General features: G+C 34.3%; 2 protein-coding genes across 3 annotated transcripts in view; one reads left to right on the plus strand and one right to left on the minus strand.

Moving 5' to 3' along the window:
* Window positions 1–1,511, minus strand: part of LOC144442346 (methylosome subunit pICln-like) — a 5,836-nt gene extending 4,325 nt beyond the window's left edge. For both annotated transcript variants that reach the window (XM_078131663.1, XM_078131662.1), the window contains exons 1-2: window positions 1,299–1,511; window positions 168–406 (exon numbers count right to left, since the gene is read on the minus strand). In XM_078131663.1, the coding sequence (XP_077987789.1) occupies window positions 168–406; window positions 1,299–1,417 (358 nt within the window). In that variant the 5' untranslated portion in view covers window positions 1,418–1,511. The remainder of the gene's footprint in view (window positions 1–167; window positions 407–1,298) is intronic.
* Window positions 1,512–4,372: 2,861 nt separating this feature from the next.
* LOC144442352 (transmembrane protein 164-like) lies at window positions 4,373–43,449 on the plus strand. The gene is made up of 5 exons (XM_078131670.1): window positions 4,373–5,028; window positions 31,404–31,520; window positions 33,913–33,994; window positions 39,225–39,325; window positions 41,834–43,449. The coding sequence occupies exons 1-5, from the start codon at window positions 4,687–4,689 to the stop codon at window positions 42,029–42,031; spliced, it is 840 nt and encodes a 279-aa protein (XP_077987796.1). The 5' UTR covers window positions 4,373–4,686; the 3' UTR covers window positions 42,032–43,449.
* The last annotated feature ends 28,640 nt before the right edge of the window (window positions 43,450–72,089 follow it).

Here is a 72,089-nt window from a genome sequence, read left to right on the forward strand (position 1 = left end):
ATCTGTGCCTGTACAGTTTCATGCTTGTATCACAATATGAACGATGCCCCTGTTATCTGCTCCATTAATTACGTGTATCTCTTTGACATACATACATTTTTTGAAATATACATTTTTTTCATTTTTCAATATTACTGACAACTTGACATCTATATACTCAAACTTACATGAGCCTTTATCTTCTGGGATAAACCTGATCTCTGTAATCTGAGCTTCATCTTCGTCGTCATCTTCTGTGTCATTCTCCTTTGTGCCTAGCACAGAACTATCTTCTATTTTAGCATCTACCATGACATATAGACATTCATGTGGAAATGACGATGTGTCTCGTGATACAGCATGTAACGATATTCCAGGATATTCCAAGGAAAACCCTTTCCCACTGGTATCAGTCCAGGCTAGCCTACTGTAAATATAAGGAAAGATAATAATTCAGGACATATACCAAATTGCTAATTGATCACATTAGAAAGGCCACATGCTGTGCTTGTAAATAAACCAATTGAAACAGTGCACTTTTACACTTGATATGAATGCTATAAATGAGTGTAGCACATAGAGAAAGTGCTTTACTTCGGTGTTACTCATTGTATTTGAAGATTAGACAACTCAAAGTAATCAATACAAATTAAACTTATCTGTGTGTTTGTGTGTGGGGGTGGGGGTGGGGGTGGGTGTGGGTGTCTATCTTATTCATGTCGTAATAATAATCCAGTCCTAAGTTCATCTGTGAGATATGAGGTGTCTACTACTGAGGGTAAAATGACATGATCATGATTAGTCCTGCTTACATGACGGTGCACGAGTCTGTATTACTGACTTGAGGGGGAGGGACAATTGTCAGAATCGAGTCCCGAATTCCTCCGTATGCAAGCAGGACTAGATCATGATGTATCTTACAGTCTACTCAATTTTTAAGAATTGTATGGATGGTTGGGTCTCCACATTTCACTTATGTATCACAGATTTTGAGTAGTCCACGATACAACGGCCGTACCAACACCCATCCACACACACACACACACACACACACACACAATTCGACATGTCTTACATTTCCCTACCAACTTATGGCTATGGTTATCATGTATGGCTATGTAGCATATGCTGTAAATTGAGTTTGTTTCGAATTCCATGTGAGAAATGCAAATACACGTTAATCTGTGTAACAGTTATATGCTAATTTCGTAATACTAATTTGCTTTTTCCAAAATTGTAAACAGCTCACACGTTCACACGTTCACTTCGAAATGTTCCCTCTCGTTTGATTTTCATAGCTTGAGTGAGAAAGCCTTTACCTTTCAGCAATAAATAGAGTTCCTAATCCCATATCTCTTCCTTGCAAGTTGGCTGATGTTCTTTGCTCCTTGTGTACTATACCCTCTGTGGGAGGCGGGAGGGACGTTATAATAACCATTTCAAGTGATCCTTTCGTAGCTGGACGGCAAAACCACAGTGTGAAACTTTAGTTGCTGACAAACAACAAATACACGTTATGAAAACGTCGACCACATGGGCTCTGGGTCACAGCGCAGTCGCTCACATGTTCGCATTTCATTCAATCCCAGCATGCAAAACACTTTGCGCCCTCTTCGTTAAATGTGAATTTTCATCTTCACCACGTTTTATTTACGCTTGATAGCTACTTCACGGCTAGACCCGGGTTTGTTGTTTTAGTACAACTTTTACATATGTCATGTAGTAACCATGGTAATTGGTTTCAACTGATGGTGGTGGAATCGTAACATAGTTTTAGATCCTGATACTCATTTCGCATTTTTCTTTAGTGACTTTCCTTAGTTACGTTGATCTCAAATATCACGGTTTCTTATGACCAACATACATAATAACCTAACAGGATATGCTGTTATTTATTGATCTTTCAAAATAAATTTTCAAAAACTGCTTCTTAATCTTCTAATTGTGTTCAAAGTAGAAAGGAATTACCAAAGTCACTTGTGGGCTAATATTAATTCAAGGGTGGTCATAATACAAAATAATGACACTATAAGGTATTTACGAACAATCACAAATACGTACGTCAGCGACATTATCTGCGTAAACTGGTGACACATTTTTTGAATCTACGTAACTACCTAATAATGTCATTATTTTGCATTATGGCCATCCTTGAGAATATTAGCTCACAAGTGACAGTGGGAAATACGCCCTTCCAAACATAGGACTTTCGAATTGCAAAGCAAGATGTTTTTCTCTGTGTGTCGCTGTCTCTGTCTCTGTCTCTGTCTCTGTCTCTGTCTCTGTCTCTGTCTCTGTCTCTGTCTCTGTCTCTGTCTCAGGCTCTGTCTCAGGCTCTGTCTCAGGCTCTGTCTCAGGCTCTTGTCTTATATTTTAGTTTTTGTTCTGGTCTTTGTTACCCATACTCTTGGGTGGAGCCCTCAACGGCAAGAGTCTGGGTACCCGATATCGAGAACAGCTCTTGTCTCTGTATATCAAGTCAAAAGTCGAAAAAGTTTCCTTCATCCCATCTTTCTATCCTCACTGGTACATGATCGTGAATATTGAATATTCTTTGGCAAAACTTGTGGCCGGATGCCAAATCACAGGGGAATCAGGCTCGGTTAGTTTTGTTTACGAAATAAACAAACCAACAAACAAGCAAACAAATAAATAAATAAACATTGACAAACATCAACAATACAATGTACTAATTCTTGATACATCGAAACGTTATTGTAATACTGATTTCTGATTACTATATTGTTGATATTTGTCAGTTTTTATTTATTTATCTAATTAATTATTTATTTATTTATTTATTTATTTATTTATTTATTTATTTATTTATTTGTTTGTTTGTTTGTTTGTTTGTTTGTTTGTTTGTTTGTTTTCGTAAACAAAACTAACTGAGCCTAAGTCCCCTGTGGCCAAATTAACAAACTTACCCTCTGTTTGATTAATACATACCTTCATATCCAGTAGTTCCACGCACAGTAACGTTGATGTACGCACTGTCATTCTTTTGGCAATGTGAGGTGATATTCTAAATTAAATGGACAGAACACAAGTCTTCATCTGTGAGCTTATGATATCACGGCTGTATATATGTTTTTTTTTGCTTTCTAAGTTTTCAATTTAATTTCATATGTATGAATGAATCAAACTTTATTAAATAACTCCATAGATAAAAACCCTGGGCAGAATCATTCTGAACAGAAACACATTTGTTTCCATAAGCTTGTGTTTTTAAACTCTGAATTTGTGACAAATTGCAGAAGGGTTGGACGCAATTTGTCACGGAAGTTGAACTTTGTAGCAGCTTTCTGAACTTTTATATGTATTAAAAAACGTACTGAACCCTGGTTTAAGTGGTGGTTATTTTGTTTATTCCATGTGGTGAATAATTTAATGCATAATTCACCTTTGTTGCGAGCATTTTTATATATCTATTTATTTATTTGTTTATTTATTTATTTATAAATTGGTGCGTAATTTCCAGATTTCTTACTTTAGGCCTATATTCGGCTCTTTCAAAAAAATAAAAGTTGGGCGCTGGCCAAAGTCGTGAATAAAGCACAGGTCACTGAACGAATCTCCCGGATCTACGAAAATCCACTGTAGTCACGAGTCTCATCTCACCTGAATCTAAAGCGATTCTCACCGACCACAGTCACTTGTGGGCTAATATTCTAATATTCTATTTAAGGATGGGCATAATACAAAATAATGACATTATTAGGTATTTACGAATATAAAAAAATAGTGTCTACGGTGTTTAACCGTGAATATAACACACAAGTTATGCAACCAAAGCCGGATCGAGGCGGCTAGGCCACAGGCACTTGTTTCCCGAGATATGTTCCTAAATACAAAAGATATCGACAATATTGAGATACTTGGCAAATAATGTATGAAATGGGTAAAATAACACGGGTTTCTAGGATCGCGTAAGTCCACGCACCACGACATGTTTTTTTAATATTCGTAAAATACCTAATAACGTAATTATTTTGCATTATAACCATCCTTGCACACAATATTACGCTCTCTGAAAGTGACTCTCCGTGTCACCGACGTGTTTTAAGGTCATACTTCACTTTGTTCCACAAGAATCGTAAACCAATCAAATCGCGTGTATTGTGTCACACTCGGTTGCGCAAGGACTGGTTGCAATTGCGAATGAATACATCGAATGATGTAGTCGATTGATATATCGAGAATACCGATGCTTTTTCGAAAACTTTTAGATGAAATATTATCCGTAATCTCAGATTAATAAAATAGTGAATTACCGTTGATAATGGAACAACTGTTCAATGATACAAGCACGATGAGAACTACTTTATTGCTGATGAAACAAGTTAATAGGTAGCTGTCATTCGTCCTCAGCTTACAGTGTAGGTCATCGTCAACTCACCCATTTATTGTCCCATTCAATAGAATTATACGGCTCTTTCGACAAGTAGGCTCGTATTCTGTGAAGTCTTCGCCACTGCGTCGAACTACACATGTGCATCAAGGAAGTGACTGATTGCGACAGTTGTATTCATTCATTGAAGGATTTACAATGGTCGTTCCATAGTCGTAACTTACCTGTCTGTGTCGAGTGTGTGTGATGCTGTGTTGATTTGCTGTTCACGCGAGTACTACTGATACTACTAGTACATCACGATCAATCGATCATCGTCTAGCCGGTGACAGAAACTGGCCGAGAAGAACAACAGTATGTCTGCATATAGCTGGCAGAATATGTTTGATTGGGTGTACGGTGGTGTGGATCCCAAGTTTGTGGGTAACGGTGGCCCGGAATGTGCGAACTTCATGAGTATCTACCAACGTATTATTGAAACTATCATTGTTACAACGATAACTGCACTAGAAGCTTACTATTCGTGGAAACACATAAAAATACCAGAAGTCCCAAGAACTGAACATATTGACCGATTAGGAAAGAGGATTTTATTAGTAGTTCTTTGCCTGACATTTGGTATCGAAATTGGTTTTAAATTCGCGACCAAGACAGTTATATATCTGTTGAACCCATGTCATCTTCTAACTGCAATTCAGGTAGGCGGTTTCATAACATGCAAACTTGTTCAGCAGCTGGCGTATTATAGAAGTGGCATAATGCCTTTGTACTACCAGGATACATATGAAATTCAAAAACAAAAACAAAACACCCGCATGTAATTATTTCTAGGTTCCGTGTGCTCAAAACCATTTGGCGTGGCGGCGTCACGACAAATCGACCTGCGTGTTCGCAGTAGCCACTTCCTTAGTGTAGTGACTCACGCCTACTAGTGCCGTACTCAGGTGATCGCAGTCGCGCGACTTTACCACGCGGCCTGAAGCGTGTCAATGTGTACACGACTTGTTTTTATGAAAGTCAGGGTGTACCCTGTGAACAATGGGGATACCGCTAAGCTTTGGAGAGGTGCCAATTTATGGGCAGTTATGTTCTATTTTAAACTACGTTAGACCATAGACCCACTCTATAGTATGGTTTGACTCACAAAAATAATGACTGTTTGGTTACAAGAGTTCACTATGCTAGAATAGTAGAAGTTAAATTGTAAACTCACTGTACCTTGGGGAAACAAATGAAAACAAATGATATGCTATGTATTTTATAATATGTGCAGTTTCCACTGCACACATAGCTGTGAATTAGGTTGCCTAATCCAGATACATTTTATTTTTGAAATTGATAATCGGATTAACTTCAATTTCTGATGGCCTTGCTTCAATTTTATCTTTCCAAATATTTATAAACACTTAAGTCTGGATGTCAATGTGGTATCCAATCATCTCTAATGTGATGAAGGATAGACTAGACTATAAAAACACTTGTGTAAGAGCCTTCAAAAATTTATTAATTATTTACTACAGACATACTTATCAATGATTTAGATTATGTACTTATTTACAGTATGTAGATATATGCAAATCATTTTAGTGTCTTGGCATGATATGTAGGTAAGACAGTATGTATTATCTGTAAACCAACTTTTTATCAACAGCCCATGAATGGTCCAATATTCAAATGACCTTATTTGTTCCAATGCCATTGTTTAAATGTAATACTGGTACAACAGCCTACTGTATCTAATCAACTAGAACTGTGGCATGACTTCATTGTCATTGCAGCTTGCCATAACTTTGTATAAGGCCAGTTTGTCCTGCTTGCAGAGAAGGAGTAAGTAGGGGCATGATTTTCACATTGTCCCTTCTATTAAAACTTCACTTTGTCTGCAACCAGGACTAAGGGCCTGCATGAGTGTAGTTACTGGAAAAACAAGCCTTGCTGTGGTGAAGTCAACAAACCAATATCTTCATTTTGCAATATCCTTTTATCTGTATCTTCACTGATCCATCTTCCTTGTTCCTACCTTTATGTAAGAGGTGCAGGTGATTTTTGAACTGCTTTCTGAGATGTTTTGGACAAATTTGAATTTCTTGTGTTAGAATATCTTTTGAAAGGATCTTTGACAAGCCTGTCATGTTTACCAATGTAGCTCCAGTGCTTCTTGGTAAAGTTTGGGAGAGATCTAGCAAAACTTATCAATTTTGTTCCATACCGTGTTCCATAATTGTTTATAGTAAAACAATGAGGAACTGAGGTAGCTTTTATCTTTTTTCAGACTTTAAAAAAATTGAAAATAGGAAATAAACCCCCAAAATGTTCTAAATGAATAGTACACACTGACCAGGGCTTGAAATTAACTTTTTCTTTGGTAGTCCTAGTGAGCTAACAATTTCAGAAAGTGGTAGCCCAAGGATGGTGACCAGTAGTCCTTTATTCCTGAACTGAAAACAGAGTTCCTCTATTGGAAATATGTGTGCTATTAGAAATAAAATACTTTCATGTCCTTTAAATCTTCCATCGTTACATTATCGCATAATCAATGGTAGCCTGACCAGGCTACCAGCTGGAAATTATGGTAGCCCAGTGACAAGAATTGGTAGTCTTTGGACACAGGGCTACTGTAATTTTGAGCCTTGAGATTTGTTTCATTGTCTATCCATGGTTTACTTAAAGAAAGTTTCATAAGAGTAAGCAATCCAGTACTAGACAATGCAATGACATAATCTGTGAATGTCATGTAGTGAATGTTATTTAGATTCTGAATAACATTCAAGTAAGTAGGGAAAAACAATGCTATTAGTTGGCACCGTTATCAAGACATATTGAAATCATGTAAACCAATCTGTTATTGAAAAAAGCAAGTTATGCATATAGCTTTAGAATTGTCTCATGTTATTGTAGCCATGCAAATATAGATATATCAGAGATTTGATTGGCAAATATTGTTTCTCCTGCCATCAGTTGTATGCTAATTTCCACTCATTGTTTGGCAAAGAGAGTGTTTGCCAAACCAACAGGATATGGCAGCTGCATAATAATAGTGAATGCTAAAATGTGTATTCACAAATGTTTTTACACATGTAGTTGATATTACTCTGCTAAATTGTGTGTGAAAGAGAGTCTCATTAATGGACAATATGTCAAGTGAGCCAAATAGTTGACCCAAAAACGATAAAAGAAAGAATAAGGTGCAATTTAATGTATTCTATAGTGTATACTCTTATGTTGAAACCCATTCTAAAATAGAGCATACCAGGTAGTGATTGCAATAGTCCAGAAACACTCTAAAATAGAGCATAGCAGGTAGTGATTGCAGTAGTCCAGATGAAAGCGTATTCATTTGCTTCTTGGTTCTTGTATTTTTTTTGCATTCTTCAGAGTGAAAAGTTAAATACAGTTTGGGTATTGCCATAAGCTATTTGTGTGTAACAAAAGAGGAAATATGGTACTCTCATATTTTAAAAATACAAATGCAGTAGAATGCATACGGACTGCAAATACAGAGTATATCTGTCAACAGTGTAATTAACATAAATAATCTTATGTAAAAGGCGTTCATTTGCAAACAATCCTGCTTGTACTCTGAGCTAGTTTTGTTCCAGACCCCCCATACTGACTTGCCACGTATCTTTAATACCAAATGCACTACATTGGTTTCCTAATCGTTACAGCAAGGCAGTTACTAGAGTTAGATACAGTGGTCTTGACAGATATGAAAACTATCAAATAGCCATATGTTGCATTGGTCACAAGGCATCAGTTGATATATGTTACACCCACTGACTCAGTCAGTACCATCACAACTACATGATTATATTTATAAATTGAGTTTTTTTTATTTTTGAGGGTATGTTTTACTGCATAAGGTACCTTTTATATATTCAAAGTATGGAAGCTTACCTAACTATCACATACATTTATTACTATTATTATTAGCTGAAGTCAAACCTGGTATTTTAGGTATATATTTTAAAAACAATGTCATCCGCGATGACAAAATATTGTTCTTGGTTGTGTTGTGTTTGGCAGATGAAAACACAATGAAAAATGAAAAGTTAGGGTCAGGTATCATTTGCATGCAACATTTGCATACATTGCATACCTTGTGCTATGATTTAGTCTTAGGACCCCAGGTAAACAAGTGGGGAAACAGATCGATATATACCTACTTACTGCTCTTGACAATTTCCAACTCGTAATACATTCTTGACAACATAGAATTCTAGATAGCCTCAGGTGGAACGGTAGTCTACGAACTGAATGAATTTCAAGCTAAATTGTGTGTAGGCTAGAATACATACAATGAAAAAAACTCACCTGGGAGGGGGATGTGATAGAGTACTAAACATTTAGGAGAGGATCTTCATTTACTTCGAGGATGTTTTCTAAATCTTATGACTTCAAGTGTTTCTCTAACACTTTTGTTCACAGAAAGTCTGTGGTGCTAAATTTAGAAAGAAACAAATTTCAACTACTTGAAGGAAATAGTGTCTTCTTTTTCAATAGAGTTGTAGATACTGTGGGACACTGTCTCCCGTTATCTGTGCTATTTTCAGTTAAAATGGTGATTGCCATAGCTCTGTGTGTGTGTGTGTGTGTGTGTGTGTGTGGTTGCATAGGTGTGTATGTCTGTGTAATTAAGTCTTCTTTTTTACTGCCTCAAACAGGAACAGCAACATGATTGTATGATTCTTGCAAACCATAGCTGTTATTTTTTCTGCGGCACTGCAAAATAATGTATATCTTATAAATATCTTGGACGGTGTCGTAAAAGAGGCTGTGATTTACGACAGCGATGGATTATGTTTGTAGGCATGATGTTTGCAGACAGCCCTTTAGACTGGACAGCATATGATCTTTTCATTTTATGTGAATAACGATATGACCAAATTGTATGTAAATGATGATGGACAATGAGGGTTACGTTTATCAGTTTGTGGCTGGTATTAGACCAAAAGCCATGTTGCGTTTGGATATATACATATATTTTTTAGGAGAAAATGTCTAAAATAGGGGAAAGGGGAAGAGACTTAATCTTTTGAATGTTCAGATGGGGATTGATTTGAAGACATTATACAATAGTATTAAAGTTGAATGAGATAAAAAAAAATTCCAGGTAAAAAGTCATGAATGAATGATGTTTGATCCAGACACCTACATGTAACAATCAAAATTTAGTTTTCACAAAGGTGATAGCACCGTATGATATAAGTATAATTGACAGCTCTGCTGCTTTTGTTCTTTTAGAGTGTGTTCATCCCTTTTGAATGTCAAGTAATCAAATTAAATGAATCAAATTTAGGTTAGCTTGTTGTGTAAGATAATTACATGTGTCCTTCAGTCACTTCTTCCCAGGATTTGAAAAGCATAATATAATGAAACCTTTTGTACAACAAGAACATTTGATATTTTCTAAAATTAGACCTGTCAATACGGTGATAATTCAAGAAGCACACTATAAGACACCTCACAGTCAGTCACTGTAAAAGTTGCTATTGGGATTTGGAAATACAAGACTGAATGGAATCAGAATGAGAGTGGTTAAACCATATTATTAGATTTACACCTATATCTTTTCATTTCAAGGATTCCTTGAAATGAAAAGAATTAAATAGAACATAGAATCTGATTTGAAAATAAACACCAACCTTACACAAAATATTCTTTAGCTATTCTGAAAGGGGTATGAACTAAATGTAGTTTTCAGTATTTGATGGCGATTATTTTATGTATATCTTAAATTAAAAAATAAACAAAACCGGCTACGACTTGTGTGAGGTACAGTGACCAAGTGACACCTAAGTTGTTGTCATCGTTACCTTGAAAATTGTTAATTGAACAGGGAAATGGGACATGATAATTGCCATTTCCATGATTGATGAGCCTGGCTGAGCAAACTATTTATAGCATAAAGCCATTTTATGGAAGGTAAATATAATGCATGTACTCTTTTGTTATGCTAATTTCACGTTGATCATGATTATTGTAAAACAGATCTGTTTGTACTTTTCTTATTTTTTATCACAATAATCAAATTCTTGCATATTTTAAGTTCCTGTTTTTAGATGAAACAATGCCCAAGTTACAGTAGTTGACAAGGGAACTATTTCTATGGCCCTCGCCAGGAATGTTCTTTCTGTTGCTTTCAAAGATTGTGTACATATTTTTGTTCTCTGGTGGAATAAATTTCAATTCAGTTCAAATAATAGGAAATATGCAATTTGTCGTAACATGCTTTGCATACATTTACAGGCATGGAGAATTCAATATAGTTTAAATTGATATTCAGAAATGAGTCAATTATTGGCTATATTATATATAAAACATTTTAAGAACTTGCATTGTTATGTTAATATTGCAAATTAAATTATCATTGTTATTATTTGTACATATGGTGCTATTGACAAGAGTTTGATGGAATTCATGAAATGTGCTTTGCCTAAAAGTATGCTTTGCCCAGGGCTTGAATTCAGTAGTAGTCCAGGACACATAGACTACTAAACATTGTATCTAGACTACCAAATTAGCAGTAGTCCAGGACTCATAGACTACTAAACATTGTATCTAGACTACCAAATTAGCAGTAGTCTAGTCCAGGACACATAGACTACCAAACATTGTATCTAGACTACTAAATTAGCAGTAGTCCAGGACACAGACTACTAAACATATCTAAACTACCGCATTTCTAATATGGTGGTCTGTTAATTAAGCCATTGGAAATTAATAGAAAATTGTAGCTGAAATAGTTCATGTGGTTAAATTTGAATATCAAGAATAGAAGTTAAATTCTACCCCAAATTACAGGCACTAGAAATTCAATCGATTCCTGATATTCAGAAGTGACCACCTCAAACTAATAGTTTGATGACCTTAAATGAGTTTAAAGAACTTGCATATATGAAATACTTTACAATGAATATTGCAGAAAAACAAAATAAAATGAATAATTTTAGATACCGCTATACATTACTTGGACACCATTCAAAGTATCAAATGACAAACTCCATGCTTAAGAGAAAGATAAAACAAACTAAAAGTATGTTGTATGCTTAAAATGAACCGTATGGGATTTCAAAAATATACATCTTTGGAAAATTGATAGCTAGGGTCAGAACCAAGTGGCATATAGTATGATACGGTCTTGGTTTGAAATGATACAAGTGTGTTGAGTGTGCAATATATGAGAATGCAACAAATGAGTGTTGAGTGTGTAATATATGAGAATGCAACAAACAAGTGTTGAGTGTGCAATACATCTATATGAGAATGTAACAAACGAGTGTTGAGTGTGCAATACATCTATATGAGAATGTAACAAACGAGTGTTGAGTGTGCAATACATCTATATGAGAATGTAACAAACAAGTGTTGAGTGTGCAATACATCTATATGAGAATGTAACAAACGAGTGTTGAGTGTGCAGTATATCTGAGAACCCAACAAATGAGTGTCGAGTGTGTAATAAACTAATATGAGAATGCAACAAACGAATGTTGGAGTGTGCAATATATGAAAATGCAACAAACAAGTATTAAGTGTATAATATACGAGAATGCTACAAATGAATGTTGAGTGTGCAATATACGAGAACGCAACAAATGAGTATTGAGTGTAATATATGAGAATGCAATAACCGAGTGTTGAGTGTGTAATATACGAAAATGCAACAAACGAGTGTTGAGTGTGCAAAATATATGAGAATGCAACAAATAAGTATTTCGGGAGGGACTTACGTATGTTTCAAATTATACACATAATATTATTCCATGCAGGAAAAGCTGTTGTGACACATGTATCGCTATGTAAACACTAAATGTTATGATTGTATGTATACATGTATGTATGTATGTAGGAAATAAGATGCATGTGGCAGCCTGTGTTTTGATATCGCAATATTCATCTTAAACAAGCAATCAAAGCACTATTTATCATGCTTGTAGATAATTGTAAGACCATTATTTTTCAGAAAACAGACATTGCTAAATAAATACAGCAACATGTTATCGTTTACATACAGTGATGTTGATATGATTGACTCTTTTGAAAACATACAAAGAAGTCTTCACTGAGAAAATAAACCAGTGAGAAGTCACAAACTTCTGTAGGGGTTATAATTCTAATTATTACTAGGTTCTGCTTTTTGTGGCCATTATCGTAACCCTTTCACCATGATTCCCACAATTGCGGGAACGCGCAATCGCTAAATGGAGTAACACATGTGATGTGGTACAAAGGAAGGCTTTCCAAGGTTGTCCATGTGGAAGAGAAGTATTGATATTTATGCCAAATATTATATTTTATAACTTCCTGTCTAGGTTAGCAATCAGCGGTAAATGTGTACAAAAATGGCTTGAATCTTTTGACTAGTTTCTAGTTTCGCACCTCAGCCAGCTTTTTCAAGAAGCTGGTAATCTTTGTAGATATCAATTAATTTGTGCTTGAAAAGGAATAAAATTCATACATGGTAAATATATCCAAGTGATATGATACTTCCCCTCAGCATCATCTCAATTCAACAGTATTAATTTCAATAGTTATGTTGTGCTATATCTATGAGGTCAGAACTCAGTAGTCAAATGTTAACTATTTGGGCTTGATTTGACACTATTATATATTACATTTTTGGGTTGTTCTGAAGTAGTGGACAGCCGTTCTCATTTATTCTATAGAATTTGTGAATGTTAACATAACTTTGTGTTGTGCAATCTGAGTAAAGTAGGAAGGAGAACTAGGGAGGAGGCGTTCACTCCTTGAACAATAATATTGAAAAACAAACAAAATGTGTGAAGGATCCGGCCATCCAGCCCTATTGTTACTTCAGATTTTAATCTGATAGGGTGTAGTGTAGACCTTCATACATAGCCTACAATGTAGATTGAAGAAATACAGATTTTCAAAATGACCATAAGATGATAAAATAACATTTACTATATATTAAACATTGCTTCATCGTCCACCAGATACAAACTAGAGTACAGATGTATTTAGTACTTGAGGTAAGTGTAGTAGCCTACGCAGAACTTCCAAACAAGTGTTAAATTCAAAATTGATAAAGTTGTAATTTTGTCCCTATTTTAAATTTTTTTCTCCAACACTTTAAAAAAAAAAGTGTTTGAAATATGTTTGACAGCATTCAGTTGAATGGAATGTTTCCCTTACTCACAAGAAACTTCAGCATTTTGTTCAAAATCCATGCAGAGGTCTTGGTAATGGTATTACTATAATTCATACATGTACATGTGTACCCTATACCTGTGGAATGCTGAAAGAATGACAGCACCTGTCTGATGTCGATCATCACCTCTCAAGTTACTTCCTGCAAAAAAAATTCTGCATGAAAATTAATGATCACCAGTTCACCCTTTGTATACTGAGATTCATATATTTCAAAATCCACATGTGAATATATATAGATGACATAAAATTGATACACAGACATGTATATGTATGTGGAAAGATTAGTAACAGAACATGATATAGCGTTGGCTTGTAAGCAAAAATGTAATACTTTTAAGCTGGTTTGTAAATACACCATTCCTTACAGTCAGTAACATTAGAAATTGCCAAAACTGTGTTATACACATGTACCCTTGGGGAAGGTGATACTCCAGTAGAAAGGTATTACTAGTATACCGTATGTGCCTCCCAAATGAATAACTTTTTCATATAAAAATATCCCTAAACATGGGTTGATATTTGCAGTGTCGCGAAAGAAATATCAGCAATGGTTTGCGAGAATGGGGAAAGGGGAACATAAAACTTTGGTGGGTCACCAGAAATTGTAAGGTGCATCTAATTGGCGTAATCTGTAATGAGCACTTTGTTTTCTACCGTAATCATGTTGGTGAACCCTGGACGAAAACCTGGAGAACTCTTGTAGATTTTACTGACACTACTAGTCTAAGGAGGATTATGATGATTTCAAAGCTGAGTAGGTATTCTAATCTCTTGCCATCTGCTAGCTTTTTAGTCAGAAAACTCAGAAAATAGATGTCAGGAATTAGCACTTTGCCATGTTTAGCTGAGGGTTACCACATGTTGCTTCAGGGCAAAGAATTCTTCCATCTGTTCTTAATGCTTGTATACAAAAATCCCTACATGTGAAGAAGTCAAAGATATAGTTATCTTTGCAATGGCAAGATTAAATAACACTGTACATTTGCGTCTATCGGAGAGTGTTACAAAACTCATGCATCAGTAAATTGAAAACATGTTGAAACACAAAAACTCATTTGTAAATTTCCCAAGGGGAAATATATATTTTATTATCATCAAGTGTGCTTCGTTTTGAATCCTGGGTGAGTTAGCAAGACTTTCAATAAATGAATTTGCAAGCCAACATTCATAATTTAAAAGGGAAATTGAGCTAAGAATGTAATGGACAGAACAATTACAGTGTAAATATTTTTTTATAGCCATAGAGTAAATATCTCATCATTGGTTTCTTTCAACAGGTTTTGTTGAATGCATAACAATTGTATTGTTTTACTCATGACATTAGTACTTACAAATTGATAATTTAGCCATGCAATTTCTATTAATTATGAAAAGGGCATATAATATACAGGACCAGTTTGGATTATGACTATCTGATAGTTTGTAAATTCTTACCTCCGTTCACCTCCCCATTCTCGATCTCTGTAATCAATGAAGGGTCTTTGCCTCCAATAGCTTGTGCTCTGTCAAGTTTTAACCCCCAAGTCTTTGCAAAATAAAAGTCCACTACATGATCTTATAGAAAAATGGAACCTATGATATAGTCATTAAAGGGGCATAAACTTTAGGTTTATGTGTGTGTGTGTGTGTGTGTGTGTGTGTGTGTGTGTGTGTGTGTGTGTGTGTGTGTGTGTGTGTGTGTGTGTGTGTGTGTGTGTGTGTGTGTGTGTGTGTGTGTGTGTGTGTGTGTGTGTGTGTGTGTGTGTGTGTGTGTGTGCGTGCGTGCGTGCGTGCGTGCGTGCGTGCATGCGTGCGTGCGCCCCTTCGGAAGGGGAGATGGGGGGGGGGTTATTTTTACTACATATATGTGCTTGTCACCATTCTGCATACTACAGAGCATATTTAACCACCACTTGTGAATTGGTAAAACATAATTTTTTTCATTAATATGTAAATTATTTTATGATATGATTTAATATATATCATAAAAGTTGAGGAAACACATGCTGTCAACTTATCTAGGAGATTAAAGACTTATAATGCCATTGAAGGCATGCATCAATGTTGATAATTAAGAATATTTTTAATAAGTTTTATGTAAGTTTATTTTACTCAGCTATAAATTATCATTGTGGCTCTTTAAATTTAAAAATATGTAGTATATGCTTATTGGTGTTTACTGCAGTCAGTACATGGAAGTGTATGTTTGATGCTGTAGTACTACTAGTAGCCAGGAAACTAGATGAATATTGTTATGGGGTATTTATAGGACAAGTAGTTATTTTTCTGAGAGAATGATTATTCTTAATACAGGAGCCATTTGTTATATATGTCAAACTTTGTGACACTGACAAATGTAAGTATTAGTAGAAACACAGACAAATACATGCACAAATAACTACTCCATGTAAGTGACAAATATGTATACTTCAGCCAAACTGCATACATTCAAAGTCCAACTTAATTGTAATAGTAGAAGTGATGCTGTCAATGGGTAGCTAGTCTTTGTACATTTTTGAAAACTGAATTCAAGGCCAAGATACAGGGTTTCTTAGGGTGTAACTTCCACTGACAAAGTTCTGAAGTCAGAGATAAGATATCAGGGGTGGTGACATTGCATTTCTCTGATAAGCAACTGTTGTACAAATACTACATAGTTACGTTATAACGAATTTCTTGACTGGTGAGGAATCACAGACTTTTTTGATTATACACCAAATAATGGGAAAGAAATACACTTCCATCAGGAATTTATTTAAAGACAGAAACTGAAAACTAAATATCCCACATGTTATCAAAGTGCTGACTATATAGTATAAATAAAGCAGAATACTCTAGACAGTAGACTGACTTATGTTTGTTTTGGTTATTCCCCAAGGAAATTAATTATAGCATGTATCCTTTGAAATTGCAAAATTGGTTCTATTAAAGTTTCAAACACAATGCATAATACTGTTTGAAGGAAATTGTGAATCGCCAAAGTAAATTTTTTCTGAAACATTGATGTTTGATGCAGTTTCAGTAGAAAGAACAAAACATAGACTTGTTCAAGTTGTTGTGTCAAAAAAAGGTACATGCAAATGTTAGCAGTTGTGCTGCAATGCTATACATTCTATTTTATCCATACTGTTATTTTCATATGACTGATTTTGACAGCTTGTACAAATTTTCTTTAAAAAGTTTTTGTCTGTCAAATATAGTGTGAACAGATTGTGACTGTTGTATTGTACCTATATAGATTAATTTGCAGCAAACAGGATTTTCTCTGTTGTAAGTGTCATTATAATATAATATCATGCCTCATCGCCATTTTCCATTAAAACCTTCCAAACATAGCTGTTCCAGATTTAGATTTTATAAATTGAAATAGCGGTGATTTGTAGCCTGACTGAGCACACAGTTCAGTCTCCTAATACTAGTCGGGACAAATAACCGTCTGAGGTAAAAAGTTGTATAGAGATCGTATACACAGTTTGTAGAATTGTACAGAATGTTAAAAAGGAAATCGTGTCCAGTACTTCATTCTCAGATTTATTCAATTCGTAGTCAGTATTCACTAGCCTAGTGAAGCACCAAATACTTGTATGCTTCTCATAGGAATTACTCCTGCATTCAATTTATTTGCCTGTCACTTGCATGCAGAGTAGTGATTTGTATGTAAATGGCCAGACTGTGCATATATTTGCATATCATTTGCATGCAAAGTAGCAATTTGTATGTATTTGGCAAGACTTGAATAATATTATTAACTATAGTAATAATTATATTAGTAATAACAGTCTGACTAGATTGTTAACGGTTCTTTGGACAAGCTTTGGCTGTTGGGACTAAAAATATGTATGACAGCTAACGATGGCAGCGTATGATTTGTGTACAAACAAATACTCCCTCCCTCTCCTTGAGGTTGACATCTAGATATCTGATGTGAGAATTTCCTAGTAAAGAATTCAGATAATTGGCCCTGACAGCTTGCATGTAAGACCGAGTTATAAGAAGCCATTTGAGACAAATGGAATACATGCTTTGAATAAATATAGTCAATACTTTGCCTTAGGACATGCCAAAGAGAATCATGATTTTTGAGAATGTGTCATTTGAGAAGAAATCTCTTGCCTTGTTATGTCTTCCTGTCTCCTTGCAAAGTGTTCCATCCAATTTCAGCTGGATTACCCCTTTGGCCAAATTTTTGGATTATTTTTCTAGTCTAAATAAGCATCACCCTTGTTTTCTCCAGGGTTTCTTCACTTTTACATGTTGAAGGGGAACAAAGGTGAGGCTATAGGGAAACAGTCACTAAACCTGCCTTGTGCCACCTCTCTAAAAACAGACCTATAAAAATTAGCTTATACTGGGATGGGGCATTATGGGAAGTAATTAAAGGAAGGAGCTTCACACCTTTTGAAATAATCACCTTAGGTTCAGCATTTGTTGGTACAGTAGGTCTCTTGAAAGTGTTAATAATTTTTATATTTCTATTCATGTATGTCAACATTTCAACCTTCAGGAGGTGACATATGAGTCTTAGATAAGTAGTGACCAGAGATGCCCAGAGGCAGATACTGCTGAGTTATAAAACTATCTTCTTTTTTTTTTGGAAAAATATGTGTAATCATACATGTAGTAACACATGTACTGTGATTTGGTACCTGCAATAGCTTTTACCTTATGCTAGACGGTCAAAATAGAACAAGAAGGTTGACTTATTCTCATGTGCGCATGTGCAGAAGTTATGGTGTTGAGCAAGAAATTGAATGTTTGTTATTTTTATGATGCGCCCAGGCATATTCTATTTCAGGTACTGAGGTAGTCTAAATCCTCGCCGTTCTCCACAATCGTGATTATAACATGTATTAACTGGACTAGTACTAGTAGTACCGAGAGAGAATTTGACTTAGAACAGCACACCTATTGCATCAACAGGTACATGTATACTAATAAAGCCTTTTGACAGAAATGAACTGAAAACCAATTTCTGTCTGTATCAGCTTGAATTATGTGTTAGTCTTACAGTTGACTAGTTCAAGTTGGTAACAATGTTATGGATCATTAGAATTGTGTTCGAAAATAGAACTTGTTTTTGCAGATGATAACATTGTTGTTAAATTCAACATGACATGTACTGTTTGCATGCAAGATATTGTATCTGTTAAAATAAACAAGACAGAGTCAATGGCAATCATTTGTTTTAAATGTCAGAGATTTGTACATCCTGGATCACTTGTAATGTAGACTAAGAGTAAGACTGAAGTGAATACAAAGTGCATTACAGGAAGCCTTGAAAGAGTGTCTTGCAATCAAACTTGAAATCAAGGTCAAAGGTCAACATAGTCTGAGTTCATTGACTTGCTAAGTGAAGTCTGATTGGATTCTGCTCATGCAGTGTCAAGTTTTAGTGCACATAGTCTGTATCTTGAAGCTTGATTTTTTAAAATCTACCCTATGTAATATTAAATGAATAGATTTTGATAGTACAAGGTGAACCACTGAAGAATGACTCGTCTGCTCAAAAAATATTTTGGTAGTGTACAGTTATGTGATGAATCATAGTGAAAATTATTAATAAAGAATATTTTTTGAACACTTCAGAGTCAAGAGAAAGCTTTACTGCTAAGTCTTCAAATAATATGTTTTGTTTGCAAGGCTTAAGAACTGAACTACCATTAGGTGTTATTGGACATCGTAATTGTTCTGTTTGCATTTTCTCATTTATTCGAATCATTGAATAAATAGAGTGTGCATGCTATGAAATTTTTAGGAATTCATAATATTGTATCTGTATTGTATTGTATTGATAACAGACCAAGTATTTTGTCTTTCCAAAAAAAGCAATAAAAATTTGAGAAGAAAATTTAAATAAGATATTGATTATTTATAAGCCTCAAAGAGGCCAGTTAGTACACAGGGAATAGTGTGAAATATACACATTTGACATTTAAGTTTTTATTGAATTTTACGGGTGATAAAACTCACAATATCACACCTGTGAATTATAAATATTAAATGAAAGCGTTGTAATTAGATGTTATTCCCCAATATTTTTCTTCGTTCAGTCAAGGAAAATATGAGTGACCTAAGGGGCCTTTGGCTGAATGAAGACAAATATTAGAGAATAACATAATTATACCTGCACCAGTAATATAAAAGGAAAATTGGGGAAAGCAATGGCAGTTTTAAATGTTTTGACTCATATTTTGAACAAAGCAGAACCAGTGATGTAGGCACACGTTATCGTAACATAGACACGCGCTGTCATGACGTAGAACGACCAGAGTATATATTCCATATTTTTCATTCTAAATGGCTGGTGCATGGTATAATGGATGGAAAAAAATAATAAGGGTTTATTGCTTTACTAGGCCACTGGCACATATGCAAAAACAGTACATAACACGAAACAAAAATAACATGAATAAAAATAAAATGTGCTTTCTTTATGAGTTGTAAAAAATTATCTGTCAATAAGAAAAAATCCAATTGTAGTTTCAGTGTGCGAAGTAGGCATTGAAAATTTGTGCACACAAAAAAATTAATAAATTTAAATATTTATTTATAAACATACTACATACTAATGAAAGTGCATCTTAGAATTTAGAGGGGCACAAGCTTCTAGTTTATGTTTTTGGGACATATTTTTTACTGTACATGTACATAAAATCATACCCGTTGTATTCTAATTACTGAAGCATATTTAAAGATCACTTCTTCTTGGCAGAACCTAGTATTTAGGAAAAATTTATAAATGATTCAATGACATAATTTTAGGACACAGTTTCTAAAAAGTGAGGAAGCTGTTATTAATATTATGCCATCAAATGTGCTAACAACACCAAAATATGATTTAATGCCATTATTTATGGTTTTATGTTAGTATTTTTACTCAAGTCAAATGACTGAAAAACTCGGTTTTTACCACATTACAGTAAGTTCACAGTTACAGTAATTGATATCCGTGTTGTTGCATTCATTTTGATGGTCTGGATGAAAAAACCTTCATGCATTAATTACTAGGAAAACTACTTACTGGAGAATCACTGTTGCTTAGTAACTACCTACTGTAGGCAAAACCTTTCAAATTTTTATGTCCTGTTTGTTTAAGATTCATTCAACATCTGTATAAATCTGTGTAAAAATATGCTAGAAACTGTTCACTTTCCTTTTATGAGTGATTTCTGTGCTCTAATATTCTTTTAAATCTTTTAAAAAATATCAAAGAAATGGTTCGATTTCCTTTATGTACAATTTCTATAGTGTATTCTATACTGTAATATTCTTTGTAAATATTTTTTAAAAATATAAGAAATAGTTTGAATTCCTTTATGTACAATTTCTATAGTGTATTCTATATTGTAATATTCTTTGTAAATATTTTAAAAATATAAGAAATAGTTTGAATTCCTTTATGTACAATTTCTATAGTGTATTCTATATTGTAATATTCTTTGTAAATATTTTAAAAATATAAGAAATAGTTTGAATTCCTTTATGTACAATTTCTATAGTGTATTCTATATTGTAATATTCTTTGTAAATATTTTGAAAAATATAAGAAATAGTTTGAATTCCTTTATGTACAATTTCTATAGTGTATTCTATACTGTAATATTCTTTGTAAATATTTTAAAAATATAAGAAATAGTTTGAATTCCTTTATGTACAATTTCTATAGTGTATTCTATATTGTAATATTCTTTGTAAATATTTTAAAAATATAAGAAATAGTTTGAATTCCTTTATGTACAATTTCTATAGTGTATTCTATATTGTAATATTCTTTGTAAATATTTTAAAAATATAAGAAATAGTTTGAATTCCTTTATGTACAATTTCTATAGTGTATTCTATATTGTAATATTCTTTGTAAATATTTTAAAAATATAAGAAATAGTTTGAATTCCTTTATGTACAATTTCTATAGTGTATTCTATATTGTAATATTCTTTGTAAATATTTTGAAAAATATAAGAAATAGTTTGAATTCCTTTATGTACAATTTCTATAGTGTATTCTATACTGTAATATTCTTTGTAAATATTTTTTAAAAATATAAGAAATAGTTTGAATTCCTTTATGTACAATTTCTATAGTGTATTCTATATTGTAATATTCTTTGTAAATATTTTTAAAATATAAGAAATAGTTTGAATTCCTTTATGTACAATTTCTATAGTGTATTCTATATTGTAATATTCTTTGTAAATATTTTGAAAAATATAAGAAATAGTTTGAATTCCTTTATGTACAATTTCTATAGTGTATTCTATATTGTAATATTCTTTGTAAATATTTTAAAAAATATAAGAAATAGTTTGAATTCCTTTATGTACAATTTCTATAGTGTATTCTATATTGTAATATTCTTTGTAAATATTTTTAAAATATAAGAAATAATTTGAATTCCTTTATGTACAATTTCTATAGTGTATTCTATATTGTAATATTCTTTGTAAATATTTTGAAAAATATAAGAAATAGTTTGAATTCCTTTATGTACAATTTCTATAGTGTATTCTATATTGTAATATTCTTTGTAAATATTTTAAAAAATATAAGAAATAGTTTGAATTCCTTTATGTACAATTTCTATAGTGTATTCTATATTGTAATATTCTTTGTAAATATTTTTTAAAAATATAAGAAATAGTTTGAATTCCTTTATGTACAATTTCTATAGTGTATTCTATATTGTAATATTCTTTGTAAATATTTTTTAAAAATATAAGAAATAGTTTGAATTCCTTTATGTACAATTTCTATAGTGTATTCTATATTGTAATATTCTTTGTAAATATTTTTAAAATATAAGAAATAATTTGAATTCCTTTATGTACAATTTCTATAGTGTATTCTATACTGTAATATTCTTTGTAAATATTTTTAAAAATATAAGAAATAGTTTGAATTCCTTTATGTACAATTTCTATAGTGTATTCTATACTATCTCCTCAGTAAATACAATAGTGCATAAGTAAACATGTTTGGTCAATAGTACAATAACATTATGTTAGCGTTGACCCAAGTTCTTTGACACTGGCACTGACCTATCAGTAACCAGTAACAAAACAAGTCTGTACTCAACACAGGAAAATATGGGTTAAGATAATGGAACTTTGAAATTTAGATATTCTGGCAGTGATGATTGATTAGGGGTAAAAAAAGGTGTGGTTTCGATTACATTCAATTTTAAAATAGGTGGGGTAGGTAGACTTTTTATTTTATTTTATTATATTTTTTTTAAATGTGTGAGTGTCTAGTTCAGGTTTTCCATTGTTTTCCAAATGGTCTCTGCATTGTTTATTTCTTCCTATCAGATGTACATCAATTACAGATTGGAAGAATAGTTTTATATTGTCTTTTTAAGTTGATATCAGTTTCGGCATCCACTATTTCTTGCGAGACTTCATGATTTTCATGATTTTATTATTATTTTTCTCGAATATGTTAAAAAAAGTAGGTGGGGTCGGGTAACCGGAACCAAACGACTTTTTAGCACAACTGAACTTGTTCAGTAGTGCTATAGGGATCGCCCGGCGTCTGTCTGTCTGTCTGTGTGTGTGGATGTGTGTGTGTGTGTGTGTGTGTAAACAACTTAAAGTCAAAAACCGCTGAACCGATTGCCACGATATTTGGTGGGTCCATTACTTTGGGTGTCTAGTTGGGAAATTGTTCAAATCAAAATGATCGCATCACAGGTGTGTGATTTGGGTCAAAAAATGTGATTTTTGGTCAAAAAACTTAAACTCAGAAACTACTGGGCAGATTGGTGCGAAATTTGGTGGGAACATTCTTAAGGGGGTGTAAAGTAAGATTTGTTCATGACGGGATGATTCCATCAGTGATATGCAAATTAGGGCTAAAAATGTGTCTTTTTGGTTAAAAATCTTTAATTCTAAAACTACTGAGCAGATTGGGCTGAAATTTAATGGGAATGTATCTAGGGATGTATGGACGAAGAAACATTAAGCATACCATGATTCCATGAGTGATATGCAAATTAGGTGTAAAAATGTTCATTTTTGGTCAAAAACTTATATCTCAAAAAGTACTTGGTCAATTAGTCTGAAACTTGGCAAGATGTTTCTGAAACTGTTATTCTGCAGATTTTCTTCAAAATATTTTGACAAAATCGGCCCTAGCAACCATGACCACACCCTTTAGCAACAACCAAATGGCAGTATATTTTGGTCAAATAACAACATCATCTGGTAAGCAAGTGAGTAAACATTCAAAAAATGTATGCAAATACCCTAGCAACCATGACCACGCCCATAGCAACAGCCAAACGGTGGTGTATTTCACAAAGATAACAATAGGGTTTAATAGATAATTGAATAAACATCCAAAAAATGTATGTAAATTTGCATAGCAACAAGACCACGCCCATAACAACAGCCAAATAATCACGTATATTGCAAAGATAACAACAGGAATAGAAAGACAGATGAATAAACATTCAAAAAATGTATGCAAATACCCTAGTAACCATGACCACGCCCATAGCAACAGCCAAACGGTGGTGTATTTCACAAAGATAACAACAGGGTTTAATAGACAATTGAATAAACATTCAAAAAATGTATGTAAATTTTCCTAGCAACAAGACCACGCCCATAGCAACATAGACTAGCATATGGATAAACATTTTTAAAAACTACAGTTGTGCTACAACGCCATTGGCGGTATTTTTTTATTTGGCCTTAACAAAAAATTTAGACAAAGGAATAGAGATTTGACAGATTATTCATACACTAATTCTTGATATGAATAAAAACAATACAGAAAAAATGTTAAGATTTGGCCCATGTCCCTTGTAAAACAAATTAGGGGTTCACACAGGACAAGTTCTGTCAAGTCTCTTGCAACTCTATTCTTAACCCAACACAACAAAATGTGAACAGTCTAAGTCAACCCTGAGGTGGATAACATTGGGCCAGGGGCAAGATGGTAGTTTTGGACTTTTTAGACACAAAATTTGATTATGTCAATAGTGTTTGGTTTCCACAATAGGGTTCAATGGGATAGTTTAGTGAGCCAGTGTTCAGGGTTACTGCTGCTGTTAAATCATTGGAACAAATGAAGGCTAATTTGATATTCAGTATAAATAAATAAATACAGATTTTGGTCTGTGATTGATGTCTGACACTGAGTCAAGTACAAAATACATTGTGAATGAGACCCAAAATCCAGTTTATCAGTTTTATGACTTTGTCAAAGTCGAAAATCACATTTTGTAGTCTGAACACAGTAATTATCTATATCACATCTGTAGGCAGTAATGATATGTATATTTACGAGATGTAAATTCATTATCCTTAGACAAATAACTTCCTTTTCTGAAAAGAGCATTCTAAAAGATATTAAACGTTATCAGTGACAAAATATTTTGTTCTGCATATTTAGAGTCATTTAGTGTTATTCTTAAATAAACAATATTATCCCTACCAAAAGCATCATGAAAGGTGTGTTATTCATAAACAAATATGTGTATGTAATTTATGTAAAATTATTCATTTATTGGAGCCATTGTAATGTGGGAACACGGAATTCTTGTGACCCAAAATTAAGTGATTCTATTCCTGACGTAAACATAAATTTCATAAAATTTTGAATGAGAAAGTATTCTAGAGGTGCAAATTTTATCAGTACATAGATAAACTTAACAGTAAATCTGTTACGAATGTAAAAGTAAAAATCTTTGTAAATGGGAAGTATTTTTAGAGGAGCAAATTTTATCAGTAGTGATGAATTTAAATAATAGTAAGTCTTCCTGTATGTTAGGAACCTGAAATTCGTTAAAAATCTTTGTAAATGGGAACTATTTTCAGAGGAGTGAATTTTATCAGCGATAAAGGTATTATATACATGTTAGCAAATCTGTTTATGTATTTAGTATCTTTCTCATTTTGTGATTAAAATAGAATCTGTTGAAAGCCTAGAGAAGCGATTAATCAGTCTGTCCCTTTTACATGCAGCCATTGAGCATATACAAAGCATAGCAGGGCTTTTAGGTTGCATAATGAATGAACAAACATCAGAAAATCAAATCAATCATTGTGGCAGGAATAACAAGAAAGTGGAAATTCTGCAACCTTAGTGTAACATAATATGTTGTTATGCAGTGTTACAGATTTAGACACAGTTAGGCTCAATCTCATTAAAATCTAATGTAGGAATATTGCTTGATTCCTTTATTTACCTTCATTTCCTTCATATTTTTGATTTTTTTCCTTCCGGGAGTGGTTGCTTCGTCCTACTATTATAATGTCAAAATGTAATCAATTTTCAAAACTAACCCCCTTCCCACCTAAAAAAAGAAAGTAAAAATAAAAAATGAAATTAAGAAAAACAAGAAAATGGAAAAAATTCAGCAATTGGTCATTTGTATCACATTCATCTGTGCGTAGTGAATATTGCTGGACACGTAAGACTGTTTGCATGCTGTGATTTAGTAGAAATTTTTCAATATGGTTGATCCGTAATCAATGATTTTGATATATTAGTCTGTATGGTTAGGATTTTATTCTGTTGTTTTATTGACTTTGAAAAGGATTTATGTCACCTAACAGCTGGAGACCTACATGTCAGGGACACAATTATTTTAGATTTAGACCTCTCATGGTATCCAAATTTTGTTGTTACGAGTCAAAATGATAAACACTGAACTGTCATTTTTTGTAAGTCAACACATTGTATGACTATGAGATAGCAGAACACCAAATTTTGATGCGCCACTAAGAATTGTGTGTGTCAGCAGTGGCACGTCAAATTGGCTTAGACGGCACACTGATTTAGAGTGAACTACTGACACTGCATATAACAGTCGTAGCATGATGTTGGAATTTGGCGCCAATGCCGCAATTAGTTGAAAAAGAACATAGAAAAGACTCGAGTGAAAATGACAAGAAATGTGATAAATCTGCATGTGTTTTAGAATAAATTCAAAGTGGATAACATTGTGTCAATAATAAACTAAACATAACATATTCAGATATTTTAATGTTGTTTAAGTTCAATTCCTGCAACTGTTTCTTATACATATTGTTATTTTTTAAGGGAGGGGGCTTGTTTGAATTCAATTTGTGCAACTGTTTCATATACATATTGTATATTTGGGATGAGGTTGGCACTTCATAAAATCTGAAGATGTTTATCATATAAACATGTACAATGTGTGGTCAATGGATTTTTGAATACAATATTAGCTAATTTGCATACTATGTGGTTTGCTTCCTCAAACTTGCTTGACTCTGTGAGTACAATTATTCATTTGTGTCTTTGTTCTTTTTCATGATATTGCATGTTTATGATAACATAATATTACAGAACCCAATGAGACGCGAGTGCAAGCGTGGCCCACTCCGGGTACTTGCATGAGTGCTTGCAGTGTTCTCTGCACCCATACTTACACAAGCATAGCAGTGAAAATACCGCTAGTATGCACACACACATACCACTGTAAGTAATCTCTGATACAAGTTTGGTACATATGTAATAATATGTTATATAAATAATGTGGTGGATTTATGTGTCATATGGTAGATGTAGTTGTAAAAACTTTCTAGACATAAAAGATACATGCATTTGTGTGTATCGGTAGTTAGAATGCAATGTTGTAGTTGGCGCCAGGTAGATAATGAATACCATGTTATAAACACCTCATAGGAATTAGAGGTGTTGGAAGATATCCTGGGGTTAGGTTGCTAAGATGATTTCAATCCCAGATAATAGACTCCCTAGACGTATCAAATTATATCCATCACTGTGGTCTTATTTTGAAGCTGATTGTCTACTGTAGCGTAGCATTGGTTGAATATTTAATGCAAATTTTAATGCTTAGTGAATCTCATAATAATAGAATTTCACAGGTTTAGGGTAAACTAGGGTAGAACATTTTGCAATACAGACTCCAACAGGGAACTTGCAATCCAGACTGAGCATGCTCAGATGCAAAGGACTGGGATTATATGTGGTTATCGTAATACGTACATGTAATCTGGAGCTACCGATAAAATACCCCCCCCCCCCACACACACACACACACAATGGTCAGGGTAACTATGAATTGATTATTTGTGGTTACATTACAAACGATGTAACAATATTGCTTATAACACTAATTGATTAGTATTTATTATCACATTTCCCATGATGCAACATTCAACATGGTGGGTTTGCAAGTTCCTATTTTGTAACAGATAGACAACCAACATGTTGTACAAGAAGTCTAGAATATCCTGCTGTTAAGTTTTATGGAAGTCTTATAATAAATCCTAATACTATCGAATTTCACAATACTGTTCACCTTTTCTGATCGATTCAACCATGCCGAAACCAATAAGAAACTGGACATGCTACACTTTTAAGATAGCAAGATTGAATGAGTACAGTTTTTTATGCTCCATTGTGTCTAAGTGAAATGAACTACACATGCCACCATACAGACATCAAATGAACACAACAAAGAACATTTTATGTGTCCTTCATCAAAATTGTAATGGTCAGTGAGCAGAATGAGTAATATCAAGATCAGAGAACCAGCTAAAATTATGGGATAGGCAGTGTCATCAACCTAAAAGTGATAAAATCTTTAAAAATGAGAGATGATAAGAGGGTACACCATCCACAATGTCTTCCATGTGTGCAGTTTGAGATAGGGGTAATGATACATGTATCCGAGTTATACCAGATGCAACATGCTTGGTTGATATGTACAGTGTGTTCACAAGTGTTTACAAGTGTAGCCATGATCAGTTTGATTTTGAATGGAATTCTTCAATATTATCAGTGGTTGAATTTTAATAGCTAAGTGTTAAAAATATTGTCATTGTTTCAAAAACAATCTGTTAGTGTTTAGTGTAGTGCCTTTAATAGCTATTACAAGTCAATAAATCTGTTATTGTTTAGTGTAGTGCCTGTAATACATGGAGCTATAACAAGTCAATAAATGTGTTATTGTTTAGTGTAGTGCCTGTAATAGCTATAACAAGTCAATAAACATGTTATTGTTTAGTGTAGTACTTATAATAGCTATAGCAAGTCAATAAATCTGCTATTGTTTAGGATAATAGCTATAACAAGTCAATAAATATGTTATTGTTTAGGAAAATAGCTATAACAAGTCAATAAATCTGTTATTGTTTAGTGTAGTACTTATAATAGCTATAGCAAGTCTATAAGTATAAATCTGTTATTGTTTAGGATAATAGCTATAACAAGTCAATAAATCTGTTATTGTTTACAGTTTAGCATAATACCTATACTACTAGCATAACAGTTGCAATAAGCCTGTAAATCTACCCAAGTTTCCACGACAGCGTATCACACCAAATGTCCGAGTATAGAGCATGTACAATCCATTGCCCCTTTTCAAACCTTCACAAAACCATTGACCATACGAATAAATGGAAAATGAAATAAATCTGGTTATCAGACTTTCTGACTTCGTACCTTCATATTCAGCCTGTTTGTAATTTTTATTGTAATTTAAATTCTTGAAATGATCTGATTATATGTGACAACTGACTAATACTATTGCACTATATTGTGTTGATCTAGGAAAGGTGAAAATAAACATTCTAGGTAAGGAAGTAAAAAAGTTTGTTGAACAGAAAACTGGTAACCTTTGACCCAAGTGACCATTGAATTGAATTACCTACTGTCAACTTTTATTGATCTAAACTGGACAGGTGTCAGTTTGGAAAGGTCCGCATGATAACCTTTCATGTGTATTATTAATAAACAAAACACAATAGAAATATGACCCCAATGAAAAATTACTGAATACGATAATTGTGTAATATTTTAAGTTGTCCTATTTATGAGTTGAAAACAGACATGTACTTGATTTATAAGAGCAATGATATGGTTTTTTTCCAGCTGTATCAATAAATGTTTGAAGTGATGGCAATACAAAACTGTGATATTTGATAACGATTTGTTGATGGATAAATTGATGTTAATAGGTACATTCTCTTGTGATGATGGTAGTAGTGATAATTAGGTATTAGGGCAATGTTAGTGATACATGGCGAGGTGATGGAATCAATGTTTTTTTACCACATTGAGGTGTTTGCTGTATACAACTACACAAAATAAGTGAAAACTGGGTGGTTTCAACAAAATTCTACTTGAAAGATTTAAAAGACTAGGTTTCACCCTTTGAACTACAGAGCATCATCATGTCAGCCGAAAAAACATGTAAAATACCGGTGTAGGTACAAGAAACTAAACTAAAGTAGTCTGTAAGTTACAGACATTTGTGCCACGCTATCAGCCAGCACTCAACCACAAGAAGCCTGATAAGGCTGAACAACATGATGTATCTTAGTTTGATCTCTATATATTGTTAAGAAAACACCCTACACACACGTACACACAACCACCTTTCCCAACATCTTCAAGCAAAAAAACAGTGAACACATGTGAAGTAAATAATAAAAGATGTAGTAAATCATAGTATAACTATAAGTGTGTCTTGTATTTCATGATTTATACGACTGTTCTTTGCATGTGTTCTTTATCATCATTTGTATCGTGGAATTAGAAGGAAAGGGCAAGGTTGAACAATTCATCATTCTAGAAACCTTTTTTCAGTTGATCCTTTTCAATGATTACCTACATACATTGTGTAGCAGGGGTTGAATTTAACTTTAGATTTAGCCAAGTGAACTGGTTCAGTAGCCATGTGGATGGAGGTTTACAATGGTCTGATACAGTAACAGACTACATAAATCACCTCATAGTGAAACTTTCATAGATCTTATTTTGTTTCAAAACCATCAATTTTGGTGATTCCTTAGTAACATGGCTCAGAAAATCAGAAAGATGTTAGCCTTGACTATGTTTATGCTGAGATGTTATACTCATAATAACAGAGATAAACAAACTGATACTTTCATAATAAGTGAAATATCTCCACATTTTCTCTGGCATCCTACTTTGACATTGTATACCCTCAACAACAGTTGTATATTTATAGGCTATAAACAGATGTTCAAATGCACATCCTGCTTATGTGACACTACTAGCTAGTTGAACCATAGACAATGGAGCCTTGGAGGGGTCTATGGTTGAACCACTTCTTGTGGTCATACGATATTCTACTATATAATATATTCTATTTCTGAATGTGCTGGCATATCAATGAATATTCAATGTATATGAAATACTGGTATCTGTTTTCCTTCAGACATACATAATGGGTCAGAGCAAAACTTTTTTTATCACCTGCGTAAGTTACAAAATCATGTTAAAACTGACACATTTGAAAAGCACTGTTATTTATTCTCACCATTTTCCCCCAGTATGTAAAATTATCAAATTTTATGCAAGCCATGTTTCAGGTTCAACATTGGCATTGCAACTGCTGTTGAATAAAAGCTAACCTGGGGGGTCACTTACAAAGTGGGTGTCAAAAAGGCCCCTCAGCTGCATCAAATTCAATTAACCACGGATTTAACCATAGATCTTAGAGGAGTCCTCTCCAAGATCTATAGTATAACTCAGCTGTTGTAACGACTGGTTGCAGTGTGTCATCCTTAGACATACTGGATATAAGAAATTTATTACTGGTTTTTAGGAAATTAATATTTGGTGTTTTATAGAGATAGTGCAAACAAATATCTGATGATAAAAATATTGAATAAAACTTTATTCTTCCTCAGATGTCCAATTCGATATTTCAAGTTTCATATGTGTTGAGGAAAACCACTCCACATGAAAAGATCATGTAATGTGAAAATGGGGGGGGGGGGGGGGGGGTTCAACTGTGGAGGTTGGGGGGAGGGGGATGATAGAGATATGATGAATCTGTGGTGTTACAACTATGATTGACTTTGATATTGTGGCTTTTTGCTACTTAATATTATAAAATTTAGTATATCTGTTCTAATGAATACAATTATCTTGTTTTTTCTTTCAGATTTATTTATTGGCTGCTCCCCCTAGTAAAACAGTATTAATTGTATTTCGACTGCATCTGTCTATGTTAAGTGGTGCATTATTGGCTATCATTTTACCTGTCGTTAACACAAGATTGGTAAGTCTTGTATTAATTCACATTTGATTGTTTGACCAGCACAATTTCTGTGTTTGTACTGAGGGCAGTATTACAGTAGGTTCCCTAGTCGTATTACTTTCTAGATTCTCAAACAAAGCATTGGTAAAATGCATAGGAGACTGTGTACCAGTTTTACCAGATTTTGTCCTCTCTGTTATGTGGTGGTTGGTGGTGGTGTGGTGGTGGTGGTGGTGGTGGTGGTGGTGGTGGTGGGGGGGGGGGGCGACACCCAACCTCAAAAGCAAAACAGTGACTGCAGTTACTTGGACTAACATTCTAAAGATTGTAAAGCTGTCTGTCTGGTCTGTGTAATTGAAGAATGTAAACATTGATGAAACCCAGTAGAATATTAGAAGAAAGATAATACATCATTACTTTTTATGTCATTTAAATAACACAGGAACAGGCTCTGTTTTCTTTGATCAAAGTGTCCTTGTGTAGATTTAGATTTTATCGTAATCTGTGATTCTGGTATTCATCAATTTCATGGATACTTTAATTATAGACACACAAGCATGACAGATGCCATAAGCAGTGGTTATAAAAATTGGCAGTTCTGACTTAGATGATGATAGAGAAACGAAGGAAAGTTAGTTGTAGTCGCTATAAAGCTGTATACTAACATTTTCATATTTTGTTCACTGTCCAAAAAAATCACAACTTGCATTGTAAGAAGATCGCCATACCATTTATCTCATGGCAAACTATAGCAGTACCATATATCATAAAGTGAACAAAACGGACAGTTTGCAGTCAGAAGATCTCAGCTTATCAAATTGTGTTATCTGTGTTGGTTAAAATGTCTAATTCTTGCCATAGCCATAGATAACAGTTTGAATATGGTGTTGAAGTATTGTCAGAATTTATCTATCCTTATTGTCAATTCCCTACCAGTATCCCACCCGCCGCAATTTTCTGAGAAGATAATGTAATCCTATTCTTAGACTAGTAGATGACTTTCTCCTATAAAATACACATTCAACCAAATGAATTAGTTTCATTATTTTTCATCACGTCTTAATTCTTGTATACAATATCGTGTTTCTAAAGTGATACTTAACTCCGTTAATATACAGATTTTCAATAATGAAATATGAATAATAGAAATATGAAAATATAATCATATGAGCACTGCTTTGAAGGGTACACTATCACAAAGAATCTGTTTATGTAATTGTTCTCAAATGGAAATTTCAGAAACTATCAAATGGAAATTTCAGAAACTATTACCTTGGAAGTACCTGCAGGCAGCTATTTAATGAGTGCAATTGGTTTTTCACTTGCAAAGATACATTTGAATAAGTGTGTGAAATTGAAGATGAAATTGAATGCCTCCTGATATTTGAAATGCTGCAGGCATTCTGTACTGTATGCTTTACTTTAAATCTGAAATGTACAGACCTAGGGCAAATAACAGACTGTGTGTTGACATCGTAAATGAACAGCAGGTACACTGTATAGTATATGATACATTGATAGCTGTGATGAAAAATTAATCAAAAAGTTATTTGTGACAGACATGATCACAGACTTAGGAGGTTTAGACATAGTCTAATTCTATGATCTAACTTTACATATAGATGATATCAAATCTTACTGAAATTGTTACATTTTAAATATCGTGTTTCTTCATGGGATGCTTTTGTCTCCCTGTTAAAGGCCAACAAAGGTGAGGCTGCATTCCTTTATGTGTCCGAGACGCAGAAAAAAAATCAAATATACCAATCCTGCATCGTGAAACCTCTGTGTGGTTATAAGAATTGCCGGTTCTAGCTTAGAAGATTCTTACAGTATAATGGAATGAGGCATTGTGGGAAATAAAAATGTTAGGAGCGTCTTCTTTGACTTTCATGGCGTCCCCTAAACATAAACTTTTAGAAACACAGCTTAGATAATATCAGCTTCAACTTTGTTCCCTTTTAATGCTTAAAACAGGGCACAAATCAATAAGTGTAAATAGAATTACTACGTAGAAAGGTTAATGTACTCAGAAATACACAAGGTACATTACACTCACAGATGGACTTTGCATTTTGTCCCAAATTTTGTGACACTCAAAAGTGATAAAATAACACACTGAATAGATTTGATTAGATAATACTATTTGCAAACTTTGAGCCATTACATTTATTGCTATATTCTGGATAGAGTTGATACAACTTGAGAGTTTTGAAAATTGTAACCTCGAGATAATATTGTCTTGTTCATTTATACTTTATGAATAATGAAATGCATGGGTTTCTGGCCAGCAAACACGTACATTTTCTTTCATGAAGTGGGCCTCAATCTATTCGTTGTATAGATTACGCAGTACATGTTGTATAATTTGTTGGTGTATTCACGATCTTTTTCTTTCATTTTTACCACATAGCTGCCATTTGAGACTGAAGTTTATTGGATTCAACACATACTAATTTACATTATCATTCCACCATACCTCATGAAATGTGGAGGTAAGTACAGGCTGAGAGAGGACTTGATGTAATAAATATGTGTGGTGATATATGACGTGATGAAGACATGTCAGATATATGTACTATGTACATGTGATGAAGACATGTCAGATATATGTACTATGTACATGTGATGAAGACATGTTAGATATATGTACTATGTACATGTGATGAAGACATGTCAGATATATTGTACTATGTACATGTGATGAAGACATGTCAGATATATGTACTATGTACATGTGATGAAGACATGTCAGATATATGTACTATGTACATGTGATGAAGACATGTCAGATATATGTACTATGTACATGTGATGAAGACATGTTAGATATATGTACTATGTACATGTGATGAAGACATGTCAGATATATGTACTATGTACATGTGATGAAGACATGTCAGATATATGTACTATGTACATGTGATGAAGACATGTCAGATATATATACTATGTACATGTAATGAAGACATGTTAGATATATGTACTATGTACATGACAAGATAATAGTATTTTATGAATGGAAAATACAAACATGTGTAATAGGTCATGAGTCCAAAGTACAGGAGATGGCTAACTAAGATACTGTCTGTCCCCACTTAGATTTCTATCAGCATGTTTGCAGGCCTTCACTGGCAGTTTGCCCTATAAAACTAAGTGGTACGCTATATCAATTACTTCTGACACACCAAAATGTAGTCTTCTGTTTCTTACTATGTGTTGACCATTGTGCACACTGCCCTCTAGGCCAACTTGATGTGCCAGTGAAGCACAGCTATTTCTTGTTATGCACCAAAATCTAGTGTTATTCAGTTCCTTACTATGTGGTGACCATAGTGCCCATTGCCCTCTAGACCAATTTGATGTGCCACTGATGCACAGCCAATTCTTGTGACACCACCATCTAATGTTGCCTTATTCCTTCCTATTTGATGACCAGTATGCCATAGACATTTGGCACTCCATTGATACCCGACATAAGACTTTCTTGCGACACACCATAATGTGTTATTATCCTATTAACTTATTGTATATGGTGACTCAAAACAAAACCCAGTTTTTACCTCCACAAGTAATAGGAATCACTTTGAACATTTCAAAATAATTCTTATCAGATCTTTCCATGACACAAAGTAATAAGTGAAAGCTAGCTTCGGTAGTAAGATATTAAATCGGCCCCATGCAAAGACACATAGATTCTTCTAGATCTAGCAAGTCATAAGGTCAGGAGAAGTGAAGTGATGACTACTAGATTTACTTTCATATATTGTTTATGTTCTACATAACCTTACAGTTTCGTGATATTAAATGAGTTATTTCTCAGAAGCACTTCCCGATCGTGTATTTCTCTGTGTCACTTTAATTGTTCTAGTATTTCTGGAAATAACATGCCCTCAGTTCTAGCCATTTCCTGGTGGGAAAAAAATCAGTAGATGTTATTTAATATGTTAATTATATGCAAATCAATATGTAAATGAGGGTATACAAATCTTCCTTGATTTTCTACTTGTTGGCAAACAATTAGCTTGTTGACAGTGCTAATTGTACTCTGTTTAATTCTCATACCATGCTTGTGTTGAGAATGTGAAAACATTGGTAATTAATGGTACAATTTTAAAAAAGTGTAGCAAATAACGTGATTACAACCATGGCATTATTCAAATGAAGTTGTTATGTAAATGTCCATACACTGTAGAGATGAATATGAATTAATGTATGAAGCATGCAAAGTGTACATGCGATGATTTACATGTAATTATGTATTTTTAAACAATCATGCAAGTGTTAGTCATAATGACTTTGGGGGTATGGCTTATTCAGACTGGCACATTTTCAAATCATAATTACCAATGTTTTCATATTCTCAACACAAGTGTGGTATGAAAGATAAATGTGACTGTCAACAGGCTATCAAACCATGTACATTCTGAGAGGTATAAGTGTCATCTTTTAGAAATCAAAGTACAGAAATATATTAGTGTAGACATTGTTCCCCAACGTTTTCCATTCATTGAGTCAAGGAAAATACGAGTGACTTAAGGGGCTTGTCACTCCGAGTCAAAAAACAAGAAGTGACCAAAACCCTTATGCCATGAATATTTTTTGGCAGAATGAAGAAAAATATGGGAGAATGATATAATGATGCCTGTACAAACATGATTTCTGAAAAATTCGAAAATATTATGGTATTAAGTGAGTGTGTTTAGATGTATTTCAAGCACCATTATATAAATTATGACATAGACACCTGTTGTCATGATGTAGAGCAACCAGGATATACATCCCATATTTTCTGTTTGAACACATTCAACTTGGCTTGCTTGTGGTATAGAGTTGTCAAGTTTATGTTAGGAAGTGTAACTCTAGTAGTAATACATATTATTATTAATCTAACCTAACCATAACCCTAGACCGAATCTAATCGTGTAAGTTTTAGCTCCCTAGCTTGCAGACAAATGTAGTTGGTCAACAGTTCTACTGTGTGCTTGCCAATTGGCTTTCCATCTTGTTATTTGTGTGGAATCTATGCTGTGTTGTTGTTGTTGTTGTTGTACAGTATTGAAAAGTACAACATGTCTTGGAATGAGTTATAGATTGCAATCTGAGTTTGTGAAATTGAGGTGGAGTTTGATTGTAGGGCCTGGCTGTTTTTCTGTCTAAGACAGTCCAGGAACTGGTCTATCTCAGCATCTGGGTAAACAATGACATTCACCAGAACAAGCCAGTATATCATACCAGATAGCTATATATAGAGCTATTAGAGTGAAGTGATAACTCATTTTGTAGTAGGATTAATGAGAGTCTGTATTATGTAGTACTAATGGGTATTCTGTCTAGTGATGGATTTACTAAATATCTCCTCTCTTCAACACTGACCTGTTGACAAACAGTTTGTTTGCCATGGTCACTGCATCAGCTGATGGTGTGTTATGCTCTATTTTGTCGTGACTCATGTAACCACTCATGCATTCTTTAGAACAATTGAAACAAAGAACTTTTACTGCAGCCATGATTATTTGTATAGTTGACCTCTGACCTTTGTGTCCCTTCTATGGAGAAAGTAGTGCAGGCTTTGTGTTCAAAGTGGTGTGACTTTAAGCAACAACAAAAAGAAAACAAAGACAACAAATTTAACCAGGTATCTATGCCAACAATGTTGTCATAACAACTATGGACCCAGTACACTATTGAGTAGAAAATATTTGTTTAAAAAAAATTGGAATGGAAGTCTGACAAGAGAAGCCAATGATATTACATAACTGCTTATAAAGAAAACAACAACAAACAAATGTAACCTAATCTGCAAAAATCTAATGATTCAAAACTTAAATGCTTTATTTTTCTGATGGGTATTATATTCCAAATGAAAGTCACAAGTTATATCAACTAACATTGACAATGAATAGTTGAAAAGTGAAATGAAAATGGCATTGACCTATTTTCTATGCATTTCATGTCAATTTATGTATTGATATGGAATATCATATTCTCTTTTGCTTCCCTCAGCTCCACGTTTTCTAGCCTAGTATTAATGTAGTATATTTCTCAGAAATAAAAAACTCACTGCCAAATAAGATAAATTTCCAGGGAAATTGCTCCTGGAGGCACATTTTACCTTGACTTATCTAGTGAATGAAAAAGAAGTCCTTAGAATTACAAGACAGTTATTGTTACCAGTACTGTTATCTTTACTCTGATAATGCTGTGTGCTGATTTCAGTATTTTCAAACTGTTTGAATTGAATTAAAATTTATTCCAAGTTGATTGTAAATTGTTACTTTATTTTATGTTTATGCAAAGAAATTGTGCTTTTGTACAGGATTTGGTAATTTTTATTCAGAAATAGAATTTTACAACCTTGGCTCATCATCAAAAAGAACAATCATACAAATATCCTGACACTGACATTAGTACCATGCACTGTACAAGCATGTGCATGCATTACCAGTGTTCTGTTGGAACCCTGGTTATAGACAAGGAGGATATGGTAAAAGTGGCGTGGTTGACGAAACATTGTACCATAATTTGGGGTAGGAAATCTTGTGAAATGACTGGGGACTCAGGTAGATTTTACCGATTTACTACCCTTAACAAAAATGCTGTTAGGAACCCCAGTAAATGATTGGGAAACTCCTATCAGGTAGATTTTACCAATGCTGCTTACTGTCCGGAATGAGTTGATCTTCTTGTACCAATTTCATCTGGAATGAGGTAAAATGTAGCACTGTACAACACAGACATGTTTATAGCTATAGCTGTGGAATGTGTACACTTTGACCTTTTATACAAGCAATATCTATCATTGTGTTAAAGTGATAGTGTGGACAATTAGAGATGTCATAGCCATTCTCTCTACACTAGAATGTAATTATATATGATAGCTGGGGAAATTCTCTCGAATAGGATACTGTACTGTACAGTTATTTGTGTCATAGCTATGCAACTAAATAGTAGATTCAGATATGTTATACATGTAGACTATATGGTAAAGTGCATGTATATGTTTGTTTGTTTGTTTGTTTGTTTGTTTCAATGTAGACTATATGGTAAAGTGCATGTATATGTTTGTTTGTTTGTTTGTTTGATTGTTTGTTTCAATGTTTGTTTGTTTGACTGTGTGGGGTGTGTGTGTGTGTGTGTGTGTGTGTGTGTGTGTGTGTGTGTGTGTGTCCAAATGCATGTCTGTGTTTGGCTGTGTGTGTATCCGTATGCATGTCTGTGTTTGGCTGTGTGTTGGCGAACATGTCTGTATTTGTCAGTGTACCAGTTTCATGCACCACTGATGTACAACAATGTCTATTAACAAGCCAAAATTGTATGTCTCATCCTAAAGTAACTCATTTTGGCCAACAAGAAATTTGTCTGTCTTTCATTGACACGGCCAGTGTCACCTGATGTTAAGGCTTTAGAGAAAAAAAATCTGCTGGCAGAATGAATGTGTATGTAGGTGTGATGGACTGCCATTTGTTAGACCTAGCTCTCACAATATTTGCACTTTTGTGGTGAGCTAGGTAGTTCATCGTTGCATCAAGAGTCAGCAGAGTTAAGGGTTGGCTCCCTAGCTTAAACTAATTTGCATAATTTACAGATTCAGAATCAAAATATTGAGTTGATCCCAATTTTTTGTACTATAGGTAAGAGGGTTTCAAAAGGATTATTCAAATATTACTACCAGTTTACCTTAAAAGTATCTGTGTAAAAACCATAAAAATTCTTTGTTTCTAGGTGCGTTTACACCAGAACCATTCAGTGACTTTTGTTGGGTAGGCTGGACAACAGGAATCATATTTATGTACCATTTCCTTCCATTGCAAGGACTGGCCTGGGTAAGTAACCCGTCAATTTTGTTAAGCTCAGTGTTTGTTTATTGATTGTCTTTCTTTGTTTGTCTGTTTGTACTCACAGGTGTGTATAGTTGGGAGACTGGTGGTAGTGTTATGACATGGGCCACTTTATCCGTTGGTCTTCATTTTTTGTATTATTTTGTGCCATTACAAGCTATTGGTATGGTAAGAAACTATTTCTGTTTGGGTGTTTTAGGGAATTTGTTTCAACTTACAGGTGAATCATTAGGGGATTCTAGTGAAACTTTGCTACAGCAGAATGTGGTCCTGGTCTTTCACTAACTTTCTATCTGCTACACTTTTTTTGCCTACTCTGCACCCAGTTAACTTTTCCAGGGAGCTATTACCAAAGGATTGACAAGCATCGCATGCCATCACATCTAAACATGCATTTATCGCTCTTCATCATTGATCGATTGATTGATTGATATATTGATTGATTGCTTGATTGATCAATCGATTGATTCAACGCTTTGCTATCTTGTTCTTTCATTCTTTCTTTCAGGGAGTTGGGCTCACTTATGGTATGTGTTAACTCTGATCTTTCTTTCTCTCTTTCTTTCATTCTTTCTTTCTTTCTTTCTGTCTTTCAGGGAGTCTGGCTCAGTTGTGATTTCTGTTAAGTTTGATTTGCCATATCTTATTGTACATGCTATTGTATGGTGTACACTGTAATTCTAAATACCATCCAACCAATAGCGTATTGACCAACACTGAGCATGCTCAGATGCAAAGGATTGTGGGATTTTTTATTATCGCAATAATATCAAATCCTTCGTTATCAGGAGAACTCTCGTGTAATGGTATGGGTAACCAAAACTAGATATTTTGTAGTTATGAACAAAGTGACACGTTGTGTTTAACACCTTGATTTACATCAATAGCATTATTTCGAAATAATTTGAACCTAAACTGCTAAACATCACCAACTGTAATCTCTCAAGGGAGCGTGCCACCAGCTACAAATCATATCAAAATAGTGCTATTTAATGATACATTGCCCATCTGTATGCCCTCTAAGCCAATTTGACGTGTGCCAAACGCACACAATTTCTAATGATGCATCAAACTTTGGTGTTCCCCTATCTCTTACTATGTGGTGACTGACAAGAAATGCCAGTTTTAATCATTTTGACTCACAACAACAAAATTTGGCTATTTTGTTAGAGGGTACACTGTTACCCATGATACACCATTCAAAATGGCAGGTTTATATTTGTGCTATTATGCGTTGAAATGATAGTTAACCTAACAGCTGCATCAGCTGCTGATTAATTGTTATCTTTCAGCACAGCTTTCTTGTTTTCTTTTTTATCCCAAACTGTCCTCCCACATATTTAACATGCTATATAAAAATGCCTTTGTTTATATAGTTACCACTGTTACTGTATTATTACGCATCTCTCCAAAGAGACACAATTACCATAGAGGGCGCTGTTCATATTTCACCAATCTTTGTGACTGTTTGTAATCTATCTTATGAAAAAAAAAATCAGTGGATAGCTAATTATATGTATGTGTATCTTCAAGAACTCATGTGTGAAAATATTTGTGAACAAAAAGTTGACTTGATACCTACTAGTTTGTGTAATTTCCTGCCCTGTCTGTGTGTTGTTAATACCAGCATATTAGTATGTAACAGTGCTCTCTGTGGTATTGAAGAATCCATACAGTTTCTGTAGATAGTAATTGCCCTGTGTAGATTCTTCCACAGCCTTCTTTCACTAAATTACCTCATTTTGAGCATGTGTCTTAATTGTAAGTCCAGTCTCCCTGTACAGTACACACTCAATGATTAATTAAGAATTTCAACCAATAGTGAAAGTTCACTCATAGCAAGAATAAGTCTGGCTACTGTCGCCATGAGTGGGCTTTCGTCATTTGTGGAGAATTCTAAAGCATTGAGGGTGTACTGTACAGTGAAAGTGGGCTAGTCTTACAAATATAGCATATGTTCAAACTGAACTTGAGAGACACTTTAGGGAAAGTAGCAAGGCTATGAGAGTCTACCCATGGTGGTATTAAAGTTACCTGTTGGCATTCCTCACATATTAAAGCTTACACTGATCAACAAAATTAACTCAGAAATATTTAGGACATGATTACACATTACACAGGCCTTCTTTTTAGATTGTTTTCAGGAGAAAACATTAAAATACATTATGAAAACTTTTTTGTAGTCAGGTTTTTGCCGTTGGTGGAATGAGTGTTATCAGGTTAGCTTTTGTAAAATTAAGTTTTAGAGATAAGAAAGTTTTACATACACAAGAACAATTTTAACATGTTTTTAAAAAAAAGTTTTGATGATTTCTCTACAGAAAAACTGACAGACACTGTGCGAACTCTAATTTTCTGTGAGACATTTTCAAAGAATACAGCAGGAATGGATTCATGTTGTGTTTGTCTGATAGAACATGATGTTTTTGTACACAAAAACAGAAAAAATTTAACCCCAAGTACTTACTGAAAATTTGTCATGTTTTGTTGCAGTCCCTTGAAGTCAACTTGAACAATATGCTGTGTCCGGCACCTAGTGATCCGTTCTACGGTCGATGGTACAGGGTAGCAGCGTTGATACACCAACATGCACTGGTTCCAGTACATATGAAAGTTTACACACTTATTGTCAAAATATTCCTGCCAAACTCGAGACTAGAAAACGATAAACACTGCGAGAAGAAAGGTTGAACAACATCACCTCAGTTTTATGAAGTGGAAAAGTTCCATATGCATCCACCTGTGTATGGCTAATGGGTGATTCCATTCATTTGGGGTAGCTAGGGTGAAATTCTGGAGAATGGTGTTGTCATATCACAAGAAGCACTGGGTGTACATTCAACGGATTTATTTCTGTGGAAATTTGCTGAAGATGGTAGGCTGAGCTTTTAGATGGACAGTAGAAAGGCTATTGATGTGAGGATAAAAACACAATTTTACAAGAGCTAACAGTATCAAAGTATAGTTGCTGTCATTTATGCAATACCATAAATATATATGGTAGTATGCACCTTAAGAGTTCACCTTATTTCAAGAAAATATTTCGGTGACTTGAAAAGAGATGGAACTTATTTTCAATTTATCATTGAAAAAAAAGAAGCCAGGATTCTGTGTGTGTGTGTGTGGTGATGGGACAAGTAGAGTGACAATTTCAAGATAATTTATTGGAAATTGGATAACGATGAAGAAGACAAGATAAGTTGAATCAAGAGTGTCATCATATGTGTGCAGTATTGTACTCTACCAGCAATGAAGTGAGATTGTAGAGAGAACCGTCGGTTACCAAGCTCTGGGAGCTTGTAACTGAAGAATAAGAAAGACGTCAGATAGATTGTTGCAGTATTTTGTGAAATGTTGGATTGTTGTTTTATGAAGCTCTCTCTCTCTTCAGTACCTGTACAGATTGGTATTCGTATAATCTCTTTGATAGACATTTTTAAAGGTTTTAACACACAGACGTCTTTATTCTTTTTTGTTGTTGTCATTTTTCATATTGAAAATTATCACTTTCAAAGTCATACTGGTGATTCCCTGTAACGTTAATTTGTAAAGTGACAGTATAGTCCTTGCTATTTATGCCCTGTGAGGGCGCTGTTACAATGGCTCACTCACATAGGTATTGTAGGCTTTGGTTATAGGGTTATCTAGGTCCTTTATTGTGGATTACTTGTTATGGTTAATCTGCTAGCCATTGTGCACAACTATTATTTTTGTAAACAGTTGATGATTCAATGTACAAACAACCACATTATACTTACAGTTGCAATCTGGAAATATGGCTTTTTACTCATCCCGTCACTCTTCCCCAGGATGTGAATTTCTTTACAGCTCTCAATTTGTATTGCCTGTATTTGATGTATTCCCAATAGTGGAATGTATTTACAATAGAAACTTGCCATATTCTTGTAAGATAAGAATGAAACAGAAGTAGTACGCCCAGGCTTTGATCTTCAGCCTTGCCTATCACAGCCTTGCCCTATCTTTAGCCTTGTCTAGCTCAGCCTTGCCCATACCCTACTATCTTCATTAGCCTTGCCCATACATACCCTACTATCTTCATTAGCCTTGCCCATACATACCCTACTATCTTCATTAGCCTTGCCCAATCTTCAGCCCAATCTTCAGCCATTGAGGCTAGTCTCATCATACGCCATGTATTAGATAAACTATTGCAATGATAACCATACCATTGGTGATTTCTATGATAAGACGCATGGTTTCTTCAAAAATAATTTTGACCAAGACAGCCATGTTCGTTGCATCTTTACTCATAGTGTACTACAACAACTCTTGACAGACAGTTTCAAGTTATCTGTTCTCTGCTAATGCACAAAATTATGCAAATCAGATCAGCATAGCACTTATGTTAAAAAACCCTAACATTTGCAGTAATGGCATTGTGTGCAATGTATATAGCCTAGAGAATGGTTGTGTTTACTATCACAGAATGCTGTTCCTTGTATGGGATAAATAGAATTGTCAAGTCTAACCGGGTCTCTGGGCTATCATGTATGGGTATGAGAATTGCCATGTATTGAAGCATTGAATATACTTGTATAATTTGTTATCTAGGTACTACAAGAAACATTACCTTGAAATTTGAAAACACTACCATTTCATCTCATTTGTATGCTATTTTTTTTTAAAGTTTTAAATTTTGAACACCACATTCGGCATTTTAAAGTTTGTAGTATGAAGCATAGACTGTAAGATACATCTTGTCGCGCCCCCTTCCTCACCAGCCTACTGTATCTAAAAGGGGTTGACGGATTTGTGAAGGCGCCCGTCACAGTGTATCTTACAGACTATATGAAACACATACAAAAAAAGTACTTGCCCATTTAAGCTAATTTTTCACTCACCGACATGTGGTTGCTGCAATGTATTCAGATTTGTGTAAGTTCATTTACCTGTGTGATATTTTTGGACCGATAATATTAACAATTATTGTTGATATGCTTTGGTCATCATTAAGTGGTAAAATTTATTGTTTTGAGTTTTGCTGCCATTTTGAAAGCTTTCCATGATATATATCAAACAGAGCTAACTTGAAATATGACTAAATCAAACCAATATTTACAGAGATGTCTCACATCAAGATATTTCATTGGTTGAAAATCCACTTTGTAAAGTTGCATTTTGTCTAAACCACAGGCACTTGTAAGAATTTTTTGAGACAAACAAATGTTTGTATAATATCAATTTAATATCTTCATTATGCAGTGTCATGGTTTGAAATCTATTTTGTATAATTTGGAAGCTCATAGTTCTCTCTTCAAGTGTCTGTGATTCAGTAAGTTGAAAGTGCAAAGACTGCCCATATGTTTAAAATGCTGTGGTTATCAGGAATGCATGTATGAATTCAGAGAGAGTCTTGTCTGAGCCAAAGTCAAACTGCTTTCCCCTTCTAGTCATGCAATAACAAGGTCATTGCCAACATATGAATGCAAGAATTGACTTGTGGCTGGAGGAAAGCTACAAAAAGCATGATACCAGTTTCTAAGTATTTTTTCCCCCACCTCTAAGTCATGATGACTTTCCCTACCTCTCCAAACTCTACAAGCAATATTTAGTCATATTTGTGATGATAAGTTCTATTCTACCCCCATCAGAATGAATTAATACAAGTTCCTGGCAATTATGGCACTTTTCTGACTTCAATAATTATCCAAGGTATTTTACATGACAACTTTCAGATATTGCTTTTGCATATTATTTGTGTATATTTAACACCATATTTGACATTAAGGATGATCTTTTTAATACAAACAAGGCAGAGACATGTCTCACTGTCAGTTAACCTGTCTTGGATGTAGATGTAGTGTACATTCACCTCAGGTTGTCAAATTGGTATGAACAAATTAAAGTTGCATCATTAATACTTTTATTGTCTGCATGTAAGTTCAAAAACAGTAGTCGAATGGAAAGTTTTTTTTTGTAATGTTCATTATGATTGGTTAGAAAACAGTGGGAGGAAAGTACACCTGTAGTCTCTGTTACCCAGATTGCAGTGTGGGCTTCACACGCCCTTAGGTTGGCACAGAAGAGGAGTCTGGGTAACTCAGACTACCTGTATTGCTAGTGATTGCTATAAGAAAGTAATCATATGTTTTCAAGTGAAGTGGAAATTTCTTCACAGCTGCCATCAGAATCTATTGTTCAAAATAACCATACATGTAAGTTGAAAATCTAAATATTTGCCCACTCTAGAGCTATTTACTGTTTTACATGATGACACAAGACGTGTTTCTGGAGTGTATGTTATTAAATACAAAAGTGTACTTCTTGAAATCAAACACGCAATTACAATATCTTGTGTGTGCATGTAAAACAGGCCATAAACACAAGTTTCTTATATGCATAAGATGTTTTGAGGAAACTTGCAATATCTCATATTTTCACATGGAAGCGTTTCCTAGGCAACAGTGACTAACTGAGTATGTCTTTTTTAATGACATCCTGATAAATTGGACATTAAACTTGTTTCCTAATGTGTTCCCACCAGTTAGCCTTATTGTAATTTAATGACAAAATCAACCAGCATGTGTAAACAGTATTTTAAAAGGTTCCAATTTACCGTTCCAAAGTAACTATTCTATTAATTCATGGAAGCATGACAATATATTCTCCAAAAAGGAAACTGTCTGATGATTGCAGTGGTTTGATGAAAGACACATTCATATATCATTGTAGGCTGTGAAGGAAATGAAAGAAGGCTAGCTTCCTTTTTTGGAAGTAACTATAACTCTAGGGTTGATGGAAGATGGAGACGTACAAATTTAGCTTTGTAAATAATTTTAAAGTTGAAAGGGACACTTCCTAGAATTGTCATTGTAAAGTTTTGTAATAACAGAATAGAGTTTATATGGACAGTGCCCTCATAGGTCACTGTACATGTTCATATAACTCTTAAGTTGATTGTAAACAGTGCCCTTACATGTTCAGTGTTGTATTAAAAGTTTTGTAATAACTGCAGTTGATGATATGCACAGCGCCCTCACAGGTCACTACGTTTTCTCATAACCCAGCAGTGAAGAGGGATTTGAATCACATTATAAACTATATTCTAAGATACGCCGTGTCGCTTCGCCCTCACCTGCCTCCTCTCTCCCGATGTGTAAGGGCGCCCTCACTTGGCGTACCTTACAGGCTAATTATAAACAAAAACACTAGAAATTATGTTCTTGCAGTTATTATGTGTTTTCTATGGAATCAACTCCAAGTATATCGTATCTATTTTAAATGAATGCTATACCATATATATTAATATACATTTAGGCTTCAGACATGGGATACCTTTTCTTTTTGCTCAAATAATATTAAAACTGGTTATGTGCAATTTTTTGGAGATTTCTAGAATGTATTGTTTTGCACTAGATGTGCCATAGGTTTGTTATTAAGGGTATATTTTTGCTCATTCCACATTGAGATTTTGTGGCGTTACTTTAGTTCAGGGTAAAACATTTTTTAAATGAATTTAGCACTTTATGATGTTATTAATGTATTCTGGATGTAAAATATATTCAATTGATATTCTCAGAGAATAAAAAAAAATTGTTTCAATATTTATGATCATTGAATGCATTGCTGAATCTATGTTTTATACAGATTCACTTTTCTGCCTTCTGATTGGCTTAGATCTAGGTTCAGTGAAGAAGTGTATGGATTTGAACCAATCAAAATGTTCGTCTTATTGCCTTATTGTTCATATATGTCACTTTATCCTGCAAGACGATTGGACGACAGTTAATTTTGATGAGACTTGGATTGTTGGTATCTTAACATAAATAGTTTTTATTTCGTTATAATCAATTCATCAAACTGCAAAATTTCTTGAAAACGTTAATTCTGTTCAGATTTTGGATTGATGTAATGGCAGAGAAGCTGATAGTTTGTCCCTTGTCGTGGTAACTGTTGTCATGGCAATACCGATATATCTTTCTTGTGTAAGATAGTACTTGAAATGTTCAGATTATACAGGTGAACATAATATCAAATACATGTATGCAAATGAGATAAGTAAGATCCATATTGTCACATATGTACCTGAGATTACTTGCATCGGTGTGTGCACATACTAGTGGTATTGCAGCGCATTATTGAAACCATTATTGCATACATGTATGCAAATTAGTATGCAAATGAGTATATGATCTTTCGTACATAAAATCATAATGTTTGCTGTTTTGGATACTGTAGTATTAACAGAACCTCATGCCATGTGAGTGCCAATGTGTGTACTCGAGGTATTTCCAGTTTAGCTTGAGGTGTTTTCTGTTGCACATTCACTCACCTTACCTCTGAAAATACAGCCACAGAAAACACTGCAAGTATATGTATTCATGTAAATAACTCAAGTTTGCATACTGACACCAATGCATCACAGGGTCCTATCAGTGTACACATTGACACCAATGCGTTGGGGAGTCTTATCAGTGTACACATTGACACCAATGCATCATGGAGTCCTGTCAGTTTGCATACTTTGGCACTAATGCATCATGGAGTCCTGTCATGGGCATCACATGTATAGGTACCTCACTTTCATGCAGGGTAAATGAACACAAACACATGCACTCTTGTAATTTGTGTGTAGTTTACAACAATCAAAGCAATACCAACTATCTGATAATTTGAAATTAATAATTAAAACATGATCATTAGCATTTATCTGTATTTTATTCTATGTTAATAAGGAATTTCAGCAGAAATTTGTGATTGTATTTAAAATGGGCTGGGAATTGTTATGTATAGTTAGCAGCTCTTTTATTTATCAGTGATTATATTAAAACGAAAGTGATTGTTGAGACACTTCTTACCACTAGAGGGAGCTGTTTACTTGAAGCCTCCCATCACCCATCAAAATAGCATAAAGCTCAAACAAAGTGTAAAGAATAACAATTTTCTGTGTTTTAATATTATTTCTGTTATTAAGGGTATGTGTAATATTCTGAAACTGCCAACAATTATTTAATATTATAAGTTTTTGATTATTTTGAATATACTGATCAGCTTTCTTATTTATGTAATACATATCGTAGGAAGAAACAACCACTGTCCATTTCATGTGTATAGCTCAGGCATAAAAAAAAAATTGTGTGGTTCTGGTTACCTGACCCCACCTAGTTTCGCTGCTTTCCCTAGACTTTTTTTTATGTGTTCAACAAAAAAATAATAAAATTAGGAAAATTGTAAAGCCTTGCAAGAATAGTGGATTTGGAAACTGACATCATCTTAAAAAGACAATATAAAAGTGTTCTTTCAATCTGTAATGGCTGTACGTCTGATGGGAAGAAACCAATAACACAGAGACTATATGGAAAACAATGGGCACTACCTGAATTAGGCACATAAATAAGAAATAAAAAATCTACCTAGCCCCCACCTATTCTAAAATTGAACGTAATCAGACCACACAATTTATTTTTTAGGCCTAACAAGGAGAGTATAAGAATTGTATTGTTTGTCATTACAGTGTTGTGTGCTGCCTTGAAAGCTCTGGCAAATCAAACTTTCCTTGTAACCTGATATTTACAACAGTGTGTAGGCTTATACTGTGATTTTTGAAGAAGAAAAAAAATGTTTGTGAAATTTGATAATCTTTCAGGTATATTGTAACAAATTTGCTCCTTTTTTTTGAGTGGATATCACAAATTGATAGGCTTATCCAGCAATTAGATATATTGACCAATTCGCAAAAAAAAAAAAAAAAAAAAAAAATATATCAGCTGTTCAAGAAAAAATGTTTGCTTTATTCTGCATGTTCAAATGTTAAATGAGGAAAAGAGTATGTGTTAGAAGAAAATGTTAAAAGAGTAAAAAGTGTTTGAAATTGGACATATTTATGCTCAAAGTTGAAAGTTTTGCACAAGTGTAGGTTAATACAGTCGTTTTTTTGAACAAGATTAAGACTTGTTTGTAACATTGACAAATTTTAAGGCATGTTTTGACAAATTTGCTCCTTTTTGACACAAATTTGAGTGCATCTCATCACTATGGTGCCAAAAAAGATGGAAGATTAAATTTTCCCCTTTGCAGCAGTTTTATTGATTTAAAAAAAATCAGAACACACTTTTTCAGAAAAAAAATGAATGCTGTACAAGAAAATATTCTTACCTTATTCTGCATGTTCAGATACACATCGATAAAAGTCTATTCACAGTTTGGAACATATTGTGCTCAAAATTGAAGTTCATCATCAAAGTTCAAAGTTCAAAGTTCAAAGTTCATTGTATTATTAAAAGTGATATGTTTTTTCATGTAATCCACGTTGTCATTTCTGTATTTAACTTTTTCAAAAACATTTTCCTTTTTGATTTCTTTGCATGGCTTTATAATCTCTTGTGAGAATAATTGAGTTAAATATGGCTGTTTGTTCGTTGTATTGTAGCTAATGCAGTTGCAATGTGATTTCCAAGTTATGTAAATTTCTTGAAGAGGAATTTAAGAAAAAATAAAACCAGTTTAAACTATGCAATGTTTGTTAGTTTGGATTTTTGGAATGGGTTCTTGGAGAAAGATCTATTGCTTCGTGTTATTGCCAGCTTTGTCATCACTAATTTTATTTCACCACTAGAGGGTGGAATTTTAGGAAGGCTTTATCAACTTGTCTTTGCACCCATTTATATCACTAGTTCACCACTAGAGGGTGCACTCTATTGGAAAGCTTTATCAACTTGTCTTTGCACCCATTTATATCACTAGTTCACCATAGATGGCACAATTTACCCTCATGCTCTATTTCACCACTAGAGGGCGCAATTTTATAGGCCGTCTGGAAAGCAGACGTCTTGAATTCCACTACAAACACACTACCACCCTTCTTATGTACCATATATATTCAGTTGATATTGGTACATACAAAATAACATTTTTATCGATGCGATGCTCTGATGGCAGTGAGAGAGTTTAATAAAAACGAAGCTTTGTCCCGTAGATTACTGTACAATTGAAAGAGAGAGAAAAGCTTGTTACTAAATTAAACCAATTTACTCAGCAAACGACTGGTCTTGAAGTTAGGTCACTGTAAGTCACGAGCAAAATATTTCGTCTCTCTCCCCCTTCCTTTCAGACTAACGTTCAAGGCCTTACCTTCGCACCCCAGTTTTTACGTGCCCCCTCCCCATTTTCTCCTCAGTTCCCCTTTCGTAAATTCTGCCTATTCCCTCATATTCCTCATCTGTGTGACTTCTAGTTCTATTTCAATATTTCTGTGTTGTAATATTCCTGAATTTTGTGATTTTTCTAATGTTTAAAGTACACAATCTCATAAAAGGTCATTTGGAGGTCAACATCCACTCTGCAGTGATTACTTCTCCCAAAACTACATTTCTAACATTAGCCATATTGTATTAAAAATAATATCGGTATTTTACGAACTTTTCAGATTTCGCACTCTTCTATTTGGTTCATACCATGTAAATTTTAGATCCTTCGTGCCGATCTGAATACTTTCGACGATTCGTGATTCTAAAATCACGAGAGCGCCCTCATCAGTCCAGTGATCAAACACGCTTCAGGATCAAGCTGCTAAGTTAAACTTCTGTCGATTTAAAACTTGTATGAATACCACAATGGATCTAAGTTATTAGCCTAATTTTTATTACCCTAATATTTCACCTTCATCACGACAATAAATATTTCCAAAAAATCATTTTCAACTTTGGATGAATTCAATGAAATTAATATTAAAAGTTTATAATTTTTATAAAATACAAAATACCTCAACTTGCATCTTCACTTGTTAAAATGTTTAACGAATTTATATCGAAACCTACCCCCTTTAGGTCGGAAGGTGCGTCACTGGCAGAATCATATTCTATACGTATACCTCAGACAACTAAATATTGTCTTAACCTATAATTTAAAACAAGAGGAATATACGCGTCATAGAGAGAAGGTCAAAGTTCATCCCAGAATGAGGCTGTTCGCCGTCCATGATGAAGCGCGGTAAGTTCATACCCATATAACAATCCTATCTTGAAATCTGTATTTTTTGCTTTGGTTTTACCCATTCAACTCCTTCAACAACGTTATTTTACTTTACATACTTCGAAAATCGTAAAAGTAATGTTTTGTAGGAATGTGTAACGTTTTATTGGGTGCAATTTTTCAACTCGGGTGTCCGTGACACTTGTTTGCAAATCATCCACATGGCACATGCCTGTGAGTGTGAGAATTACACGAGTGAACGCTTTTTGCGTGATTAGGTTTGGTAGCTAGCTATCCTCACTTTATATTATTGCAATTTAAGCCAGAATTCAGTGTTTTTGCTAAGGTTGGGGGATCGCGGTAACACTAACAGAAGGGGAGAAAGGTGTAAAAATGGTACACCTTGGAGTACAAAATGTAATTATAAATTATACACTCACTGTCGTAGTTTTCGGACAGACTCTGTTTTCGGACAGACTCTGTTTTCGGACAGATGTTGACTAGCTTCTGGGTCTTGTTTTCAGCATTTTTTCTGTGCTCCGAGAAACACACAGGTCATGTATCATGTACAAATTGTTTGTGAATATGCGGCATTTGCATGTGAACAACCCATATAGGTAATGTTTATATTTTGGTGATTACTTGCCAGTGAGTCATCACAAGTTCTCCACCTCCAAAAACACACAGTCAGTCATATCCCAAAAAGGGTACAGGCACAGGCAGTCGTGCCTTGCTGGTTTGAAAACCTGCATAAATTTGCACAAATCGGTAACAATATGATGGTCACTGTCTAACACATATTTCTGTGAAATAGCTTAATTTGCAAAAATTCATGCTGAATTAAGAGCACACAATGTTTCTTTTGGTATATTTCTTGATAATGACAGAGAAAAGAACCAAAAAAGTTTACATAAATGTGCAAAAATCAGAGAATTCAAATGTTTTGCTACACTTAAAAAAGCTTTAGTTCTGGTAAATCACATGCTTCTGATAGTTCAATCATGAAATATATGGCTCTTGTCATAATATAACTACAATGCCCATTACTGAAATGGTATTTCCCCCTATTATTACAAGAATGATGTAATGGAAGAAGAATTCAGAATTCAGAGCTCTTTCGAGAAGCGCTGAAAGAATGTTACTGTCTTGGAAAGCTAGTGATTGTAAGAAAAAAACAATATAACTTCATAATTTTACGGTATATTCTCACAAGAATGTATAAAAAAAGTTTATTGTCGATGTCAAGATGCCTCTGACTTCACTAATTTGTGCATGTGCTCTTCTTTCAGAAACTAATTATGACAGCAATCTCTGCTGTAGTGAATGTGTTATATATGGAGAACTTCCAAAATGACTTTTCTTTTGCCATTCTGGTAATATAAGCTAAAACAACAATTTTCAACATAGGAATCATACTTATGTTATGAAAACTTCTCTTTACAAATAGAATTTGTCAAAGTACCTTATTTACTAGGAATATGGGATTTTTCCAATGTGATAGCATATAGTTGACTTTACTGATTTATGCAAATTTACACAAATATTTAAGGACTATGCTAGCCTGTTATCATTAAATAGGTCTTTAACTGAACACTCATGCCAGATTGTTTTTTTCTTCCAATTTTAATTTTGATATAAATATGATATTTTTTAAGTGATGGCAGCCATTTTTAATTTGACTGATATATGCAAATTTATTCAATTTTTCAGGAGGGCATCTAGGCTAAAATCAATTGGTAGGTGCTGAGGAACAATCGCGCCAAATTTGGTGAGTTTATGTAAATTATTTTTCCTCAATTATAGGTGTTTTCAATGGTAATAATGGCCATTGTGAATTTTATTGATATACATTTATAAATATATGCAAATATTCTAAAAATGGATTCCAGGATAAAATCAATAAATAGATCTTTCATGCCAAAATTAGTGCCATTTAGTAAATCATTTTGCTGAATCATGATTTTTCATGGTTGATGGTGGCCTTTTTAATTTTTTCTGATTTATGCAAATATATGCAAATATTCAAGAGGGCTCCTAACCTAAAATCAATAAGTAGGGAACACTTATGCCAAATTTGGTGTTTTTATCCGGCATGTAACAATAAAGTTGCCAAGCCTCCTGACCACTCCGGCAATTTCCATCGTGGAGTTTCCCGAATGCCAACGACACGTGACAACATTCACAAATGTACAGTGGATGAATGTTGGGGTCATCCTTTACCATGTCAACTTGAAGACCTTTCAGTATATCATTCCATAGACTGTCAACTGTGCTCGCTAAACATTCGCCACAGTCGCAAATGTGAAAGAAAAAGCCGAATGGTGAAAACAAAATCAAAGTTATTCGCCACTATGAATCTAAATTCTTACCAACCGAGAGTCAATGGCCTTTCCCCTGACTTATTACTTTGTATGTATGTGGTTAGGCAATAGAAGTACGATTGGTTTTGACATTTATATTGCCGATGAAAGACTTTTGTTTTACGTAATAACCAAACCCAAAGACACAGCATAAACAAATAAATTGAAACACGCTGTGCTGATAAAAGACATAGAGTAACAAACAAACAAACAAACAAAGTGAACAAACAGTTGTGATAAAAGACATGGAGTAAACAAACTGAAACAAACAGTTGTGATAAAAGACATGGAGTAAACAAACACACAAACAAACTGAAACAAACAGTTGTGATAAAAGACATGGAGTAAACAAACACACAAACAAACTGAAACAAACAGTTGTGATAAAAGAAATGGAGTAAACAAACAAACAAACAAACTGAAACAAACAGTTGTGATAAAATACATGGAGTAAACAAACAAACAAACAAACTGAAATAAACAGTTGTGATAAAATACATGGAGTAAACAAACAAACTGAAATAAACAGTTCTAATAAAAGACATGGAGTAAACAAACAGTTATGGTAAAAGACATGGAGTAAACAAACAAACTGAAACAAACAGTTGTGATAAAATACATGGAGTAAACAAACAAACAAACAAACAAACTGAAACAAACAGTTGTGATAAAATACATGGAGTAAACAAACAAACTGAAATAAACAGTTATGGTAAAAGACATGGAGTAAACAAACAAACTGAAACAAACAGTTGTGATAAAATACATGGAGTAAACAAACAAACAAATAAACTGAAACAAACAGTTGTGATAAAATACATGGAGTAAACAAACAAACAAACAAACTGAAACAAACAGTTGTGATAAAATACATGGAGTAAACAAACAAACTGAAATAAACAGTTCTGGTAAAAGACATGGAGTAAACAAACAAACTAACAAACAGTTATGATAAAAGACATGGAGTAAACAAACAAACTGAAACAAACAGTTGTGATGGAGTAAACAAACAAACAAACAAACTGAAACAAACAGTTCTGATAAAAGACATGGAGTAAACAAACAAACAAACTGAAACAAACAGGTGTGATAAAGAAATGGAGTAAACAAACACAAACAAACTGAAACAAACAGTTCTGATAAAAGACATGGAGTAAACAAACAAACTGAAACAAACAGTTGTGATAAAAGACGGAGTAAACAAACAAATAAACAAACTGAAACAAACAGTTGTGATAAAAGACATGGAGTAAACAAACAAACAAACAAACTGAAACAAACCGTTGTAAAAGAAATGGAGTAAACAAACACAAACAAACTGAAACAAACAGTTGTGGTAAAAGACATGGAGTAAACAAACAAACTGAAACAAACAGGTGTGATAAAAGACATGGAGTAAACAAACAAACACACAAACTGAAACAAACAGTTGTGGTAAAAGACATGGAGTAAACAAACAAACAAACAAACAGACTGAAACAAACAGGTGTGATAAAAGACATGGAGTAAACAAACAAACAAACAAACTGAAACAAACAGTTGTGGTAAAAGACATGGAGTAAACAAACTGAAACAAACAGTTGTGATAAAATACATGGAGTAAACAAACAAACAAACAGTTGTGATAAAAGAAATGGAATAAATAAACAAACAAACAAACTGAAACAAACAGTTGTTATAAAAGACATGGCGTGCGTAAACAAACTGAAACAGTTGTGATAAAAGACAACAAACAAACTGAAACAAACAGTTTTGATAAAAGACATGGAGTAAACAAACAAACAAACAAACTGAAACAAACAGTTGTGATAAAAGAAATGGAGTAAACAAACAAACAAACAAACTGAAACAAACAGTTGTTATAAAAGACATGGCGTGCGTAAACAAACTGAAACAGTTGTGGTAAAAGACAACAAACAAACAAACTGAAACAAACAGTTGTGATAAAAGACATGGAGTAAACAAACAAACTGAAATAAACAGTTGCGATAAAAGACATGGAGTAAACAAACAAACTGAAACAAACAGTTGCAATAAAAGACATGGAGTAAACAAACAAACAAACAGTTGTGATAAAAGACATGGAGTAAACAAACAAACAAACAAACTGAAACAAACAGTTGTGATAAAAGAAATGGAGTAAACAAACAAACAAACTGAAACAAACAGTTGTGATAAAAGACATGGAGTAAGCAAACAAACAAACTGAAACAAACAGTTGTGATAAAATACAGAGTAAACAAACTAAAACAAACAGTTGTGATAAAAGACATGGAGTAAACAAACAAACTAACAAACAGTTGTGATAAAAGAAATGGAGTAAACAAACAAACTGAAACAAACAGTTGTGATAATAGAAATGGAGTAAACAAACAAACAAACTGAAACAAACAGTTGTGATAAAAGAAATGGAGTAAACAAACAAACAAACTGAAACAAACAGTTGTGATAAAAGACAGAGTAAACAAACTGAAACAAGCAGTTGTGATAAAAGAAATGGAGTAAACAAACAAACAAACAAACTGAAACAAACAGTTGTGATAAAAGAAATGGCGTAAACAAACAAACAAACTGAAACAAACAGTTCTGATAAAATACATGGAGTAAACAAACAAACTGAAACAAACAATTGTGATGAAAGACATGCAATAACCAAACAAACAAACAAACTGAAAAAATGTGATAAAAGACATGGAGTAAACAAAATAAAACAAAAGTACTTTGTAAAAGACACGGCGTAAACAAACTGAATCAAACAGTTGTGATAAAAAACTGAAACAAACAGTTCTGATAAGAGACAAACTGTAAAACAAGCAGTTGTGATAAAGGACATGGAGTAAACAAACAGACAAACAAACTGAAACAAACAGTTGTGATAGAAGACATGGAATAAACAAACTGGACCAAGCCAGTAGTGATAAAAGACATGGAGTAAACAAACAAACTGAAACAAACAGTTGTGATGAAAGACATGCAATAAACAAACAAACAAACAAACTGAAACACATTTGTGATAAAAGACATGGAGTAAACAAACAAACTGAAACAAACAGTTGTGATAAAAGACATGCAATAAACAAACACACAAACAAACTGAAACACATTTGTGATAAAAGTCATGGAGTAAACAAACTGAAGCAAACAGGTGTGATAAAAACTAAAACAAACAGTTGTGATGAAAGACAAGCTTTAAATAAACAAAACTGAAACAAACACATTTGTGATAAAAGATGGAATAAACAAACAAATTGTGAAACAAACAATTGAGATAAACGACATGGAGTAAACAAACTGTGAAACAGTTGTGATAAAAGACCTGGGGTAAACAAACAAACAAACTTAAACAGAAATGATAAAAGACATGAAATAAAGAAACAACCAAACTGATAAGATGTGGAGTAAACAAACAAACTGAAACAAACAGTTATGATAAAAGACATGGAGTAAACAAACAAACAAACAAACAAACTGAAACACAGTTCTGATAAAAGACATGGCGTAAACAAACAAACAAACAAACTGTGAAACAAACAGTTATGATAAAAGACATGGAGTAAACAAACAAACAAACAAACAAACTGAAACAAACAGTTGTGATAAAAGACATGGAGTAAACAAACAAACAAACAAACTGAAACAAACAGTTATGATAAAAGACATGGAGTAAACAAACAAACAAACAAACAAACTGAAACAAACAGTTCTGATAAAAGACATGGCGTAAACAAACAAACAAACTGTGAAACAAACAGTTATGATAAAAGACATGGAGTAAACAAACAAACAAACAAACTGAAACAAACAGTTATGATAAAAGACATGGAGTAAACAAACAAACTGAAACAAACAGTTATGTTAAAAGACATGGAGTAAACAAACAAACAAACAAACTGAAACAAACAGTTATGATAAAAGACATGGAGTAAACAAACAAACAAACAAACTGAAACAAACAGTTATGATAAAAGACATGGAGTAAACAAACAAACAAACAAACTGAAACAAACAGTTGTGGTAAAAGACATGGAGTAAACAAACAAACTGAAACAAACAGTTGTGACAAAAGACAGTAAACAAACAAACAAACCTAAACAAACAGTTGTGATAAAGGAAATGGCGTAAACAAACAAACAAACAAACTGAAACAAGAAAAGACACGACATAAACAAGCAAACTGAAACAAAAACAGTTATGATTAAAGACATGAAATTAATAAACTGAGACAGTAGTGATGAAAGACATGGAGTAAACAAACCAACAAACTATGAACCAATCACAGTTGTGGTAAAATACATGGAGTAAACAAATACAAACTGAAAGAAAAAGTTATGATAAAAGACATCGAGTAAACAAAGAAAGAAAGAAACAAACTGAAACAAATAGTTGTGATAAAATACATGGAGTAAACAAACAAACAAACAAACAGTTGTGATAAAAGACATTAAGTAAACAAACAAACTGAAAGAAACAAAGTTGTGATAAAATACATGGAGTAAACAAACAAGCAAAATAAACCAAACAGTTCTGATAAAATACATGGAGTTAGCAAACAAACTGAAACAAATAGTTGTGATGAAGTACACAGAGTAAACAAACAAACAAATTTAACCAAACACAGTTGTGATAAAAGACATGGAGTAAAGAAACAAAGTAACTGAACAAACACACTTGTGATGAAAGACATGGAGTAAACAAACAAACAAACAAACATATTTGTGAAAAAACACAAAATAAAGAAACCAAACTGTGAAACAAACAGTGGTGATAAGAGACATGAAGAAAACAACCAACTTTTGTAAACAAACTCAATGGTGTTAAAGGTAAGGAGTAAACAAATGAGAAACGTGTGAAATAGCTGTATACCCAACACATTGGAAAATGATGTGTGACAGCATGAAATACAATGTGATGTAGACGATGCACAGCAACCTGCAAAAAAACCCCCAGTGAAGTAGTGGTATAAAGGACACATTGCAACAGTTTGTGTGAAAAGAAAATTACCAAGGTGACAAAGAAAAGTACCAACCCTAGCCTTTGCGTTACAACATAAAGGAAAGTTGTAATAAAGTGTCTTGACATTTATAGTACCCTCTTGATGTATGCTGTGAGGAGATACACTAGATGCCTGAAAGGATGCCACAACACTGATAATGCTGTGAATGTGTGACAGTTAAAGTACTTCACGTGTATCCCAGACTGCTGTCGTAACTGCGGAAGAAATCTCTGGGGATTGAAGTTAACCAAGTCAGTTATCATGCATTTCCTAGAAGTGGAATAGACTGGACTGCTGATTGGAAATCCACCAAGTCCTGATAATTAGTTAGTCATTGGCTAAGCAGTGAATACACGCTGTCGTCATCGAATGGAAACTGATCTCATCGGCTATTAGAGATCAGTGATAAAATACTCGTCATTTACATGTCTGCTGTTCTGCAGGCTATGTAATAGCTTATAGTTTGTAAACTGATCAAACATCTTGTGTCTGTTGGTTTGCCATCTATCTAAGCTATTTGCCATCAGTGATATGACTGCTGTGGACATCGGCAATGAAGTTGCACAAGCGCATGCAGCAAATCTGGTAATCCGCAGACTTTTAATGAATACTGGACTGCAGATTGGAAATCCACCAAGTCGTGATATTTAATTGGTCATTAGCTAAGCAGTGAATACACGCTGTCATCGAATGGAAACTGATCTCACTGGCTTTTAGAGATCAGTGATAAAATGCTTGTCATTTACATGTGTCTGCTGTTCTGCAAGCTATGTAATAGCTTATAGTTTGTAAACTGATCAAACATCTGGTGTTTATTGGTTGCAAACTATCTAAGCTATTTGCCATCAGTGATATGACTGCTTTGGCCATCAGCGATGAATATGTGCAAGTGCGCGCTGCAAATCTGGTAATCTGCAGGCTTATAATGAAAGTGAGTCTGGTTTGCATACAGGAATGGCTTAAATTTACTTGTTTGTAAATATAATTCCTGTTGTGGGATCACTGTACATGTAAGTAATCCATGTAAAACTATATTTCTCTTGTCTAGTTAGGTCACACAATTAAGTCAACATTGATGGATGCTGCTGAAGAAAGTTTTTTGAAGAAAAAGTATACCATAGGTATGTATATTGTCTAATACATTACTGTTCACTTTATTTGATCATGTTTGTTTTCCTTTTTTCACATCACATATAGAAACGTCTATTACTGGAATTAATGAAGAAAGATAAAGTTGAAAGTAGAGAAAGAGTAAGTTTCTTATTTTGCAATCTTTTATGTTCTTATCAGCCATGAAAATGTGTTTTTATCACTGATTGTTGTACTGACAGGTTTGTCTATAGGGAAATGTGCATTAGTTCCCAACATGCTTTCCATACTTACAAGTTACATGTCAATGCACAATTCTTTGATCACCACACATTTAAATAAATATTAAATAAATACTTGTATTAGGTACCCGGGATAAAATTGTAATTAGTCCCTCAAATGGTGAATATTCCAATTGGATCCACCCGTCTGTTTGGCCATCAGTCCATCTGTTTCTCTGTAATACATCAGTTCTCAGAGATGCAATATCTGATTTCTTTCAAACCTGACACAATGTCAAATGGGACAGTATGCTTATTTTGTGACATGCACAGTTGACCAAACAGGGCAATTATTGAAAACCCAGCCATTTCTTGCATATCACAGTATTTATTTGATTTCATGCCATTAATTTCTTTTAATTCATGTAATCTTCAGTCACATAGAAGGAAGGTATTTGAGGGGCCTGTGTATTCTATGAAGACATGTTTGGTTTTAGTCAGAACAGTTTGCAACTCTTGACCACTAGTTGTAATATGATTGTATTTAAATCCATATTGATAGTAAATTTTGACCTTGTCAAATTGTATCAGTGATTGTCACTTATTTGTAAATTGGATTTCTGTTTTTGGTATTCAGTTCATTGATAATGTTTTCCTTTTCCTTATTTACAGATCACACCTATGATGATGTCATATGACCAAAATTGAAGAGCAATGCTAAAGAAGAAAGTTTTCAAACAAGAATTGGAAGAAGAGGGAAGTAATTTTCTAATTTTGCAATCTCTTAAAAGATTCTTTTCATTTCAAACCCTGATCCTTGATCTTCATCCCAATTATCAAAGTCAAATATCCAAAAATGTTCAATGTGTATATGGATCTCTGACATCCATGGAACAATGTCAACCAATCCTGCCACAAATGGCATATACAGTAGTCCACATATGTAAGTATGTTTCATACCCTTAGCAATATCAAAAGAATGACAGCCATATTTATTCTTGAAATTCTACCATGCAGTTGTATGGCAGATGCGACCTTACTGCACAGACATGATGATTTGATATAAATAAATTGACATGATAGGGGGACGGTTATGTCTTTGATCGTTTTTCCTTGTTTTCAGACCATGCCCATGCCGCCAGGAATATTCACAATGTATGACTTCTGTAGAAGAAAATTATTAATCAAGAAAGAAGAGAAAAGTAAGGGTTTTTAAATCAAATTTTATGCTCTTGTCGGTCATGATCTTACCCATGAGGATATTCAATCACCAGAATTGATGATGTAAGCCGAAGAAAGTTATTACAAGATAAGTAAGTTCACATCTAGCAGTCTCTTCAAAATTTATGTTTTTGTCAGTCGTGAAGAAATGTGTTTCTCAATGTATGTTTTACTTAGATTTGTGTAGAGGGAAAATCTTAAAGTTTAAAATGCCAAAATATTTTCTGTATTTATCTGAATACACCATTGTTGGATCACCTGCATATATGTACATAAACTTGTATTCAGCATACAGTATCTACATTGGTTGGTTTTTATTTAGTAACTAGTATTTGTTATATCACAAAAGTACCACCACTGGCTGTGATTGATATGAAAGTCTGGTAGGTAGCTTGTAGTTTATGACACAATATCACAGAGTAACACAATATCACCTCTTCAGATACATGTGTTTGCATATTTAAAACATCCTTATCACACAATATCAGCTATGTTGGTGATTGTAACTTATTGGACTTTGGATTTCTGTTCAGTTCATTAATAGCATATTTCCCTGTTCAGGTCATACCCAGGAACTACTCATGGCAAAATTAAAAAAAAAAAGCGCAGAGGAAGAAAGGTTTAAATAAAAGAAAGTGAGAGGCAAACAAACAACATTTCTAAAACTTACCTTTATTTTGAAATCTTGCAAATGTATATTTTTTATAAATACATAATTTTTCATCATTGAAAACATGCGCACAACTGTGCCTACATCGCTACATGTATATGTAATCTTCACAGAAATCTTCACATGTATATGTAATCTTCAAACAAGCAGGCCAATGATAACCATGAGACTGATGTTCAATCAATACGGCAATATAATTTAAATCTGAATAAATAATATCAATACTTGCAAGTTGATTACAAAGTCAAAAGAGAAAATGAACTGGATTCTCTAATAAATTTAAGTACTCAGATAACAATAAATAGTAGATTCAAATATTATATTCAAGTAAATGGAATTGATTCGCGTTGATATGAAATTAACGTAGATGTGATTCACTTGCATATAATTCATTATTAAGAAGAAAGATTGCTGAAGTTGGAATAAGTGAACACTTTATAATTACGTACACTTAATATGTACAATTAACTGTTGAATGAATTGGTTGACGTCAAATACTAGGGACGGCAATCATTTGACCAATTAATTAAATATTATCTTCAAATATAGGAAAAGTGTACAAAAAGGTCAAATATTACAATCATTCACTCGCAATAAGTCATTCTTAATTAAATTGAATAAATTACTTGGACTTCTAATAAAATTAAAGAAAGTGTAAACAAACTATTGAAATCACTCGAATAATGTGAAGAATTTGTATGCGAATTACAAAGTATTAATACAAAATGTCACTTCTATAATAATCTATTACACCAAAAGTAAACGAAAAGAGTTCGACATAACAACACAAAGAAGTTCATTGAAGATGGCTGTCGCGAATCGCGTTAATTAATGCACAGACGAATAAGTACTTGGAGCAAATCCTCGTGGTATGCTTCTGAGAATGTCTTTGAACGGTGTGTTGACAGCGAGGTCGAGAAGTTGGAGCTTGTCAGTACAACAAGCTGGCACAAACACTGTAGCGATGTTGTTGTTGTGTAACTTTTCAAGTAGATCTTCAGATCGATGTGCCTTGAAAACATCGAAAATGGCGAGGGCTTTCAGGTCAGCTGGTAAACCTAGTCATTCACGGGTTGATGAGACGAACGGGATGATGACCTTGTCGACGTAGTACGTGATGCATAGTGTCTGTGTTCGACCAATGATTAGGCAAATGGTAAATGTCCCAATCAGTTGGAAAATTGTAGTGAGGGTGGCACTGATTTGTTTTACCCTGGTATAGAAGTTGAGGTTGTAAAACTTGACCGGCTCGAGAAATACCCAGTATAGCTGTTATCTGTCTCTTGTCGTCGAGGCCCCGTTATCGATACTTGGTCACTTCCACGCAGTTCCATCGTCCAGCTGCCCGAAGGGACAATCGAAACACCGGTCTGGTCCCAGTTCAAAATAAGGTCGTCGGGAATGTGATGATCGGTGACCGCTCTATGTATTCTCTGTAGGTAGTCTTCTTTGAAGGCTGAGAAGTCTTGTACGGGTTTCTTCGCAGCCTTCGCCCCTTTCCTCTTTGTGTAATTCATTCTCTTCAGTATCGACTCAGCCCAAGTTTTCAAAAGTTCATAGTTGCCACCGAATTCAGCTAGTTGTGTGCGATCTTTCTTGATAACAATGGCCCTAGCAGTTGCTAACACGATCGGTATGTTTATAACACCACCAGACGTACGAATTGCACGGATAACCTCTTGCACTTTCGAGTCCAAATCTCTACCAAGCAGCAGGGGACGACCACATTGTTTCGCAAGTAGGGTAGCTGGAACGGACCGATCTGCATTTTCTGCTGCGTATTTGCCTATTTTACACCGAATCTCAGGGGAGTACTGCTGATAAGAACCACGCTTTCGTTTGGTTGATCCGTTGCTAGTTTTAATTAGACACGCATCGATGCATTTGTTGATATCTTCGATAACACTTTCTTGGAGACTGTGGCATTGCGACGCAGAAATCAACCCAGGACGAATAGTCGACAGAGTCTTGCATCAGCACTCAGCAGTGGTTTCAAGTTCTGAACGGTCTTGCATACTACGGTCCCTGCAATAGCTTTCTACCGTTTCCCATGTACAATACAAGTTCCAAAGTGATACAGTTTAACTCTGAACAACGGTGTCCCAACGACAACGGGGTGAGTCGTTGAATGAGTAAATTGGAAATATACAGTTTTGTAGAGACTCACGGTTATTACATTACGACGGTTCCTGTGCGGACGACGTTTTCAGAGAGACTCGGTTTCTATTCGGACCACATCTTCGGCTTCTTCCCAAGGAGTATTCAGCTGGTGGACAACTTCATACCAGGTATATGGTTACATTACGATGGTTCCTATTCAGACCACGTCTTCAGCTTCCTCCCAAGGAATTGTATTTAGCTGGTGGACGACTTTATACCATTACTACAGCAACATTAATATTGACCATGGTGTATACGAAACTCTCACGTACTTGAGGTTGATGTATGTTATGGGACCATCAAAGTGACTGCCTGCCGACGTGGAAGTGACAGGTACAACACAGTACATCCTAAATTCATAGACCTACAAGGAACTCATACAGGTGGACAGCTCACAACTGATAGGTTGATAATGTAAATAAGAATGCATAAATGAATAATAAAAAAAACAAAGGCATAGAAATAAACAAGCGTTGGGGCGTCCTATACATCACGGCTACACACTTCCCCACTTTGAAATTTGTCGTCCCGACATACACCAAATAACCTTTAACCTTTGGCAATTACATCAATCACTGCACAACACAATTTTGATACTTAATCATGACAGTACTCTATTAAAGACTTTAGATAATCTGCTTTAGCTTCCCAGTTAGGTCTGGAGACATTTTGGGAGTATATTAAACAACGAGGTGGTCTAATTGTTCTACGTGACCTTCTGTGTTGAGGTACAGACTCTTTCTCAGGTGCTGACAACTGATCACTAACCACACTAATATCTGATATGTCACTTTGAACTTGTACTTCATTGCCACCATTCAGTTGAATTGAAGTAGTAGCTTGTTCCATTTCATAAAGATTTCCACCATGACCATCTTCATCACCATTTTGTCCAATATACTACCAGTAGGTTGTGTCACTATGCTATCATTGATAGGGCTTCCATATAGGAATTGTCAACTCCAAGAACCATATCAGGCACTGCAATAGCATTGTACTGATTATCATTATCATCAGAACTAGTATTCATATTATTGTCTGGTTATTGACTTGTCATGGATATAATTCCACTACTTGGTTACATGTTTGTTGTGTCCTGTACTCTTTTCCAGGAAGGGGTAACGCTGTACAGGGTAGAAGTAAGTTGCGATGTAATGTTCGTTCATGACCTTTACCATCCTCTCTTCGAACCACATATACTGGCAAGTCAGGATAGAGTTTCCGAACCACTTGATAAGGTGTACTCTCCCACACGTTTGCTAACTTGCATTTTCCCCCTCCATTTCACATTCTTTACCAATACTCTGTCTCTTGGTGCTAACATTGATTTGTGAGTCTTTCTGTCATAAGTCCCTTTATTCTTATCTGCATATTTTCTTGCTTCTCTTGATGCCAAACCATATGCATAACTAAGTTGTTGTCGCAAGGCACATACACATATTCATGGTGACTTCTATGTTTTGGTTCATCTGGCTCCACACCAAGGTAGATGTCTATCGGCAGCTTGGGATGTCTTCCAAACATCAGAAAATATGGTGTGAACCCAGTGCTGTCATGTTTTGTATAATTATATGCATGCACAAGGGGAGCTACATACGTTTTCCAGTCTTTCTTTTGTTCTTCTCCCAGAGTTCCTAGCATTCTGAGCAATGTTCTAGTATTAAAGAGTTCCATCTGTCCATTTCCCTTTTGGATGATAAGGGGTTGTCCTCGATTTCACTACTCCACCAATCTTACATAATTCGCTAATTACTTCACTTTCGTAGTTCCTCCCTTGGTCAGAGTGTAACCTTCCAGAAAATCCATAATGAACAATGAAGTTCTCCCATAACACTTTGGCTGTCAATTTAGTGGTCTGGTTTCTTGTTGGTATGGCAACTGTGTATCGTGTAAAGTGGTCGGAGATCACCAATACATTGCTCATTCCACCCTTTGACTCTTCCAATGTCAGGTAGTCCATGCATACTAATTCCAGTGGAGCAATACTTTGATTTGGCTGTACCTTCCTCAGGATACACCTAGGGCAATTTCTGATCTTATCCATATCATTTGCCATGCAGGGCCAATAGAATTGAGACCTCAGCAGATCTACACAATGTTCCTTTCCAAGATGACCAATATCATCATGTTGTCCCTTCGTAGCCATTTCACGATAATTCTAGGTAGTACCAATTTTTCCGTCTGTCTGGCTCTAGATGTACCCTATAAAGCACACCATTCTTGGAAGATAGTTTGGTAATTTCTTTCAGCATAAATTGGACTTCTTTATCTTCCTTTTTTCTGTCAGCAGAACTCGGTCTTTTCTTGTTTCTCAAGTACCAAATGACTTTCTGGATGGCCCTGTCTTCCTGTTGAAGTCGTTTCCAATCATCAGAAGATATTGATGGCAGTGACTTTGGCCCAGATATAGCTGGCTCATTATAATAATAATAATAATAATAATATTTATTTCTTTAAAAACGCTTTACATGTAAAAAAAAAACATCTCAAAGCGCTTCACACAACTTTGTAAAAAGAATTAAAAAACCATCAATAAAAAACTTTCATTCAATAAAAAGGTGTGTCTTAAGATTTGATTTAAAAACATCAATATTTACGCTAAGACGGAGTGAAACTGGTAGCCGATTCCAGAGACGCGGAGCACACACCGAAAAAGCCCTGTCTCCATAAAAAACCGTGTTGGCAATTGGCTGGCGTAGTGTATGAGCACCTTCGGTAGAGGAACGAAGGGTGCGACCAGAAGAACGGAACGGATTATCAGCATACTCAGAAATTACGTTGGCATTTGCATACGCCGATTCAACCACCATTGGAGTAATGTTCACACCTCGCTGATTATCCAATGAATGTAGATGACTCGCCTATCGCCCTTACACTGTCAAATGACACATTCTGCTTGACTGAATCACGAGTACCATTAATATCTGGATGGGGTCGACGAGAAAAACCATCAGCATCTCCATTTCTTCCTCCTGATCTATATTCCAGGGTGAAGTTATACGTTGATAGAGCAGCTAGCCATCTATGTCCTGTTGCATCGAGTTTGGCACTTGTAGTGACATATTGTTAGTGGATTGTTATCATTCACCACCTTAAACTGGTTACCATAGAGATAATGATGGAACTTCTCTGTGACGGACCAATGTTTAGAGCATGAAATTCCAACTTGTGTGTAGGATAGTTCTTCTCAGCTTTAGATAAACATCTGCTGGCATATGCAATGACCCTCTTGGCACCATTGTATTCTTGATATAATGTGACTCCAAGACCAGTGTAAATGGCATCTGTATGTAGCTCAAATGGTAGACCATAATCAGCAAAGCCTAAGATTGGGGTTGTGGTCAATTTGTCTATCAAAGTGTCGAAAGCTTGTTGGCACTCTCCTGTCCATTTGGATTCTGGGATGTGTTGATATTTCCTTTCTTTCTTTCTTTTTGAACCTCCACCAGTCAGTGCATGAAGTGGTGCTGCAATTTGTGAGAAGCTCTTGACAAAACGCCTGTAGTATCCAGCAAAGCCAATGAATGAATGCAATTCCTTTACATTTGTGGGTACTGGCCAAGTTCTTAGTGCTGATATGTTTTTCGGGTCAGTCTGTATACCATCTGATGAAACTATATGTCCAAGGTACTTCACTTGCTGTTTAAAGAACTGACACTTAGATGGCTTAACCTTGAGAACATACTCCCTAAGTTGATTGAGAACTGCAAGATTACTTGACAGTGTGATAAAATACAAGTCTTCATATATGTTCAAAAAAAATGTTTTCAATTTACGGGATGGATTTTCATTTAAAGATGTACTTTTATAGGGAGATAAACTTTTCATTTAGGGGATGGCTGCTTTTTTCATGTACATGTATGGGATGGATATACTTTTCATTTATGAGAGAAAAATACTTTTCATTTATGGGAATGGGAGAGAAATACTTTTTATTTATTAGAGAGAAATACTTTCATTTATTGGAGAGAAACACTTTTCATTGATGGTAGAGAAATACTTTTCATTTATTGGAGAGAAATACTTTTCATTTAGGGGAGAAAAATACTTTTAATTTATTGCAGAGAAATACTTTTCATTTATGAGAGAAATACTTTTCATTTATTGGAGAGAAATACTTTTTATTTATGGGAGAAATACTTTTCATTTATTGGAGAGAAATACTTTTCATTTATGGGAGAGAAATACTTTTCATTTATTGGAGAGAAATACTTTTTATTTATTGGAGAGAAATACTTTTTATTTATTGGAGAGAAATACTTTTCATTTATTGGAGAAATACTTTTCATTTATTGGAGAGAAATACTTTTTATTTATTGGAGAGAAATACTTTTCATTTATTGGAGAGAAATACTTTTTATTTATTGGAGAAATACTTTTTATTTATTGGAGAGAAATACTTTTCATTTATTGGAGAGAAATACTTTTTATTTATGGGAGAAATACTTTTCATTTATTGGAGAGAAATACTTTTTATTTATGGGAAAGAAATACTTTTCATTTATGGGAGAGAAATACTTTTTATTTATTGGAAAGAAATACTTTTCATTTATGGGAGAGAAATACTTTTCATTTATGGGAGAAAAATACTTTTCATTTATTGGAGAGAAATACTTTTTATTTATGGGAAAGAAATATTTTTCTTTTATTGGAGAGAAATTCTTTTCATTTATGGGAGAGAAATACTTTTCATTTATGGGAGAGAAATACTTTTTATTTATGGGAGAGAAATACCTTTCATTTATGGGAGAAATACTTTTCATTTATTGGAGAGAAATGCTTTTTATTTATTGGAAAGAAATACTTTTCATTTATTGGAGAGAAATAGTTTTCATTTATTGGAGAGAAATACTTTTCATTTATTGGAAAGAAATACTTTTCATTGATGGGAGAGAAATACTTTTCATTTATGGGAGAGAAATACTTTTCATTTATTGGAGAGAAATACTTTTCATTTATTGGAGAGAAATACTTTTCATTTAGGGGAGAAAAATACTTTTCATTTATGGGAGAGATACTTTTCAATTAGGGGAGAGAAATACTTTTTCATTTATGGGAGAGAAATACTTTTCATTTATGGGAGAGAAATACTTTTCATTTATGGGAGAAAAATACTTTTCATTTAGGGGAGAAAAATACGTTTAATTTATTGGAGAGAAAATTTTTTCATTTTTAAGGGGGAGAGAAAAACTTTTCATTTTTAAGGGGAGAGAAATACTTTTCATTTATGGGAGAGAAATACTTTTCATTTATTGGAGAGAAATACTTTTAATTTAGGGGAGAGAAATACTTTTCATTTTTAGGGGATGGATGTACTTTTCATTTAGGGGATGGATGTACTTTACATTTAGGGGATGGATGTACTTTTCATTTAGGGGATGGATGTACTTTACATTTAGGGGATGGATGTACTTTATATTTAGGGGATGGATGTACTTTTCATTTAGGGGATGGATGTACTTTACATTTTTCATTTAGGAGATGGATGTACTTTTCATTTAGGAGATGGATGTACTTTTCATTTAGGAGATGGATGTACTTTACATTTAGGGGATGGATGAACTTTTCATTTAGGGGATGGATGTTCTTTTCATTTAGGGAAAGAATCCAATTCAAGATGTCGGTTTCCCTCCGGGTCTCTGCAGATACGTTCGGGTGTCTGAAAACACCCGCGATTACCCTCACTCAGGTGATAATGAGCCTGTAATGAGCACACCTCGTCAGCCCAACCGCGGGTTTTCGTGCCTATTGTTTAAAGTTCTATTGCTATGCAAATAAGTAATTGCTACACCAGACGGGCCAGCATGTTCTTTGTCAGATATATAAACATATTATTAAAACAGGAAAGAAGTGTGCAAAACATTGTACCATTTTTGCTATCCCGGCAACTAGTACATGTATAGTATACTATCGTTGACGACACTGCGCAAAGTCATCGTCAGCCCGATCATATGCACAGTTGATGTACTCGCCGACAAAAGTTCAATCGTATCTCACAGACTTCCCCATAATGACATTGCTACATAGTAACATAGCGTAAATTATCGCTGACCCGATCGTACTTATTTATTATTCCCGTAGTTATTTGTGTATTGCTTAAAAAAACAATTTACCATCCGTATTTACCCCGATCGGGATAATCATAAAGTAGTGCGACTTTGCCTAAGAGTGGCGTGTGTGAATGTGGAGTGTAGATTTTTTTAAAAGATAAAAGCCACAGAAATACAATGAATTCACAGTTGGCGCGGCGGCACAGTTGGTTTATCTCTTGAAGAACGTAAAAGTAGCTATTATAGGCATGCAATTTGACATTGTCACAGTGCCCAGAAAAAGATCGACTGTTTCGGTAAAGAGTATCAAGCTGTGTAACATGTGGAGAAAAAAAAAGGTAAGTGATTGACAGGCGATGCGTGCTGTGTTTTGTTTCTGTAGGACTGTTTGGAATGCATTGTGTGAATGGCAGTGAGGGTGGGGCATGGGCAATGAGTTATCTGAGCCGCGGTTGTCAGAAGGGTATATCAACTTTGTCGGCATGTCAAATCCATTAATTTATGAGATGAGAACAATACAAATAAATAAATGAGATGTGTCGTGGAAAACAATTGTAACTGCGCTACATTTTACATGTTTGCCGCGGTTGATTTGGTTGCGTTGATCGTTTGTGTTGCACACTATGCGTCAAAGAGTAAATGTTGTATTTTAATAGGCGGTGAGATTTTGATAGATTTTGTTGGATAACCCCCCCCCCCCCCATCGCAGTTTTTAATATGTGCCAGTGCGTTCAAAGGTCGTTTATCCCGATCGGGATAATAAACAATTTTAACCAATTGATTGGAGCCTATCCAAACTAAACTTGAGTGACAGTATAAACTTTCAATTTTACTCCAACACGGTTATAACTCCTCTACAGAAAAACACAAAAACGGATTTCAAACTAAGATGCGTTCAAATTTTACACTTACTGCTACAACATGCAAAAGGTGATCTTTACCGTAGTGCTGTAGTCATATGATACATTTTGCCGGTATTGTAAGTTTTCCTTTAATCTTGGGGGATAACTTGCCTCACCCACTCATTAATTTCTTTTGTTTCTGGTGCGACTTTTAAATATTGTTCGCGGTGTTTGATAAACTGTCATTGTTTGCCATAAATTGTCGGGAGGGATATCACACAGAAGAATAGGGAATGCGTTTCATCATGATAACAGTTGTCCTTTGTTTTACACAATGTTCATATTTCACACTTCAGTTTTAATGGTACGCGCCTTACAAGTGTTTCTCCTTTGAAAAAAAATGCCGCCTGTAAAAGAAAGGTTAATAGTATAATACGTGCCAGTGCGTTCAAAGGTCATTTATCCCGATCGGGATAATAAACAATTTTAACCAATCGATTGGAGCCTATCCAAACGAAACTTGAGTGACAGTATAAACTTTCATTTTTACTCCAACACGGTTATAACTCCTCTACAGAAAAACACAAAAACGGATTTCAAACTAAGATGCGTTCAAATTTTACACTTACTGCTACAACATGCAAAAGCTGATCTTTACCGTAGTGCTGTAGTCATATGATACATTTGCCGGTATTGTAAGTTTTCCTTTAATCTTGGGGGATAACTTGCCTCACCCACTCATTAATTTCTTTTGTTTCTGGTGCGACTTCATTGTTTGCCATAAATTGTCGGGAGGGATATCACACAGAAGAATAGGGAATGCGTTTCGTCGTGATAACAGTTGTCCTTTGTTTTACGCAATGTTCATATTTCACACTTCAGTTTTTAAAAGTACGCGCCTTACAAGTGTTTCTCCTTTGAAAAAAAATGCCGCCTGTAAAAGAAAGGTATAAATTGTTGGATAGAACACTCCTCGGTGTTCATTTTGCAACCGCAGCGAACGACAGCAGATCATCTTAAAGTATTCCATAGTCAATAATATAATTCCAACATGTCCGAGATAACCGTCAAGTGGCTCCAACCAGCTAAATATCGTAATCGTATGGAAAAGGTCAAGACGTCAAGAGTGAAGACAACTGATTTCGAAGAAGGTAACGAAGTGAAAGTAAAATACAAAAGTGCATTTTACAAAGCTGTGGTCATTGACATGAC

Source organism: Glandiceps talaboti, chromosome 11 (assembly GCF_964340395.1).
Source record: "Glandiceps talaboti chromosome 11, keGlaTala1.1, whole genome shotgun sequence".
NCBI lineage: Eukaryota > Metazoa > Hemichordata > Enteropneusta > Spengelidae > Glandiceps > Glandiceps talaboti.

Coding starts and splice junctions, on each gene's coding strand:
- LOC144442352 (XM_078131670.1), top strand. CDS start 4,687: ATGTCTGCATATAGCTGGCAGAATATGTTTGATTGGGTGTACGGTGGT. Junction 5,029..31,403: donor ATCTTCTAACTGCAATTCAG/GTAGGCGGTTTC, acceptor TTTTTCTTTCAG/ATTTATTTATTGGCTGCTCC. Junction 39,326..41,833: donor CATTGCAAGGACTGGCCTGG/GTAAGTAACCCG, acceptor GTTTTGTTGCAG/TCCCTTGAAGTCAACTTGAA.